The sequence below is a fragment of the Balaenoptera borealis genome, assembly GCF_965194805.1.
Source record: "Balaenoptera borealis genome assembly, chromosome: 20".
NCBI lineage: Eukaryota > Metazoa > Chordata > Mammalia > Artiodactyla > Balaenopteridae > Balaenoptera > Balaenoptera borealis.
Genome location: NC_138879.1, coordinates 3,959,106 through 4,031,194, shown reverse-complemented (window position 1 = coordinate 4,031,194; position 72,089 = coordinate 3,959,106).

Sequence of the window (72,089 nt, the reverse complement as noted above, 5' to 3'; positions counted from 1 at the left end):
TCATTCTCTTTTCTAAACTTTAAGTATATTCTCTCATTTAATCCCAACAACAACCCATAGGTTCTATTATCATGAAATTTTGCAGCTCAGGACACCCAGACATGGAAATTGAGTAACTTGACCTCCTAACTAGAGCTAGTGTTGGAGTTCTAACCTAGGCAGATACATTTCAGAATGTATATCCTTAAATACCATTGTTGATAGTTTGGTTGTTGGTCTGGACCATTTGGGGTTGAAAGTTCAATAATGATTCACTCACAGTGTGGTGGTGGTGAGGGGACAAGACACCATGATTTGCTTTCTAGTGAGTCGGACCTTTGGGAGAAAACCCTCTGAATGTGGTACTAGGGAAGCAATAAAACTGGCTAGAACATTTATCATAACCCACCAGCCTGATTTTGTTAGCCATATTTTTCATAGTCTCTTGAAAAAGTTCCCGAAGAGGTTTACAAAATATTGAAACTATGTAAATCTTCTTGCTATTTGTAGGCCATTTTCCTTGCACACCCTAACTCTTTTAGACCTCACTTAGGGCAGACTCAAAGAAGAACCTACCTTATTTAGAATAAAACAAAAAGAATAAAACATTATCTGCCTTCCCCTTAACGTGGAGATTTGATGAATGTCTCCAGACTACATACTGTGTTTTCCCCAGTGGTTTCAGGGTCTGAGCGTCTTTATCAGATTCTACATGAGAAGCATGTAGGCTAGTGGGACAGCTGCTCTACCACTGACCACTGACTGATACTTTCAGTTACATGTGACTGAAAAATGAGGACGAAATTAAAATTGCAGCATTTCATCATCCTGTTGCCAACTTATACTTTTATACCCAGATATTCTATTTAAGTCATGCTATAAGATGTTATTTTTGACCCAAGTTTCTTAAATCTCATTCAGAGTATTTATTATAATACCATTGTGAGAAGCAGAATGTGATAAATGGGCTCTGGCTCCTCAAATAGTATAATCTTAAGTGATATACAAGAGGGTATGTCCTAAGATGTTCTTTAAAATGTATATCTTTGTAGTTTTATATAGCTTTAATTGAATACATGGCTTTACTGCGATAGAAGAGAAAAAAAAAACATACTGCATAAGGATGGCATAATCTTACAGTTGTATCCAAGAGTTGCTTTAGGCAGCAGTGGAAACTAAAAATCACTGTCAGAAGGAAAAACTCAAAACCATGTCTTTCTTTAACAAAACACATATGCATCAGAAAAATTATCCATTTTTTTCTGATTACTGTTTTCATATGTAATCAGCACAATACCATCTTTACATTTTTCTCCTGGGGAGCTAGCACCATGAGTTTTAGAGAATATGTTTTATTTATCATTGTGTTTTTTAGCACCTGGTATGGTGCTTCAAACATAGTAGATGAATAATAATATTTGATGACTGAATAAATGAAGTGTAAATGCAAATACAAATATAATATTATTTCTCAAATGTGCATATCTTTAACGATTTTTGCCTTAGTGATGATGCATATGCTATGAAAGTTATATCACAGAATGTGAAGCTATTTCAACAATTTCTACATGTTGCGTAAAATCTGAAGTTCAGCAAAGATTGAGATGATGTTGAGTTGGGGATTTGGGGCACTGGAAATATAAAATTCTTGTTTGAATCAGACTGGAAAGTCATGAATGATGCACAATTACACCATTATCAAGAAGGTGAAGTTTCCCAAAGATGATGAAACTGTGCAGATTTACTCCCCCCAGCTCCTAAGAGACGATGTTTATACCAATTTATAATGAGATGAAAATGACACTTACTACAACAGTATTTATTATAGTGAGGATGATACTAAACTTTTAGCCACCAGCAATTAACTGAAGATAGAGGAAGCCATGAGGGAGGACTCCAGAAAAGGTGCTCTTGGTGATGGGCAGGAAAACTGATGGTAGGAAGGATTAACGTACCAAACAAAATGTAGCTCCTTTGTACTGCTGGGACCTCGGCTGGACTCGTGACCCACACCAAGTTCTTTAAGCAAAGAGGGCCACATGGTAGTTGAGTGAAATCTGATGTTTTGCTTAGTTGTCTCAGACGTGTTTACTTTAGTAGAGGGTTATGGAAAGGTTGAATCAATAAACACTTTCTTTTCAGTCAGCAGACTTGCCATGGACATCAATAGTCATGCTTAAAATGAAACTGGTCTTTCTCTATGAATGGAAGCATTTCTTGTTTCCTTGGAGAAAATGAGATCCCATAGATGCTAAGTACTAATAATTAGGGGCCCAACCAGAGACTTTGTTACTTTTCATTTTATTCTGGACAAGATTTTGAGTAACTGGTAAGTGAAAATTCAGATAGTAAATTTGTTTTTTAATCTTTATAATCATTTTGAATAAGAAATGATAACTAAACTGTGTAATGATTTTATGACTTCCATCCTATAATCTATTCAGATTAAAATAAATCATGATGGTCTTTGTAATCTCATAACCCTAGGTCACAAATAGATTTTAGGCCTTCCATCCTAGTTTAGCTGTAATATTTCCATTTAGGAACCCTTTATTACAAAGAAAGCAAGTTTAATTCTCCAACATAGTACTGTCTTGCCATATGTCTCTAGTAAAAAATAACACGAAAACAAACAAGTAAATGAACTCGGAATTAAGAGCTTGAAAATAGCCATGGAAAGTCAAAAACACATGATGAAAAGAATTGATTTTTTTTTTCTGAAAATGCAACTATCATAAAAGGAAGAAAAACAGCCAAATGAAGCATACTTTCAAACCCTTCACTCCTCTATTTCTCAGACTTACCAGATCTATTATGCTGGGTGAATAAAAAACTCATGTGTGCAACCTTAATTCCGGAAGTCATGTATAAACACAAGACAAGCTTAGAAGATTCTTGTCTTCCGTTGGCTTAGATGTCTGCCGTAATGTTCACGCATAACAAAGCCACTAAATAGGGAAGTTGAAAACAATATGATTTTATGGTGTTTGCAGTTTGTTTTTAAAGAACTTTATTTTTTATTATACCTTTGACATCCAGTCACCGTTATCAGCCCTGAGAGTTTGGTTTTCTGGAGACAAAAGCTTTTAGACATCTGGGACCTGGTCCAGCTTGACTATAATAAGGTGTTTATTTTATTTCTTCTCTTGTTTGGCTTGTTGGGTACCCACAACACACAGGTGCACATCAAGTGCTATAGTTTTCCCCTTGTTCTTGAAATGGAAGAAAGTGATGAAGAAGTACTTAGTGAATTGGGGGAAGCCCAGAAGCAGGTGAGGAAGCTGAGCCAGGACACCAAGATTATCATTGCCAGTGAAAGCGCACTTAGTGGACTGATCTCTTCTGTGTTCTGGAGCCTAAACAGGAAAGGCAGTGAAGGTAGGCGAACCCTATCCAGACCAAGTAAGAATTTGTGGCAGCTGATTCAGGATATAATGACCATCCAACACCTCTGTGCCAACAGTACAAAGAACATGAAGGAAATGGCCCAGCCACCCGGGCTGATGCCGTCAGAAGTGACAAATGGTCCTGCACTGACTGTTTGAAACAGTGTATTAAATGCACTGGAAGTGGATAAGTTGAGAATATACGTACACATTATTCTTTGTAAACAAGTGGGGCTCTATGATGATTTTATAGTTATCTTTATATTCATTTTTTCTTTTTCATTTCCGTTTTTTTACTAGTGGTGACAAGTTATGATAAACAATCAAGGTTTTAGCCTGGCCTTTATTTTCATCCTTTGCACTCTCTTTTCTCCACGTCTTCTAATGAACAAAGGGTGCATTTCCTTGGAAAGGTAAATATAATAAGCTGGCTGAAGGGCAATATAATAAAATAATCATGGATAGGCATGAAGATGAATGCACAAAGATGTTTATGACAGCTGGATAGTGAAAAACTGGAAATATTCTAAAGTTGAATTGCAGGAGATAGGTCAGACAAATTATGCTTCAGCTAAACAGGCCAACGCTACAGCTTTTTAAAACAAGAGGTAGAACGATACATATTGATGTGAGGATACACTTTCAACATGTTTTTTTTTTTTTTTTTTTTTATAGGCAATGTTTTGTCTTTTTTTTTTTTTTTTTTTTCATTTATTTATTTATGGCTGTGTTGGGTCTTCGTTTCTGTGCGAGGGCTTTCTCTAGTTGCGGCAAGCGGGGGCCACTCTTCATCGCGCTGCGCGGGCCTCTTACTGTCGCAGCCTCTCTTGTTGCGGAGCACAGGCGCCAGACGCGCAGGCTCAGCAATCGTGGCTCACAGGCCCAGTCGCTCCGCAGCATGTGGGATCTTCCCAGACCAGGGTTCGAACCCGTGTCCCCTGCATTGGCAGGCAGATTCTCAACCACTGCGCCACCAAGGAAGCCCCAACATGTTTTTTAATTGGAGTATAATTGCTTTACAATGTTGTGTTAGTTTCTACTGTACAACAAAGTGAATCAGGTATTCATATACCTATATCTCCCTTTTTTTTGGATTTCCTTCCCATTTAGGTCACCACAGAGCATTGAGTAGAGTTCCCTGTGCTATACAGTAGGTTCTCATTAGTTATCTATTTTATCCACTTTCAACATTTTAATTTAATGTGGGTTTGTGTGATTTTGATAAAACACAAACCAAAATGTTACTAGTCCTCCACCCCCTGGCTGGCAGGATTATGAAAGACTTCAAACGTGGCTGTATGTGCCCCCTATCCAAACCCTCCTATCCGATAGTGGAGTCTATTTCTCCACCCCTGGACTCCAGATTGGCCGTGTGACTTGCTTTGCCAATACACCATTGGCGTATGTGACACAATTAGGGGCTTGGAAAGAGCTTGTGCGTTGGGACTTGCCTGCTTGCTTCTCCTAGGAACCCTGCTACTGCTGCCGTTAGAACAAGGTTGGATAATGTGACACTTATGCCCCGGTCATAAGCTAAATACATGGCTATTACTTTAGTCCATAAGTTTTGGGATAGTTTGTTATGCAGCAAGAGCTGACGGATGACTTGTGTGTTTAGGCATGTGTGCAGGCTTGTTTCTGAAGGGATGTAAACGAAAATGTTCATGTGTGTGAGATGTGAGATATGGGTGATTTGTACTATTGTTTATCTGTACTTTCTTTTACTTTTTCTAAAATAATCATGTTTATCCATGTGATTTAACACAAATGAAGAAGAAAAGGAAAAAAGCCTAAAATTGAAAAAAAAAAAAAAAAAACAGTTGCTTTATGAAAAGGAGAAACTAACTGCTAGGTATGATTGTTTGCTTCATCTGTTTTTCCAAGTTGATTTTTCTTGTTAGTTCTATTAACCAAGCAGATGTACATGCCGTCAGATGTTATTGTACAAAAGATAGGAAGGCTGACCACACCGAATGCCGGGGAGGATACAGAGCAACAGGAACACTTAGTCATCGCTGGTGGGGATGGGAAATGGTGCAGCCATGTTGGAAGACATTTTGGTGGTTTCTTAGAAAACTAAACATAATCTTACCGTATGATCAAGCAATTGCGCTCCTTGGTATTTACCTAAAACGAATTGAAAACTTATGTCTACATAAAAAACCTGCACGAGGATGTGTAGAGCACCTTTAGTCATAATCCCCAAAACTTGGGAGCAATCAAGATGTCCCTCAGCAGGTGAATGGATAAATAAACTGCAGTCCTTCCAGATAATGGAATATTGCTCATTGCTGAAAAAAAATGAGCCATAAACAGACATGGAGGAGACGTAAATGCCTGTTACTAAGTGAACGTCCAAGAAGGCTAATGACCGTGTGATCCCGGTTAGATGACGCTCTGGAAAAGGCGAAGCTCTGGAGACAGTGAAGAGATCAGTGGTTATTAAGGTCTGGGGGAAGAGGAGTGGTAAACAGGCAGAGGACAGTGGATTTTTAGGGCAGTGAAAGCACTCTGATGCCATAATCATGGGTACCAGTCATTCAACTTTTGTCCAAAGACACAGAATATTCAAGACTAAGAGTGAACTATGTAAACTATGGACTTCGGGTGATGATGATGTGTCAGTGTAGGTTCATGCATTGTGACCTGTGTCCCACTCTGGTGGGAGATGATAGTGGAGGAGGCCGTGCATATGAGGGGGTAGGAAGCATATGGGGCATCTCTGCACCTTCCCTTGGATCTCGCAGTTTACCTCACACTGCTCTAAAAGATAAAGTCTTAATAATTTTTAAAATGCCAAAAAAAATAAGCATAGGAAAGGTAGACGCAGAGCATAGAGAGATGCCATTTAAGTTTCTCACTATGTCTAGGTCTCTGCCTTCTTTACATCAATGAGAAAATCGGAAAATTTAAATGCCTAACACAAATGACATTTTTAAAGGATCCATGCTCGTATTTCTAGGACTTTAATTTTATCAATCATTTATATAAACACAGAAGAAAAGTGAGAAGGTGTGAAAAGGAAAACCCCTTCGATGCTTGATAGACTTGATATCAGAGTGATAACACAGGTGACTGGGAAAGATAATGGAACACCAGGCATTGAGGTGAATGATGAAGGAAATTTTCAGACGCTGGAGGGACACTTGCCAGATAGGAGCTGGGGAGACTTCATATACACTGGGCCTTGAAAATGGATGTAAAGCTTATTACACTCATCACATTTTTTAAGCATGAGTGAGAATAAAGAAACCACAATTGAAACTCCAAGCAGTCTTCCAGTGAACCGCAAATATCTTCTGAGAGAATAAGAGTTCACTTTTATACTTTGTATAATCAGACTGTATTTTAAAAATCCCTGGAAGATTTACCATCTCATTCTTCTTACCAACTTTCTTTTTATCTCAAATGTCCAGTTGCTACTTTACGGGCTCAATTATCGATGATCATCGGCTCATTGAAGGAATGTTCCATTCATAACGTATTTTTGGACAGATTTCTGTACTTTTGTCCGAGCCCCATCTTTGTAATATTCGTGAGGTTTAATCTCAATGCATATAAAATATTTAGACTTTTTTTTTTTTCAGAATTTAGGAATGCACACTTACCCGATGCAGGAGACTGGGACACTCAAGAAAAGGTTGAGTTTCACAGAGAATATCCAGTTATTACTGTGTGAATGGGAGAGCAGGGAGCAAATCCAGCCAGTGGAGTTGGTTTTTCAACAACTTTACTTAAGTCTCGAAGTTTCCTTTTCTTTTCCTTCTTTTTTTGGTTATGGGGCAGTATTTGGGGGTTGGGGAATAAGTACATTGTGCCAACTACTGCATGCTCTTCTGTTGGGAACATCTTGAAAACTTCATTGCATGTATCTGTTATGTCACAGTGTTTGTTTTTTCAAACAATTTGACATTTTGAGCCGTCAGCAGCCTGGAAAGTTTGCCTTCCAGATGCAATTTCTCTGAGTGCCAATTTCCATGTGGTCCATTTCTGCCCCCTTCTCCAACTGTGGGCCAAATTCAAATACCTGGCCCACAACACTGGCTGTCTTCACAATGCAATTACCTATCAGGGTTTCTCCCGGAGGATGCCAAATCCCGTTTTTTGCAGACTCACCTAGCCAGGCTGGTGGCGTTTGAAAACTCCACTCAGAGTAAAACATCATTTTTTTCTCCTTGGTACCAGGTTTCTTGTAAGACCTTGTTTCTTATGCTGAAACATAACTTTAGTTCTTTGCTTGCTTTTTTTTTGAACATGGAAAACACTAACTTATTACAAGAAACTTCTCCCATCTCCCATACTGGAGATATTATGGTTCTAGCATCAGCTATTTCTTTGGTGGTGTTGTTTACTAATGATTTTCAAAGGCATCCTGTTTCTTAAATGGCACACTAATTGGGGCAAGTTTATTTAGAACTAGAAAAGAGGTAAGGAAACATTTTTCTCAGATGTAAAATGAAGATAAAACAGTACCTGTAGATAATGTCTAAGAAAGGAAGTAGATTATTGGTTGCTTAGAGCTGAGGATGGGAACAGTCATTCACTGTAAATGTATATGAAGGGTTTTACTGGGATGAGGAAATGTTCTAAAACAGGTTGTGGTGATGGTTGCACAGCACAGTAAATTTGCTAAAAATTGTTGAATTGTACACTTAAAATGGGTAAATGTTATGTATATTATACCTCAATAAGATTGTTTGGTAAAGGGAAGGGTGGTATCTATGTAATAAGATTCTTTTGGTGATGAATTGGTTTTATCTATATAAAATATTTCTTGGATTTAATAAGTGCTCATTAATATTAACCAAAACTGTTATAATTAACTTCCATGAAAGTCAGCTCATTTCCAAATTTCCTTTCGCTCTTCAGCAATTATTCTCACACACACACACACACACACACCCCTTAACCTCTGTATCTGATTCAGTTAGGTGGCACAATACCCATTAAGATATTTTTCCCTCAATCCCTTCAAGATTTTTCCAGCTGTTATTTTTATTACCTGCTTTCTTATCATACAGTATAACTCTATAAGTCTATCATTGACATCAAAAGCCTTACATTTCTTCCTTTGGAGCAAATCTTATCTCTGAGAATTATTATTGTTGCTAGGCTCACTCTCTGTTTTATCAGCATACCTCCAAATGACACCCATTCCTGTAAATTGCACAAATACAAAACTGAGTTTCTCTCCAGTGCCCCTGCCCCAATTTTATTAATATATTTTTTCTCCAGTCTTGAAACCTCAGAATTACCTTTGACCTCTTTCTTGGTTCCTAGCATAGGGAAAGTTCCACAGACCTCCTAAGTTTGCTCTTGAATGATTCATATCCATGCCTCCCTCTTAATCTTGTGTAAGGATTATGGTGAGAAACAAAATGCACATTGAACTGATTGCCTTGCGCTATCACTTTGTTCCATGATATCCTAATTCCCTTGCCAGATTCATGCTCCCAAATGTCAGATCTTCTCATTCTTTCTCCTCCTAGAAGCCTTGATTATTTAGTACCACACTCAATGCACATTGACAAAAATTTTAAAAATCTAAAAATTTAAATTCTGAAAGCCCTTGATGTGTATCCATGTGTATTGGCAGGGGGCGGGGCGGGGCAAGTCTACGGTATCTCATCGCTTTCCAGCAATTCACGGTGCACTAGAGTGCAGTAAAGGAACTGAGAAGTGTTGGAGTGAAGAAACCTTCTTAATTCAGTTTACTGTGGAGTTTGTTAACGTGTTTTGAATACAGACTACTTTAATACCATCTGTAGAATCAGCCTGTGCAGGACTATTAAGCAAAAAAATAGATTGAGGACACTGTATAAATACAAGCCTCGGTAGGAGAGAAAAAAAGGTGGAGTTGTTTTCTCTAAATTCCAAAGTGGAAGAATTTGAGTCCAGCTCATTCTAACTTGTCCCTGTGCCTCATAAGCTTAAATCTTTCACCCTTGTTCAGCCTGGTTGCATCTTTTCAGGAGTTTTCTTTTCCTTCTTATCTTTTGTGTCCTTGAACCAGTCCAGGACCCTTCTCTTAGGAGGCGGCTCTGGCGAAGGAACTCACCAGGATTCACTGCACATCCTACAAGTATCTTTTAATTAAATTGTTGGCAGCCAAGCCTGTGCTAACTGTGCCCCCGGGTGTGGTAATACAGAGGTGGGGAATTTGATTCCTCACCAGAGATGCACTCTTTTTTCCTGGGTTGGCCACAGATACTTGGATTTGCTTGGTGTCTGCTCCCTGCCCGGGGTGTGTCACGAGGGTAGCATCCATTGTGCGCGCATGTGTCGCCAAGGGCAGGCAGGGGCCAGGTCTCGGGCGGAAGGAAATGGTGTCTAACACTAAAAGCAAGCCGTCCTTCCTACCTATCTTTCTAGGAAAACAGTGTCACGCAAAAACATGCGAATCTGTAATTGGCATCTTTAAAGATGCTTGCCATCGGGACCTCAGTTTAATTAGTCATTGCAGGGTGGCAGTTCTCCTGCAAAAATCTTGCACTCCATTAACCTTGACTTTTCACACATTGACATTTCAAGCCCCTCCTTTGCTTTCATACGGTGGAGTGGACACGTCTCCATTTAATAGGAGTCCCCCTCAGGGTTCATGAGCCAGACGCTCGTTATTTGGCAAGGCCACCAAGCCCAAGTCTATAAACTGTGGCAGCCAGGAAAGGTTGTAGGCAGCTAAAAATGGCAAGAGAGCAAGAGTTATGGGATTCACTCCACCCTTCCTTTAGAGACTTCCAAACAGCATGGTGAGCAAGAGATGGGAGAGGTAGCTGAGGGAAATAACACGTAGCCAGGAACCTGAGCAAAACTTAAGAATGGGTTCATGCACTAAGGCAGCTTTATGCAGCTGTGGGCAGCTACTCAAAGACGGATTATTTAGCAACTTCTGTAGCTAAACACTTCAGACAGCTCGCCGTTTATTTCTTTATCATTTAAGTGCAGTATTGTCAAACTTGGGCATCAAAAAATAAGGCTTCTTGTATTTCATGGTAGTCTGTGACATTCAATATTGTCTTTTCTTACCACTTTTTCCTTTCTTACCACTTTCAATTCCCTTTCGTTACTGTTTATTTTCTAAGGGTAGGTTTCAAGAATGGGAGTGACCATGGTTGGTCAATAGAGTATCTGTTTTACATAATTTTTAAAAATTTGAAGCTGTGCAGTGGAAACGGCCATAAGATGTGGTAAGAATGATGTCAAAGGAGTGACAGTAACAGAAACAGTCTTGCTTCTTGTACCAAGGAGAATCCATCTTTTGTAGATTGTCAGGTTTCTCTCCATTCTTTTTTAAAATAGAAAATCTTTCATCTTCCTTCTGAACTCTATTTTTAAAATTTTTTCTGTTTTATTATTATATTATCATTGTCCTAATTATTAAAATACAGTAAGTTATCTCTTCCCATAGAGCATTTAATCATCTCTTTCGATTTTTCCATAATTATTGTATTCATTTAATAAACATTTTTTTAAACTTACTTTTTTTTAAAGCAGGTCATTTTATTTAGTTTATTTTTTATACATCTTTATTAGAGTATAACTGCTTTACAATGTTGTGTTTCTCCTGTACAACAAAGTGAATCAGCTATAGGTATACATATGTCCCCATAGCCCCTCCCTCTTGAGCCTCCCTCCCACCCTCCCTATCCCACCCCTCTAGGTGGTCACAAAGCCCCAACCGAGCTTAATAAACATTTAATATGTGCCAAACTTCAGATAATAACAAAGATCAGAAAGTTTAAGTTCTAAATCTTTGTTTATTAGATACTTAATATAGAATACAGTCAGAACAGAGAATTGACAGTTAGCAATGTTAGAAATTAAAGCCCCTAAAGAATGGAAGCGATGCCTTTTGTAGCAGGTCTCCAGTACACATGCTTAAATATGTCATTATCTCCAGAAAGTTCATGCTGGGCATAGATGGAGCTCTAGGAATAAGATGGGGATTAACTAATTGATTAATTAGCTCTAGCTGTGGCAGTCAGTTGCCATATTCTAAAATTTCCAAAAATATGCCAAATGCCTCTTCAAACTGTCTCCCTGTGTTTTTGAAATCTAGAGGTTCACTATTGCATTTTACTAACGCAATATATGTTTATGCTATTGAAATGGAAATTTCCTAGAGGATGTTCAGTCTTTATATCTTTGCAGGTGCGTGTGATTTTTAAAATAATTTTTAGTTTTAAATTTTATTTATTTATTTATTTCATAGAATGGCTTGGAGTATGGGATTCAGAAAGGTTGCAGTTCAAACCCTAACATGGCTGTTAGAGGAGATATTGACGCCGAAACCCTTTTGCAATTTTTTTTACAGAGTCTGTGTATTTCGATGGGAGTAGGGTGTTATGGAGGCCCTTTTCTTTATATTTTCTACCAATTATCTATTATCTATCGTCCCAATAATACTACATAACAAACCACATCAAAGATAAACGGGTTAAAACAATACTCATTTTAAAAATCATAAATCTACGAGTTAGTTGCTGATTCAGGCTGGGCTCAGCTGTGTGGTTCTTTGGTCTCAGATGGGATCATTCAAGTCTCCTCTGGCAGTTTGATGGCTGTGTGCTGGGACTGAGATGGCAACGGGGCCTGTGTCCCTCAGTCTCTAGCAGGCTGGTGCTGGTAAGTTGCTGTGACAAAGGTAGAGAATCAAGACAGAGGAAGAGGAAACGCACAGGATCCTTATGCCTTGGCTTGGAGCTGGTGTATGCCATCCCCGTTGTGTTGGCTGAAGCACATCCCAGTTTCAAAGGATGAGGACATAGACCCCACCTATTTAAAGAAGGGAACTTCAAAGCCATGAGGCAAAGAATATGATGGGAACAGCAAGTGATGAAGAATTGGGCCTGTTAGTACAATTATTAATCTATATGCATTTATTCCTTAACAGAAAAATTTTGAACAGAAAATTTTAATTTTCTCAAGCTTTAACTTATTAGATGTCAAGCTGTGTATAGACATAAACTGCCAAAAATATAGAATTAGAAAAGGGGAGTTATTAAAGTGATATTTTTAGAGTTGACTTACTAGGCTGCCCACCGAAAGTAAGAACTATGCCTTTTCTTCAGTCAGTATAATAAATTCTGTGCTATTTATTAAAAAAAAAAAAAAAAGACAATCAATCTTAGAGATGCCAAAGCATTCCATGGTACCATTTCTTTTTCTTTTTTTTTTTTATTAATTAATATATTTTTATTTATGGCTGTGTTGGGTCTTCATTTCTGTGCGAGGGCTTTCTCCAGTTGGCGGCGAGCGGGGGCCACTCTTCGTCGCGGTGCTCGGGCCTCTCACTGTCGCGGCCTCTCTTGTTGCGGAGCACAGGCTCCAGACGCGCAGGCTCAGTAGTTGTGGCTCACGGGCCTAGTCGCTCCGTGGCATGTGGGATCTTCCCAGACCAGGGCTCGAACCCGTGTCCCCTGCATTGGCAGGCAGACTCTCAACCACTGCGCCACCAGGGAAGCCCCCACGGTACCATTTCTAAGAAGCTTGGGAATTTATGATATTTTGTAACCAAGTTCTGGGAGGGCTCCTTCTAACCTTACTGTCCTCTTCCCATCTCCGGTTTTCCTAAACAGCTACGTTGTTTTCTTTGAAACCAAGTCCTGGTAGTGCTAGAAAGGAATGATAAAGCAGTTAACAGGAAAGTAGGCTTGTTTCTCCTTCACTATCAGCAATAAAATTTTTCCAGTGATAGAGCTACAAATTAAAAACTTAATATGATGTGAGTTAACTATATGCAGAGTCTCTCCTATTAAACCCCCTGTTCCAGCTGTAGAAATAGATTTCAAATATGGGTTCTATCGATTAGAAACAAATGAACCATTATCAGGAAATTATTTCACTTTTAATATTTTTTAGGTAAGGGTAAAATTTTCCTCATAGTAATTTACAAACAATTTTTTGTTAAATATATTGTAAAACAATGGAAGGAAAATAAGTTACCATCACAAGCAGGTAACCAAGTGTACCTGTTTGCCCGTAGCTGCGGGGTTTTCTGAGACATGGGCTTTTAGGGCCCAAACGTGAAAGGTCTCAGACAGACTGTGGTGAGTTGGTCACCCTACTCACAAGTGTGCCTTTTAGAAGGATAGTTGATAATCTGGCAATATTTTGTATAGGTCAAGCAAATTTGGTTAAACCGGTGTTTTTTTTATAAATGTTTTTCATGTATAGTAGTTTTCTTTCATTTTATATGGAAAATTCTAAATTATTCTACTTTAATTTGCTGCTCAAAACCTATACTGAAAGTAAAAAGTGAGCTAGAGCTTCTTTCATTTATGTGAAATTGGCTAAAGTAATATAAGCAAATACTTTTGTATAGTATAAGTAGCAGAAATGAGATGTCATTATTTTAAATAATTATACAAAAACTCTAATCCATTTCTTTCTTTTTTTTTTTCCTCTGTCAAATAAAGGAGTTGTCTGATGATTTCTAATATCCTACCAGCTATGATGATAAGCTATAATGTTCTAAAACTCTTTCCTTTTAATAAAATTTTTTCTCCATTAGGAGAGAAAGTACTTCAGAATGCAGGCTAACTTTTAAAGAGTTAAATAGCACTGCAAAATGCTGCCATTTTAACAGAACATTTTAAACCAACCAAGTATACTAACTACTGTTATTGTTTATTTTCTTTCTAGTCTAGGGAAATTTTTTTTTTTCTTTTAATCTGCCAGAAGGGACCTTCAGGATTTGAGCCTTAACATTGTTCTTAAGACTTGAATTTGTTTTTTAATTAGAGTTAAAATAAAAATAAATGTTTGCTTTCTAGAGCTATGCAAGTTTGGGGGAAAAAAGAAACTTCCTCATCTGAAAAGATTTAATAGTAATCTATGCTATAAAAGAGCATTTTGAAAAACATAAAACAAAGAGCTTTCAAAGTGGTCAAAGACTAATGTAAAGTGATATATTTCAGACCGGAGAGATGGTGTAACTTACTCCTGTCACTGCTGCCTGTTTATTGTGTTTGTCTGGTTGGCCTGGTAACCAACTCATGCCATTTCACTCATTTTATAACGTTCCTGTAAATGTTAGGTAGGCCTGGATTTATTATACACTGTCAACACCTAAAATGGAACCCGCTGCTTAACGTAGTTTATTTGGCTGGATGCCTCTGCCTCCTTAAAAAAAAATAGTGTGCGTGTGTGTGTGTGTGTGTGTGTGTGCGCGTGCGTGCGTGCGTGCATGCGTGTGTGTGCGTGCGTGCGTGCGTGTGCGCGTGTGCGTGTGTGCGTGGTGTGTTAAAGAAAAAAAAAATCCTGTAGTGCCTCCAAAAGAAATGTAGCCCAGGCATAACTGAAGTTGGGTGGCATGGGCTGTGTCAAAGGAGCGTTTGAGCTCAGGAGCCGTTGTGTTTGTAGGTGGGGACATCTGACTCACAATATTTGTGACTTGGATTTAGAGGGACAGAGGACCAAGAGTCATGTTTATTGCTGAATTTATCATCCCAGTGAAACCAGAGGGCCAATCACTGTTGTCCAGAAAGGCCTGTGAGCCATCAGAGGATGAATCATAAGCCCATTAGAGGTTGGACAGATTTCTTTCCTTCTTAGTAACATGCTGGTTTCGTCCATCTGCTCTATGACAAGGCAGGTTTGATGGAGGCCCCAAAGATAGGATCCTGGGGAGGCCACATATTCAGATAGTCTCAACAGAACTTATATATTCTGTTGAGATAGCTGGAGCATTAAGGTGGAACAGACTCAGAGCCAAAGTGGTTTAGAAATATGAAAAGGGAAAGTGATACTCTGGCCAAAACCAATGGCAGCAGACTCAGCCCAACTATAATGAAAGTCAGAGACAGGTACCTCTGCTTTGTTCTTGGTCAGCCACACGCTGAATCAGTGTCCTAGTCACTGAATGACTTTCAGGAAAGGGGGTTGGCTATTAGCTAGAGTGGACTTTTATTGATAGCTCTTTTCAATATCGGTGAGCAAATCGTCAAATCCTATATTCTTTGGCTACCCGGGTCAGTAAATTCATCCTGTCCGTTCCTCTATCAATGTGCGTTTTAAACAAAGTGCGTGTCTAGACTGAATGCAGAGGTTAATAAAAACTGGGACACCTTCTTGCTAGGCTTTGCTTAAAGTCACATTCTTCCAACCTCCTTCCTAGTTGTGCATCTAATCATTATTTAAAATTTTGAAAAATAGAAAAGATTCTTATGAGAAAAATTATGATAAGCACTCAGGCAATTTGAGAACCAGAACTATTTTAGGTTTGTGTTTTGCTTGTGTTCTAGAAATTGTGTCTGTTTACCAGTTGGATAATTATTATAACTATAGCTCAGTGTAGTTTGGGCTTACAAATCGCCTTTCAGAGGAACGTTTTAAAACAGATCAAATCCATTGATTACATTGCCTTTTACTCCATCCCCACATTCAGCTTGAGTATTTTACGAGTTAACTGAGGAAGGGAAAGTTTTCCTAGAAAAGGACGTATTTCCCTCTATTCTCTAGCCTTGAAAGCTAATGAATATGTGGCATAAACTTTCTGAAGGAAAATTGGATAATTTGTTTTTAAAGGTCTAAATACTATATGAACCTTTTGACCCAAGACAAAGAGACTTCAGAGAATTATCTTAAAAGAAAAAAATATATATATATAATGTATGTGTCATGTATGTGTGCTATATATACATACATATACTTGTAACCTGTTCATACATATAGGTACACATACACACATGTATATATGATATGTCATACATGTGTGTGCATGTATGTGTTTGTGTACATATATTTGTATATATACACATATGTATATAGTGTATATATATGTATGTGTGTGTGTTTGTGTGTGTATATATGTGTATGCATATACATATATATGCATACACACATATATGTATATAGTATTCCAGATTATTAGGAGAGTCTTTCATTTAGGTGATACAAATACACAAAAATTTGGATGTGTGTATAAGTGTGTGCATACATGTGTATGTTTGCTTTTGTATTTTTTGTATTGAGTAGGTATACTAAATTTAAATAAGACAAAAATTATAATTTTGATATTTCTCTAGATAAAAATAGAATCATCCAGGCATCCACCCAATATCACCCACATGATGTAGTCACTGTGGCAGAAGAACTGATTGCAGAGTTCACATAATGCCCAAAAGCGGGCTTGGCCAGTGTGATTGCCGCTGCGCCAACTGGTTTGTGGATGCCTCAGACTGGCGTGACGCGTTTTTAATGCCACGCGGTCTCCTTTGTCTGCTTTCTGAATTAGGGCTCCCTGGACACTTCTGTGACACAGGAGTCACTTCTGGTGATGGAGATCTTAGGGCTAATCTACAGGACACCATGGCATTTGGAAAGTGAAAACCTTTATTAATGAACCAAACAGCACTGTTCAAACAAAATTTTACAATAAAAGCTAACTTGGTTTTTTTTTTTTTGTGCATGCGTTCTATATTTTAATTTTTTTCTGTGAGACGACCCATTGTTTGAATCATCCTTGCTGGCGCCAGCAGGAGCATTACATCCTCAGCAGTGATGATGTGATCCTGCTGGTGAGCTCAAAGCACAAGGGACAAGCAGGAAGGGGCAGGCATCTGTATGAACGAGTCCATCGTTTCTTGGAGGATCTGACATTTTAACTTTACGATTCAGTGAACTACACATATGTATTTACTTCTGGGTTTTTCTGTTAGTCCAGTTTTTTCTATTCTTTGGTTATACCACATATTTTTATTTTTGTAGTTTTATTGTTTATCACCCTTCCCCTGTTTTCATCATTTTCTTATCTATACTCAAATGATTATCTTTTAGATGAACTCCAGAACCATTTCACCAATTAAAACAATACCATATTGGATTTTAATTGTAACTAACAAATATTTATAAATTACTTTTGGAAAATACATTATTGAGTGTTCTCAATTAAGGGTATTTCCTTATTTGAATCCTTGCTTAACTTCCCATAAATATTTGCAGTTTTCAGTGTATGGATATCATATTTTCAAACTGGTTATTTCTGGCATATATAGGAAAATTATTTGGTATCTGTATAAATTGGGGGGGCGGAAACACTGCCTATGCAATTCCCTTTTGATTTCTAATAATTATTCACTTCATTCTCATGTGTTTTCTAGATATAGAATATTTTATTTACAAATAGTGACAGGTAGTCTCCTTTATTTAGTTGTCAGTTTTACTGCATTGACTAGAACTTCTAGAATAACTGATGTAATATGGATATCCCTCTTTTCTGACTATAATGGGAATTCTTCCATTTACGTTTAAGTATTTTATCATCCATTGATTTTTATCACACTTATCATAATGTAAGTTAAGTGGGTTTTAAAATTTCTAACTATCTTAGACATATATGGAGAGATTTCTCTTTTGACATATTCATGCAATTGTTATATAAATAGAATTCCTAATATTAATGCATATAAAATTTGGGATACACTCGGCCTGGTTATATGGTCATTGGTATTAAATTACATGAAAATACAAGTTGTTTTCACTAATGCATCTCATGCCCTAGAATGTTCGCTCATAGTAGATGGTCAATCAACATGTCAATTCTTTTTTTTTTTTTTAAGATTTTCTTTTTTTTTTTTTTTGATGTGGAGCATTTTTAAAGTCTTTATTGAATTTGTTACAGTATTGCTTCTGTTTTATGTTTTGGTTTTTTGGCCGCGAGGCATGTGGGATCCTAGCTTTCCGACCAGGGATCGCACCTGCACCACCCCCTGCATTGGAAGGCGAGGTCTTAACCACTGGACCGCCAGGGAAGTCCCAACGTGTCAATTCTTAAGTGGATAAAATAGCGCCTCTTATAAGAAGGTTTATAATTCTTATAAAGAATTTCCATATAAGTTATATTTCAGTCACATAGACTGAAATATAACCATTATAAAATTCAAATGCTTTATTCTGCTCTAGCCGTTTCGGCCTCCTGGTTGTTTCTCTTAAATGTTTGACCCTCTCTCACCTGTGGTCTCTGCACCACTGTTCTCTCTGCCTGGAATACTCTGCTTCTCTACACCCACATGGTCAACTCACCTCCTTCATAGATGTACACATGTTAGCATTTCAAGCAAGTCTACCCTGACCACCCTGTTTAAAAGTATAACTCACCCCACCGAGTCCTCTAGTCTTTTATCATCCTCTATTTTTTCCATAGTCTCTATCACTGTCTAGCCCCTGATATAATTTGCTTACTAGTTTGTTTGTGTGCTCTCTCTCTCTCTGACTTTGTGTCATTGATATATTCCCCATATCTAGAATAGTATCTGATATATAATAGGTACTTAATAAATATTTATTTAACAAACAAATTTTTAAAAATATATACTATAAACATTGACTGGTATACTCTAGTATAATGAAAAACAAAAATATGCCGACAGAAAACTAGTTTGAATCTTGGTTTCCATCATTTACTAGCAGTGTGCCGTTGGGAAAATTAGTTAAATATTTTGCCCCTCATTTTTCTAGCGTAAACAATGTAAATAACTATTGTTACTACATAGGATACCTGCAAGCATTGAATGAGTTAAAAGGATGCCAGTCACCCAGTAGAATGTCTTATGCACGCACAGTACACACAAAACAAATATTAATTACTGTTTACTCGATGTATAATAAAATTGCATTTAATTCTTTAAAAATGCATACTCAAAGGAAAATCATAGCATAAAAATTAAATAAAAGATGTCATAAATGAGAATGTAATCAGGTAATGCATACATTATGATGAGGCAAGATCCCTTTAGGTGGGAGACCCACAGAACAAAGTCTAAGCCACCGCACGTCCGCATCATTCTTCAAGTGTTTGAAGCTAACTGGCTTGTTTCCTCAACCCTAAACGATCCTATTACTTTGAAAATGTTCTTCATATGATTTGCCCTTCTGATTATTCACCATTCTGGCTATCATACTCTCATAAGTGTGCTTTACTTACTTTGTATTCTTCTAAAAACCAGGGACCATGAGCTTCATTTAAATTATCTTGAAAGTGCCAAGGTCTAAAAACAAACAAGCAAATTGTAACTTCCTCCCCTTTCAAGATGGAGATGGAATTTCTTATAAGTTCTTATCAGTACAACATTACAAGTTCTTTGTCCAAACCATGTCAGCTAGAAAAGCCTGATTTCTGTCTGCTCTGGAGGCTGATGTTGTGGCATTAAAAATGCTGCTTTAACCACTTGAAGAAAGAATCTTGTCTCATCCTATCTGCTGGCCCCTTCCATGTTGGTTCTTGGTAGCTTCTTGATAAAGAAATATGATAAAGAAATTGCTGCAACTCTGCATTAATGAACACCTACATAATGAGATCAAATCTTAATTCTTGGTGACAAACAGAGTAAATATATGGTAGTTTGTTTAGGCTCTATTTTGAAATGACTAAGTAGCCTGTGAAAACAAATTTTAACAGGCTCATAAAGGTATGCTGTCTACATAGCTGACGTGGACTTTGTTTTTATGTTGCCTATTACAGACTATAAACAGTTACAGTGGAGTCTATCTTTTATTCCACAGAGTTGTAAAATGTCCTGGCTGTGACAACACATATACTGAACACACTTTGTAAAGATGTTGCATTTATTTTATATTTAAATGAAAGCAATGAATTGTTTAAAAAAATGTAAAATGAAGATAAACACGTTACACTTGAAATGTGCTTAAAATTAAATAAAATACAGAGGAGTTGTATTTTAATATAAACACTGTTACTATAGAGGAGAACTTTCCTGCAGCAAAATTTGCATGTTTCAAGTTGCTCTTTAATCGGTCTTATCCAGAATTTCTGACAGCACAGTGGCAGGACCATGTCAGTGGAGTCATGACTGCCCCTTTTAATTAGCTCACAATTTGCTCACTGGTTTTGGGTAATTGGAACAATTTGCTTGCAGAAACCTGTGAGGAATCAGATGTTAATTGACTTTGTCTTACTTAATCAGCCCTTCAAGAAACAGGCTTCATTTTCCTGACTATTTCTTAAGCTGTGTGCTGGCGTCCTGTGATACAGTGGAAAGAAAACATACAGACAGTTGCCTTGGTATCGACTGGCCAAATCTGATTATGACTCCAGCTCTGAATGGAGAGATTCCAGAAATTAGCAGAGGGGCCTAGAGAAAATACTCAGAAATGTGAAATGACACTAAAAAGTGTTTCTATGATTTATATACATCACAGTAAAAAAAGTTATACACATTTAAAATCAGGGTTCAAAACTCATTCTGATTCCACCGCTCTGATCTGGAACAATTCAGTTGTAATATGCAGCTCAATTTACTTGACTGACTCGTTTGTTTGACTGTTTTGGATCATTCCAGGTATCACAATTCATCATCCTTGATTCACCTTCTAACTTGGCAATAACTTCCCAAATTCAGCTTTACCTGTCTTCCCTACGCCTCTCAAAGCCCCATAATAAAGATAGTTAAAGAGCGTCTAAATTATCTAAAGTCTAGAAGATCACTTAAAAGAAATCCTGTAATTAGTATTCTATTTTTCCACACCCCTGATTCCATGAACCCAAGAGGTTTAGTGAACAGTGGGGAGGAGTGAAGGGTTGGGTGAAACATAAAGTAGTTAAAAGAATACTATTTTTTCCTACCTGTAGATCATTTTCCATCTGTCAATCACTGCACTTTATATGCTTTATCTCATTTAAAAGCTTACATCTTTTTCATATGAGACAGTTGCTATTTAATTTTTCCCACGTAATTTCAGTTCACTGAATGGACGCAAGTTTCTGGGCAAAAGCTGCCTTAGTCTGTGTCTCAGTCCTTTGTGTAAGTGTTGTGCAGTGCGGTGGGTCTGTAGATTTCAGTTTGTTGAACAGCCCTTGCATTCCTGAATCAAATCTAGTTTGCTCATGGTGGAATCCCTTTTATACAGCGTAGAATTCAGTTTAGTTTGATGGTATATTCTTTGGAATTTTTGCAAAGTTCATGAATAAGTGAGCTTTTCCTTGTTTTTCCCCCTTTCTGCTCTTTTTACATGGCTTTCTTACCAAAATTATACTGGCTTCAAAGAGTGAGTTGAGACATAGGCTCTGCCATTCTCTGGAAGATTTGAGTGAGATTGGAATAACCTTGTACTTAAAATTTTGGAAAAACTGTCTTATAAAACCCTGTTGTCCTGGTATTTTCTTTGTGGGAGTATTTTAAATGTATGCATTATTTTTTTCTAAAGTATAATTATAGGGTTTTTCAGGATATTCTTTTTGAGAACTAAAATCTACAAAATTATCTATTCTAATTCTGAAATTGATTGATAAAAAGTTATTTGCATGACCTTTAAAAAAAAAAATCTCTGGGGCTTCCCTGGTGGCGCAGTGGTTGAGAATCTGCCTGCCAATGCAGGGGACACGGGTTCGAGCCCTGGTCTGGGAAGATCCCACATGCCGCGGAGCGACTAAGCCCGTGAGCCACAATTGCTGAGCCGGCGCATCTGGAGCCTGTGCTCCGCAACGGGAGAGGCCTGCGCACCGCGATGAAGAGTGGCCCCCACTTGCCGCAACTAGAGAAAGCCCTCGCACAGAAACGAAGACCCAACACAGCCATAAATAAATAACTAAATAAATAAAATTAAAAAAAATATATATATATTAAAAAAAAAAATCTCTGTTGTATCTGTATTTGTGCACCATTCCTATTCCTAGTCATTCTTTTTGATCTTGAGAGAAGTTTATTTACCAGTTTTTCCAAAACACCAATTTTTGGCTTTGCTGATTTCTTGATTGATTTTTTATTTTTTATTATGTTAATTTAAGGCTCTTTATTATCTCCTTCCTATTATATTTTAAGGATGAGTGTATTATTCTTTTTCTAACTTGTAATGATGGATGCTTAGCTCATGATTTCCAGCCTTTCTTTTTTCTAAAACAGTAAATCGTCCATGAAGCTCCATTTTTTTACACATCTCGTAATTGTTGGCATGCAGAGTTTTCCGTTTTATTCATTAATTATATTTCAAATTTTCATTATGTTTTCTTAGAAGTGCATTTTTAAATACCAAATATATAATGTTGTTTTTCTTGACTTTTAACATAATCGTGTTATTTACAAAAAACATGATCAGTATGTTACTTATTATATTTTCTGAAATTAATTGAGCCTTTAATTATGGTCTACTATCATACATTCAGGTTTCCTAAAGTTTTAATGTACACTCAAGAAGAAATTGTGTTTTCCAGTGGTTAGATGCATAATTGCGTGAATGTTCATTAAGTCAAGTTTGTTAGTTGTGTTGGTAAATATTCCATAGATTTAATTTTTTTTCTGTTTGCAACTTATCATTGAGATAGGTGTGTTGAAACCTCCCACTGTGATTATGAATTTGTTAATTCCTTCTTGCAGTTCTATCTATTTTTTATTTATATTCACTTATATATATTCTCAGGCTAAACTAGTAGGTGAATGTAAGTTTAAATATTCTATCTTATTGATGAATTGAACTACTTATTATCTATTATATAGTAACTATTTTTGATAATGATTTTGCCTTAATTTATCTTTTGTATGATATTTACATTGAGATGTCAGCCACCTTTTGGTTAATATATCCTGAGTATATCTTTTTTTACAGTCCTTTTATTTACAAAATATAATCTGTGTCTTTATGCTGTAGAGGTGTCTTATGAGCAGCATAGGGGTTAGAGCTGGTATATTCTGAATACATATTTGTAAACTGGGATTTTTTTTTAAGTACAATTTGATCATGTTTGTCTTTTAAATGGCAAGTTTAGTCCATTTACACTATCAATGTTATTGGGCTCATCTATAGTGTCTGGCTTTATAATTTCTATCTATCCTTTTCTTTTTTTAAACTCCTTTCTTGTATTCTTTAGGATTGATTAAGGTTTTCTGAGTTGTTGAGGTTTATTTGTCTTCTCATTTTTTCAGATTTTAAAAAATTCCACCGTGTTTTTAATTAATCTGTTTCTCCCTTCGTAGAGGTTACTCTGGAAATTATATCATGTATATTTAACTAAGTCCAGAGTTCAACATTTAAAAATTTTTAAGCTATATTTAGAATTAAACTTGATATTACTACTCTTTCAGAGATCACTCCTGAAATTTTATCACACATATTTGGTTATTCAAGTACAAAGCTTAACAATATCTTAAATCTATTTTCAACCCCCTTCCTTCAATTTAGATGCTATCAATTTCCTGTATTTAATTACTGTTCTTTAAAAATCACTTATTATTTTATTTTTTTCTATTTATTTGTTTTATTGAAGTACAGTTGGTTTACAGTATTATATTTCAGGTTTATAACATAGTGATTGAATATTTTTGTAGATTATACTGCATTTAAAGTTATCACAAAACAATGGCTATGTTTCCCTGTGCTGTACAATATATCTTTGTTTCTTATTATTTTATATACATAGTATTAATAGTTTGTGTCTCTTAATCCCATACCCCTAACTTACCCCTCCCTCCTTCCCTCTCCCCACTGGTAACTACTCATTTGTTCTCTGTATCTGCGAGCCTGTTTCTGTTTTGTTATATACATTCGTTTGTTTTATTTTTTTAGATTCTATTGTACATATAAGAATCACTTATTATTAATAATAGTATTATTATTTAATACTATAATAATAGTATTAAAATTATTGTTTTAAACTAGATAATGTTTGTCTCAAACAATTTGTTTTTACAAATTTGTTTTCCTTACTATTTGTTTGTTATTTCCTTACTATTTGTTTTTACACATTGAATTTCCTTACACATTCATTTACACATTCATTCATTGAATTTCCTTACACATTTCATTTTACACATTGAATTTCCTTACTATTTGTTTTTACACATTGAATTTCCTCCTAGACACACTGTTTCTCTTCTTAAAGTATATTTTTACATGTATTATATTAGCGGAAATTTTGGATTTTTATCTGAAGACATTTTTATTTCATTCTTGTTTTTTAAAGATAGACTACCTTAGTACACCCTACTAGTTTGACAGTTTCTCAAGCACTCTTGTCTGAATATTCCAGTGATACTCTCACTTCTATTGTTACTTTTAAGAAGTCTTATCAGCCTGATTCTTATTCCTTTATCAGTGAGATGTCTTCCCCCTCTGCCTATTGTGCCACAAATTTATAAATTAAAATTTGATTGATTTAGGGATGTTCACTCTGATTAAGGATGTATTCTACCTCTATGTATCATGCTCCTCTATTTAGTAGTGGGAAATATGCCATTGTAGAACACGAAAAAAAGCCCCAAAAGTTAAACCAGGTGAAGGAAAAAAAACTATTACATGCCTTATTTCATTTTATATAACTAGATATTTAATATATATTTAGTCTAGTATATATGTATTGTACACAAACATATATATATATACAAATATATACCTTAAATATTTTTAATATGTCATATTTACTTAACCAAATAAACAGTGGAAATCATAAATGACTCTTAAATATCTGGTGCTGTGTGAATGTACTTATTTGGGTGTTTCTGTAGTTTAATATTATGCCCAGAAGAATTTTTAAAAAATCATCACCCTCATGTAATGCTGTATGAACAGGCCATTAAAACACTTCTGATCCACAGCCAAGTTTTGCACTACAGGGTTGGGATATTCTGAATAAGTATTTGTGAGTTGGGTTCTTAACTAAATCAATCCCTACCACGTTGTACGGTCATCCGTGACATTCCGCCGCTGTTTACGCAGCCCAGTAACCAGTTGTGGAAGCGACAAGTCCAGAAAGGCATGAGACTTTGGAGGGAGTTCAGAAAAACAGAATGATGATTAAAGGCTTAGAAAATCAGAGCTTTGAGAAAAGATAAAAAGAACTGTGTTTCTGTAGTCTGAAGAATAAGTAACTGAAGAGTTATTTAATAAGTTTTCAACTCGATGAGGAACTCTTAATAGGTGATAGTGACCAAGGGTCTTCTGTCTTACAAAGCACAGCCAGATGATAAGATGGCCTTTGAGTTCAATATAGGAATATGGGTTAACCATAATTCACTGTCTAATGATGATAATTATCTAAGGTTTTGGTTATATTGAGACAGCTCAGAGGCCATCTTTCTCTTTCTCTAGCTTTATATGAGCCACCATCCACAATTCCCAACTCATATCAAACAAGTCTTCATAGTACTTTGCATGTCACTATTACAGCAATATCTCCAATTTTCCAAATACTTCGGTGAGCACCTTCATGTAAGGCATCACATAATTTACTTCCTCTCATCAGTGTCTGGCAACTACATGTTGCTTAATAGACTTTTGCTAAATTGAATTGAATGGATTGGGAATTGTTCTATGACTGTTATAATTACTGTGTCTCATATCCTGGGAGACTGATCTAGATTTTGGAGCTGGAGCGTTGAAAAGTCTTCATAAGAGAGGTGGCGTTGAATTGAATCTTGAAGAATACAAGACTAGACAGAAGAGAGTGAGATTGGGAAGAAATATGTCAACCTAAGGAGTTGGCATATTACGACACAAATGTTTCCCATAGTATGTTATTTAAAATATTCAATCTCAGAAATGTTAGTAATTTTTACATAGAAAAAAAATGTTTCTATGTTCAGCTAAATTTGAGAAATGTGGAATGCTAAATAAAATAAACCAGGTTTTCCATTGAGAGATTCCTTCAAGTCACTGATATGCTAAGGAACATTGTAAATTTCCTAAGGAGTTACCATAGGCGGTTTTTCTTGGGTGGATGTGATCACCTGACCATTTGTCGCTGAACAGATCAGCAGCTGTGCAACACAGATAAACACAAGGCAGAGACACTGAAGATGAGTAACATGATCAAAGTGATGTTTAAAGACGATTAATCTAGTGGTGACCCACGGGCCATTTAGATGGGGAAAGGGTCCAATAAGAAGAACACCACAATTGAACAAGCGTGAAATAAGAGTAATTTGAATTAAAACCTTGCAACGGGACAAGCAAGGTAGATTTGGATAGGAAAGAGACATCAACAAATTGAATAAATTTGGTGAGTGACTGGGTTAAGGAGTAGGAAACCAAAAGAATGAAAACTAATTCCAAAACTTCAAGCCTGGGTGGCTGGGAGAATGGTGGTGCCATTGACAGAAAAAGGGAAGGCAGCCAGCAAATACATCTAGTTCTGTGTGTGAGGTGATAGCAGGGAATTAACTGCAACATTTCCCAGACTTACGTGGCCGTAAAAGATCTCACAGGGCTTCAAGTTTGTGTTCCTGTAGGCTAGTAAGCCTACAGTTTACCTATCTCAAACTAGCATGGACGGTTTCACAAAATGCTGTAAGGAACGGGATTATAAAATCTTGCCCAGGGTAAGGTGTTGCTATATCCCCCAGACTAACATCCTTCTCGTCAGTTAGTCAAGATCTATTTGCTACTTACAGTCATCTCAGCCTTATTCAGGATGGAGAATCAGTTGCTTTTCACATACAAATTTTTGATTGACATTGAAGTTCATTATAGAGTAATTTTTGAATCTTTTCCCTCTGTATGAAATCATGGAATTTCTTAAATCTTTTATAAGTTGGCATTTATAGTTGTAGTGATTAAAAGCTTAGTCATATAGAGGTCATATTTATTGGATAACATACTAAATACATTAATAAATGGAAATCTCTGGGAAGAGAGCACTGCTGATGGGAGTGCTCTTGGTTTGAGAAATTCACACCATTTTTTTTATAGTTTTACAAAAATATGATCCCGTTTCTTTGTCAGTAGGGATCTAGAGACTAAGGGATTCTGGATCCAGGATAGTAACAGCTACATTCCTCCATAAAGTATAGTAATCACAGACATTTAATATGCTCCATAATGCGATCTTCTGGGTTCACATAAAATAAGAATACCTGCAAAAATGATTATACAGTCAATTCATTTTAAAAAATAGTCTATGTGTTATTGAGTATTAGCCACATGATATAATAATGATATTAAGAATAAATAAGCTATTTGCCTAAATATTTTACGTATACCTATAAGGTTTACTGTTTTTAATGGATGGCCTTGAATAATATGTGTACCAAACTGGACCATTTGTGAAACTGACTAAATTGATATCAATCACTTCCTCTGCATCACCAAAGATAACACATAGATCAAGCACAAAAGATAGAACATAATTTCCTAACTACTCAGTCATATTAAGACTTTCAAATAAATCATCTGCATGAAATGCACATGTAATTGGGAGTATCTGAAGAAATTACCATGCTCTTTTTATTAAAGGTGAAGGAGGCTGTCTTACTAGTTTCCTTGTTTCCATGATTTTAAGGATAGGATATTTAAAAGCATATGTATTAATCACAACAAAATCTAATGACTATTGTTCTTCTAAACACTCTTTTCTACCCTGCCAGCTCTGCTCCTTTACTCAGCTATTCAGGTCTCCACGCTTCACACAGATCTGCACTTTTGAGATCTTACACATTGCATCTTCCTGACTCTGTCTCCCTTCCCTCTTCCCTATTGCAGCAATAACAGTCATCAGTGTACCTCAGTTTTATTCAGAACCAGTAAAAGAGAGCCTGGTTGGAAGCAGTTGGGGGAACGGCATCAGTCTGATAGGTCTGTAAGGACTAGAGCCTTAGGAGCCCAAGCAAGCACCATGCTTCAACTCTCCAACTTTTCTCCATAATAAGCGGCCCTCCTTCTTAACTAGACTTTTAACCTGGTGTCCGATGTTTCATACACTCCTCTTTTGGCCTGAGACTCAGACCTGAAACCCCTGAAACCCCTGAAATCATCATCTGAGGTTCTGACCTCTTGCCTGATGCCCCCAACCTCTTCTCCTGCAAGGTAATCTTCATCCTCTGTCCCTTTTAAAAACTCATATGGATCGTCTTGGTTTAAAATTTTCACATCCCTGAATTAAAAAATTAGTCTGTTCTAGAAGTTGCTGTGGTAAAACCTACCACATCCACTCGGATGGGCCATGTTCTTCAATTCGGTTAACTTATGTTATTGAGGACCCACCAATAGCCTACTAAAAGTTCAGAATTCAGTTAACTGAATCTGATTGTGTATATCTTAGCTCTTACCGCACCAAAGGAAAAGGCAACACTTGAAGGCCAAATTAACATTGTAATCCTCAGAAGTTGTACTTCTGTTTTAAGAAATGATGTACATTGGTGGCAAAGAAGGTATTGGAGAAAAAAGACTTTTCAAACTCTGGCTCTCTGCAGTGTTCAAATTTGAGACTTTGGTCCCAAGATTTTGATTTTCCAATCGGACCTTCCTTACAGTCCAAATACCATGCAAAGGCATTCTGGAGAATGGCAAGGAAGTGAGCAAAGCCAGACTAAGTCACTTCAAAAGGCCTGCAGAGGTAAATGATAGAGAAAACTGAAAGCTGCAGAGCGCACATGATTACCAGGAGAGTATTTGGCATTTTTCCATTCTGGAGGCAGAGTGAGAAATGGACCCCAGCAGATTTGCCCTGCAAAACTCTAGGTTGGCCACCTTAGCTCTGGGTTCGGATGACAGAGGAGTTCCTTTGAAAGTTGACAAGAAAAAAACCATGCCCTCTTTTCATTGCAGAATGATTTTTAGCTCAGCAGTTCTCTACAGTATAAAAGTCATCATGCTTACGGTCACACATGCGTGCGCACGCACACACACACGGTCTGTGAATGACAGCGTGATGTTGCACCTAAATCCTCTCCAGTTAAGCCTATCCAGTGACACTGAAAATGCTACTAGATTAAGTTCAAAAGAAGAGCAAAACCTTTAAGAACTCTGATGCATTTTTTTCATCAACTTGTTCCGTATCCCTTCCCTCTCTCCTCATTTTTCTCCCTAGGCCTGTAGTTTAAATGAGAAGCTTTCTTTCTTTATATACAAAAAAAGAGGGGGATATGTTTAGGGAAAAGGCAGTTTGTTGGCAGGAACCGTCAAAATTTGTATAATCCCAAGACCAGTCTTTGCATAACCTCCTTTCTGTGCCCAGAAACATGTAAAAGAAATGAAACTTCTGGGAGAGTCCAGTCTGGGGTGAATAAATGAAGCCCCGCTCCCTGGGGGTTAGCAGAGATGGTGGAGAGAAGGGACGAGAATAGGTTTGCTACTGAGAGAGTGTCAGGAGAGGATGGATGAAGTTTTAAGACTTGGGAAAGTGTGAAGAAAGGCTCTTTGTTTCTCCTATTTATCTTCCTCTTTTATTTCTCCTTTTCCATTGCATTGGTTTGGGGAGAGCAATGTAACAATTTAATGATGCAGATGTTATAGTCTGGAAAGTTATTGCTCAGAAAATATTATATTTTTATAAAGTTTGTCCAGGGAAAAAGATAAGGATCACCTCACAGCTGAAGCTGAACCTAAAATAGTGGTTAACTTTTTAACTGAAAATTCAGATTAATTCATCTTGTAAAAACACACTTGTATTTTTAAGTGCCAAGGATGGTCTTCAGTTTTAACTTTGATTGACAGGTAAATTGTAGATGATAATGTGTTCCTGGAAAATAGTATAGAAAACAATTTTTTTCAAATCAAATCCTGTTTCTCCATTAGCTCACATGATTATTTACGACATGGTTTATCTTTAATGGGTTGTATCATTATTTATCTCTATTTAGCATTGGCACTAGCAATCTCATAGTCAATTGTCTGTCTCTTTCTTCTCACTGTATCCCAAATCAATCTAGAAGCCAACCCTTACATATACTTTAAAAAAAAAAAAAAAAACCACTAGGAATTCAGCAAAATTTTTGGCAAAAATACACACTTTGAAGTGAAAAAAATTTGGTTAACACACTTGCAGTTTAGATTTTAACATACTCTTGATTACATATTTGAGCATTTCCTCTAAAATATCTTCCTGAAGGTTTAATAATGAAATCTGATGAGCTTTTCATTGAGCCGGATCCTTCATCTTCTACCCCCAGGATCGAAGTAGCAGAAGGAAAGTTCTTCTAAATCACAAAAAGGAACTTTATTGTAACATTTAAAAAGTTTTATTCTCTTTTCCTTTTATCTGTTCTTCCAACTTGGACTTCTTTGTTAAATACAGTTTGTTTTAGATCATAATTTGTGTATATATATATCTCAATATATATTTATTTTCATCATCATCATCATCATCATCATTGCTAATGTCTGAGGAACTGTTTGGTAGATCTGTAACTGAGACATGCTTTTTAGCAAATACGTGCCCTGGTGGTCTTGTTTTGCTATTCATAAATATTACAGCCAGACTTTTAATGGACGTTCTAAATGAAAATAGAACTCAACTGCTAAAATTTAATTTTCTGTGTAAAATAAAAGAAGTAGTAAGAGACTAAAACATTGGCTGGGGCTTGGGGTTCATTTGGGGAGCTCCCATAGGCTATATATCACCCTGTGTGGCTTTCATTTTCTTGGCGCAAATTGATTTAATGTGCAACATTATTAGATTAATCAAGTCCCTTTGGAAGACGTAATCTTGCCAAAGAGATTTTGTTTAACTCTGCTCCTCTGCTCCACTCTGAACTTCGCAGTAGTTTTTGATCATTAGGAGGAGAATGGGAAAATAGCTAGGTTATCTCCAACAATAACCCACATTCTTAGTAAGGATATTTTTATCCACCCTTGCCCACAAAAAGATGAAAACTTTGAAAAGCCATGCCTCATGAACTCAAGTAAGGATTCATTGCTTTTTTTTGTTTTCTAGATTGGATTTTATTTCTGTATATTCTATAATAATACAGTTGAAAATCTTGCCCACTTTCACACTCAATAACTTTAACAATCAATTCCTCTTAAAATTTTGGCCTAGGAGAACATCAGTATATCCAGACAAATGTGTGTGTGTGTGTGTGTGTGTGTTTATAACAGAAAGATAAATCTGTATAACGTGTTATTCCCTGTTTGCCTTGAAAGAGAGTAACCCAAGGGCAAACTCTGTTTTTGTTTCTTGCAAACATCCAATGGTGTGGTGCCTTAAAGTACACTGCCTGTACACTGCTACATTTAAAATGGATAACCAAAAAGGACCTGTATAGCACAGGGAACTCTGTCCAGTACTCTGTAATAATCTAAATGGGAAAAGAATTTGGAAAAGAATAGATAACATGCATATGTATAACTGAATCACTCAGCTGTACACCTGAAACTAACACAACATTGTAAATCAACTATACTCCAATATAAAATAAAAGTTAAAAAAAAAAAGTACACTGCCTGGGTTGAAATCTCAGCTCCTCCACTTACTAGTTGAGTGACCTTAGGCAAGTTATTCAACGCCTGTGTGCTTCAGTTTCTGTTTGTAAAAAAGAAGTAATACGATTACCTACTTTGTTGGATGTTATGAGAATGTTACTAAATATTAAAGTTATGTTAAAGTTAATATAGGCACAATACTTAAAAGAACACCCCATACATTGTGAGATTATTATTATTATAGGACTTTATTTTGTTGATTTTTCAGGATCTCTCCTTTTTTTAAGTGTACTATTTAAATATATTTTAGTATTGTAGGCTGTCTTAAACTTACCCTGAATGCAGATTGCTTGCATTATTTTAACAAATAACAAGTATTCATCTATTCTAACAATAAAATGAGAGTGTATATTTAGTAGATAAAATTTAGAATTATAGAAAATCATACAAAAGAAATTAAATAAAAATCACCTATAATTCTCTTGCTCAATAACAGATACTTGAAGGCCAAAATGCAGCACAATGCTGAAAAGCTTAAGACCCTGAGCTTTCCCTCTGCCTCTTACCCAGAAGGAAAGTATTTCTCATTCCTTTATTCTTCAAAATATAGGCTCAGGATTTCGCGTTTTCCCTCAGTTGTCCAGGATTCCCACTGATCTTTTTAAAGAGCTACCAGAATTGCTTTTGACGGGGGGGGACAGGAACATATCTTTTCTGGACATTTCTGGCGTTTTTATCCTCATCCTTACTAGGTAGATACATTTCCTAGACTCCAAATGTCAACATGCATTTTTAGTGTTGTGCTGTACCTGGAAAATGTTGATAAAACAAGCATAGTCCTGGTGTGCTTACATATAAGCACAGTTACATGACAGTCATGTGCGATTAGGGCTCTGATAGAGCTGGATGCAACAGGAAAAGATGTGCATGGAGGATCCTTAAGATCTCAAAGCCTGCTTCACAGACGCTGGTGATGCTTAGGTTGCTCATTGAAGGATGTTGCATTAGCGAGGGCGTGCAGTGTGCTAACCACTGCTGCAAGCCTGAGTGGCTCAACGTATTAAAAGCATATCTGTCGTTCCTGCCAAGTCCAGCACGGTGTTCCTGATCAGGTGGCCCTCCTTGATAGCTCTTCTGCAGGCGGTAAGCCAGGGAGCCACACTCCCTCCACGGGGAGATACGTTGTCTGCTGGAATTCGAGGGCTTCCGCGGCGTCTTCTGTATCTAATTGGCAAATGGGCATCCAGAGAGATTGTGGAGGATGATAAGAGAGGTTTAGGAGGGCCAGTCTTGAAAGTAGTGTTCATCAGTTCTGCCTGCATTGCCCTGGCCAGAACTCAGTCACAAGGAGATATGGCTTAGCTGGGTGCACATGATGTGAAGGAAGTGATGGGATACATGTTAACAGAATCTCTGCCACAGAGGTAGAGTTATTCTACACAAACAAAGACAATGTGGGTTATTGTAAATGGAATTATATATTTTCAATTTAATTCTCAATTTAAGGAGTAAAAACTTAGGATCAAGATGGAAACAAAGATGGGGATGCTTCTATAGTGAATTGATACATACTTGACATTTCTATGGTTCATTTCTATGGTTTGAGTTTGGTTTCTTCTTTATATGTTTATCTGTCTGGAATTCATTTTTTTAAAGATTTTCCTTTCTGGAAGGGAATTTGAGGTCACTTTCTCAGAACCAAGTGTGCTGGTGCATTTTCTATATGATCCCAAGTTTGTGGATTCTCTGAAATTTATATTGAAAGTCCTCTGGGTTTAGTGCTAGGTAGAATACAGAGTTGGTGTTACCTAAGCAAACGATTAATCAACCTATTGATTAAGTGTCTAGGAGAGCATATAGTAAAGGAAATGAAAGAAAGACAGAAAATAATACTACATCTGTAAATTTCTGGGATTATAAAGATGCATTAAAAGTTGTCCACCCATTAAAGGGCTTTTATTTTAGATGATACTCCTATATTCCAAATTTCAATAAATTAAATAAAAACTTCAGAATACCATTAAAGTCTGTAATTATTCAGAGTTCACATGTGAAGCCTGCTTCTTACTTTCAAATGTAATTGTTCCTTGCAAATATTGCATAAGGGATATAGAAGTCTGTATATATAATCTATTTTTCCTTTTCCTGGATGACAGAGAATGTAATTCATGATCTAAGGAACAAGTGAAAAGTCTAGCTGTCTTTTTTCTGGCCTCTTGGGATAAAATCAAGGTCTTTAACATTGCTTTCATGAAGGGTGGTGTTATGTTTTTTGAGGTGAGGCATGGGAAGAGGTGGCGGGCGGTTAATATTTCAAAAAGGTAGCAATTACCTGATAACAGAAAGCAGCGTGGGCTGTGCCTTGTTACCGCTCATTTCAGAGGTGCCAAACCTGCCGTGGACATCACCGTCGTTACGGCTTCAGTCGGCTGAGGTCACCTTGGTTCATGTGTTTTATACATTGGTAGCCTTCTCCTTATTACTTGCCAAACAAACCTTTTTATTTTTGCACACGTTTATGTTGATTTTGTGGTTTCTGAAATTGGATTCTGGCTCCTGGAGGCCCGAGTTTCCACAGCAACTGGAGGCCTTATCGGCTACTGGTTCTTGGCAGGCAGACAACTAGGTCTTTCAGTTTACTTTGGATTTTTTTTTTTTTTTTTTTTTTTTTTTTTTTTTTTTGCTTTTTTAAAAAACTTTTTCTTCTCCCCTATTTTTCCTACACCCTGTCATTTAGGCATCACATAATTAATTGCGTACATCCTGTGCCACATGCAATTGCCACGGCTTTGAAGTCCCAATAGATCATTTTATAGAGCAGTGGGTGCCATTTTAAAAGAGAAAAATTAATGAAGGCTTGGCGCCAGGGCAGAGCCGTGGCGATTTTAGCATATCCTTCTCCAGGTATGATAAAGAAACCCGGGCACCTTCTGTTTCTTTTTCTGCATTTCCTTTCCAAACTGGCCTTTTCAGTATATAGGAAAGACCTCGGGACTGGGTTTGTTATTTTTTTCTCTGGAGCTAATTCCTTTTCCAAAACCAGCATGAACTGCCTCATTTGGTGCTGAGGTGAGGGTTGCTTTTTTTCTTTCAAATTGGAAAAAAAAAAAAAAAAGGTCTGATTTAGCATCATGTCGTTTGGAGGCTGCTACTGGTCCAGCGGGAGCGAAAAAACAACAGACAAACAAGAAAAAAAAAAAACAACTGACCCTCTTATTTAGATGCCATTAAAGTTTAGCAACAATAAATGAGCTCATCACCTTCTTAATGTTTAAAAAAACAATAAATGTCATCATTTGCTTCAGTGAGAAGGCCAAATTTGTTGGAATAAGCTCTCAGAATCTTTATGAAAAGGATACGCTCACTTTGGAAAGAAGAAATGTGTAGAAATTAGAAAAGTTTTTTCAGAGTTTAATTAATTTTCACTTTGATTTATAGAGAGAAAATGTATGAATATATATCATTGGCAGTTTTGGTCTCTTCTTAGAGGAGACACACCCAAACAATGATTAAGTGAGCCCCGTTTTCTTCACAAAGTAGATGTTAAAAGTTCAATGTTGGGAGAATTTAATCTTCAGTAGTTCTGTATCTTGGCCTTCGTCTTCTTTTCCTGTTAGCATCTTTGAACTTTTTTGCTCTTTCCATTTCCTGCTGTGCCCCGTGCGCTCACATCCTCCTCTGAGGCTGATTCTATAGGTGGAACCTCTCCGTTACCTGAAATTCTTCCAAACATTTTCCTCGTTCAGACTTATTTGCCTACTGTCCCATTGCCTCAGGGAATTTATTCTTCCTGCCAGAGCAAATATGAAAAACGAATTCTTACTTTATTAGTGTTTGGCTTTGAATCTTATGACTTAGACTTGAGCTCAAACCTTTTTAGAAAAGACCTTTATGGCCAATTTTTCTAAAGAGCCACACCTTCAATCCACCCCTCAAACCCCGTCTATTCTTATAATCTCTTTCATTATGTTTAAATCATTTTAGGTGTTTATTTATGTACTTATGTAATGATTGTTTTTTAGTTGGGTAGCTGATTTACTCTTTATTACTCTATAAAACAGAGAGTAATTCATTGATTAAATTATTTAGGAAATGTTCAGAGTCCCAACTGTATGTCAGGCAATGCAAAATGTCCCTGGGAATGCGATAACGAATAAAGTGGCCATAGCCTCTTGCCATCAAATTGTCTATTTTGCAAGATAGAACACTGTGGAAGGCTAAAGGTGAGTCAGAACATTATCAAGGCAATGATAATATGGTTTAGTAAGTGCTATGGCATAATGTCTGCAAAGTGTTATGCGATGCTGGAGTCTTTGAGGGTCAGGAAAAGCTTAAAGGAGAATATGATCCCTAAGCAGAAACAGGAAATGCAAATAATAGTTACTCAGATAGGATTTGGGGAAGGACTTTCAGATAGAGGGAAAAGCATTTCTAAAGCCTCAGACCTAGACAAGATATTCTGGGACCACTTCAGTTAGTTCTGAATGGCTATCACAGAGTGTGGGAAAGGATGGTAATAAATGTGGCAATGAGTTATATAGTGAAGGTCCTTTGATGCCATGCTAAGGGGACTGGACCCATTGAATCTGTTAAGCATGGGAAAGACATGATCAGATTTTTATTTTGTAGATTAATCAACAAAGGCTGACTTGAAGGAAGAAAATTCTAGCAGCATGAAAAACAGTGAGGGATATAGGAAAATCATCCAGGAGAGCCAAGATGATGGTAAGAACTAACAAAGTGGATGTGGAGAAGGAAAGAAGTGTATACATGTAGGAATGATTTAGGAGGCCCTCATTAGATATGATTTAATGGTCCTGGTTAGATATGAGACAACAGGGAATCTTATGGCTTAGAGGCCTGGTTAGATGGTGTCTACTTTGTTTCCAGTAAGAGATTCTTTCAAGAATCATATTAGATAATATATACTAAAACTGTTTCTTTTAAATCAAACACAATATTAAAACATAAGGAAAAAAGTTATAGGACTTTTTATACAGGGAGACTGCCACCTTGTTAATGAGAGAAAATATCCTGATGATTAAGAGCTGGGAAGCAAGTGTGACATTTGAAAAGGCCATTTTGTTATGAAGGCATGTACACATGACCTTTCTCAGTCAAATATAGATACTTGATTCCTAAGTAATGTGCAAAACAGTTGCTTAATTGCATTTTAATCTTCAGCCTTGTTCCATCACTTAGCAGAGGAGGATCAGGGTAGTGTAAAGTTTTAGTAGCAGATCATTCCATAGTGGATAACGAGCTTATAGGGAAAAAGACACAGCTTTGAATTCAGGTGACTAAGTAATTTACTATTCAAACTGAACGGTTTGAAAGTGAGAAGGTCCACTAGTAATCGTATCACCAGAAGACACATTGTGATACATAATCCTCCTAAGTGTGAGTTCTTCCTAGCGTATACAGTGAGATATCATTGTTAAGTTGCTTAATACGTGTGATGGTTAATTTTACATGCCCAGATATTTGGTGAAACATCATTTCTGGGTGTGTGTTTGTAACGGTGTTTCTAGATGAAACTAACATTTGAATTGTTAGACTGAAAGGAGCAGATTGCTCTTGCCCCTGTGGGTGGACCTCATCCAACGCATTAAGATCTAAACAGAATAAAAGGCGGCGTAAGAAAGAATTCTCTCTCTCTGCCTGACTGACTTTAAACTGGGGTACTGATCTTCATCTGCCTTTGGACTTGACTTGGACTTGGAGTGGAACTTATTCCATCAGCTCACCTGTTTCTCAGGCCTTGGGACTCAAGTAGGAACCATGCCCTGGGCTCTCCTGGGTCTAGAGTTCTCAGCCTTCATAATCACAAGAACTAATTCCTCATAATAAATCTCTTTCTCTACATCTTATTGTTTGTTTCTCTGAAGAACCCTAACTAATACAACATCCTACCTGGTACCTAGTAAGTACTCAATAAGTGTTACATGAATCAAAATAGCTGCCACAAATATCTGCATCTCTGTTGGATAAAATCCTAAAAGTGGAATTACTGTGCCACAGTAGGTGTATATTTGATTTTTTAGAAACTGATAAGAGAGTTTCTAAAATAATTACACCATTTTAAATTCCAGCAGCACCCCATGAAATTTTCAGGTTCTGCATATTCTTGCCACACTTGATTTTGTCAGTCTTTTAAATTTAGCAGTTCTGATGGGTGTATAGCAATACCTTAATGCTGTTTTAATTTGCATTTCCCTGATGTTGATCACTTTTATATGTTTATTTGTTATTCCTATAACTTCTGAGTAAAAACCATTGGCTTTGGAATGAAATAGATTAGGATAAACACTCTGCCTTTAAGTTTCTCAATAAAGCAGAAATAATACTTGTATCTATCTCATAGATTTTGTGTCAGAATTAAATTCATCTAGTAAGTGTAAAATATCTAGTAGAGTGCCTGACACATGGGAATGATCCAGTAAATACTAGCTCTTATGATTATTAAACCAGGAACCAAGGACGAAACATATTTAAGCAGTGGGAATACCACTAAACAGGGACCCCGTGTGGATAATTTCTGGGGAAAGGTGCTAGTGACTTGCATTTACTCTTTATTTCCAGAAATAGCAAATAAGAGCATGAGCTTTGAAAGTCAGACAAACTACCCTTGCTTTACAAGCATCACTACTTCCTGGTTATCCTTGCGGAAAGTACTTAACCAAACTACTTAACTTTAGTTTTTCTTCTATATAAAATGCGGAAAATGATAGAATCTAGCCCATGAGGAAGTAAGAATCAAATGAAGTAATCCATATAAAGCACTTAGAAAAGAGCTTATCTTTTGGTAATTGTAGTAAACATTTATTGCATGCTTACTGCTGTGAGCCAGTGCTATGCCAAGCGCTGTCAGGGACACAGTCATGAACAGGATGGCATGAACTTCATACACTGAGTAATTCTTTTTTATTCACTTTTATTGGAGTATAGCTGCTTTACAATGTTGTATTAGTTTCTGCTGTGCAGGAAAGTGAATCAGTTATACGTATACACATGTGCCCTCTATTTTGGAGTTCTTTCCCATTTAGGTCACCACAGAGCACTGAGTAGAGTTCCCTGTGCTATACAGTAGGTTCTCATTAGTTATCTGCTTTATACATAGTAGTGGATATATGTCAATCCCAATCTCCCAATTCATCCCACCCCCTTCTTCCCCACTTGGTATCCATACGTTTGTTCTCTACGTCTGTGACTCTATTTCTGCTTTGCCAATAAGTTCACCAGTACCATTTTTCTAGATTCCACACAGAAGCAGTATTATAAGATATTTGTTTTTCTCTTTCTGACTTACTTCACTCTGTATGACAGTCTCTAGGTCCATCCACATCTCTGCAAATGGCACTATTTCGTTCCTTTTTATGGCTGAGTACTATTCCATTGTATACACGTACCCCATCTTCTTTATCCGTCTTCTCTGCCTCTTGCTCCCTATGTCCAAATCCAGGAACCCACCTCCATCTCCATTGCTTCCTCCTTGACCCCAACCTCCATTTTATCTCACTGGACTGCTCTAACAGCCTGAAAATGTACCTGGCTTCTTCTACTCTTGGACCCCAACATTTCATGCCCCTACTTAGTTCTCTCCAGTGGCTTTCTGTAGCACTTGGCCTAAAACCCAAATCCCTTACCTTGGTTCAAAAGGACTTCCAGGATCTGGACCTTGACCCCCTTTTCAATTCCATCTTATTCTGTTATCCCTTTTAATTATCTCTTATTCTATTAATCTATGTTCTACCCACACTGGCCTTCTTTTTGTTTCTTAAACACCCTAAACTCATTTCAGACTCGGGACCTGCATTCTTTCTTCAGACTGGAACTCCCTTTTCTCAAATTCTCACTTGGCTGATCCTTCTGCCTTAACCACACCTCCTCAGAAAGACCATCCCCAAATTACTGATATGAAGTATTAGTTCTTCGCAATCCCTTGCCTCTCCCTCACCCATCACCTCAGTCACTCTAAATCCCAGTACCCTATTTTATTTTTCTCAACGCTCGTCATTATCTGGAATGATCATGTTTATTTATTTGCTTATTAGTTTGCTGCCTCTCTCCCTTCATGAGAAATATAAGCCCCTTAGGAAATGACCTTTTCTCATATATTCAGTGCTGTAACTTCAGCAAGTAACATACAGTAGTGTCTAACCCTGAGAGACACAAAATTTATTTGTTTATCTATTATTTATTTATTTGTTTATGTATTTATGTTACATTTATATATGAATTATATATAATTATATATTATATAATGTATATTATATGTAAATTATTATATATTATCAATATAAATCATAAATTATATATATATAGTTATATATATATATAAAATTAAAGCTGTAAATATATATGGCACAGAACTCTCTAAAAGACTTATCTACTTAACAGTACAAAATAAATAATTTTAACTTCTAATGGAAATCAACAACTTGAGAACTATGGTCCCTATTTGGAAGTATTTAGTATGTAGATGCCCTAATACTTATAACAGTGGGTTGATCTTGTACTTATAAGTAACATCAATGCAGCACATCTCTATCTTATATAATAGGTATCCTTGTTAAGTGGTTCTCAAATTTAAATTATGTTTTGTTTGTTCATCCTAAACTTGAGAAGAAAGAGTAAAAACAATATACGGTTCAATCATTGGCACATTTCTTACTTAGGAACCTAGTCTGTGGTTTCGTTACATACTGGCTCTTGGTAGAAAGACAAGATTTAGAACATGGATGTGGATGCAGAACCATGGCTAGCTTCTGTGTGTTAGAATTCTGCGTGTGTTTATTCTGCTCAAAGGCAGCTAATGTATATTGAGAGAGGAAAAAAAAAATCCTGCACTACTTTTCAAGCATGTGATATGTACCTAAGATGATGCTAGATTTTTCATATCAATTTTTCTTATCCTTCCAACAACCTCAGAGTTAGATTGTATTATCTTCTTTACATTGATGCTCAGAGACATTAAACTACTTACCCAGGTGGACAACACTGAAAGGCAGAAGAGCTAATAGTAAAACTAATATCTATATGGTGTTAAATTCTCTGCTGTTGCCACTACACTGAGTGCTTTTTTCATCTAAGGCCTGTATGACACAGAAACAAGGGAACAGATCATGCCCCAGGACAGCTTAGTGATGCTTCTTTCCATAACTTTGGCAAAAGCCATCCATATCAAGCGCTAAGTACATGTGAATTACTTGCCTCTACCAGATGCATCAGGGTGGTGTGTGTTTGTGGACACACATACTTGTACATTTATGAACTTTCCAACCACTAAGTAAGATCAGTAGTACAAGAAGTATCAATGGAATTCAGTTTTATTAACCATGGCATATGGATGTTTAGCACGTGGCCATATGTTTCTCACAAAGTATAAGTTATAATCTGAGCATTATAACTAAACAACACACATCACTGCAATCATTTCTTCCCAGCAGCAGTTCATATCCCATTTCTTTCTCAGAGGGTCTGCTTTTATTTCCATTTCTACCCAAGGATCACTTGTCTCTAGCAACACCTCTTTTTTTTTTCAAACAAAACCTGGAAATATGGGGTGTTGTCCTGAGGCTGAAATATTCCATATTTTTCTTCCATGAAACCCTGATTGGCAGCAGTCAGTGATTGTCTCTCTTTTCCAACTCTAGCCTTGAGCCAGGATCAAAGTATTCATGAATAGTTCACAAATAATTAAATTCCTTAGGTTTTGTTCTTATTCACAGGAACAAAGTAATTTCGGTCTGCTTATGGATCAGATTATCCGTAAAGGTTATGATTTAAGCAGCCTCTTTTTCAGATGTGATCCCTTTGAAAGTGTGGGCTGATAGGACTCGGAGCAGCACGGGGTCTGTGTTTTCTCTGTAAATAAAAGCCTACAAAATTTCAACAAGTCAGCCCTTGTTTGCCACACGGAGAGATTGATGACAAACCACATTATTTTTCCCCTTAATGTAACAGTTCACAGTCACACATGCACTTTCTCAAAACATTGATTTACTTCTCATCCGAAGCTTATGACATGTTAGATGACTCAGTGATCTCTTTAAAGAGTGCAACTTCCACACAGGAAAACTATCAGTGGAAAATATTCCTATTTTTCAAATTTTCCAACAAGGAGAAAGTTTTCAAAATAAAAATTCACTATTTTACTATTTTGCTTTAGTAAAAGCAAAGATAACATAGATGGTCAACTAACTACCTGAATATATGCCATTATACTCACAAATCTTTGTATTGTGCCTCTTCAAAGTCACACACAGAGAAAAACAAAAGCAAGGACAGAAAGTTTAAAAGATAAATGCAATTTTCTTTATCTTCTCAAAGAACCAGCTTATTGATCTTTGCTATCGTTTCCTTCATTTCTTTTTCATTTATTTCTGATCTGATCTTTATGATTTCTTTCCTTCTGCTAACTTTGGGGTTTTTTTGTTCTTCTTTCTCTAATTGCTTTAGGTGTAAGGTTAGGTTGTTTACTTGAGATGTTTCTTGTTTCTTAAGGTAGGCTTGTATAGCTATAAACTTCCCTCTTAGAACTGCTTTTGCTGCATCCCATAGGTTTTGGGTTGTTGTTTTTTCATTGTCATTTGTTTCTAGATACTTTTTTATTTCCTCTTTGATTTCTTCAGTGATCTCTTGATTATTAAGTAGTGTGTTGTTTAGCCTCCATGTGTTTGTATTTCTTACAGATTTTTTCCTGTAATTGATATCTAGTCTCATAGCATTGTGGTTGGAAAAGATACTTGATACGATTTCAATTTTCTTAAATTTACCAAGGCTTGATTTGTGACCCAAGATATGATCTATCCTGGAGAATGTTCCATGAGCACTTGAGAAGAATGTGTATTCTGTTGTTTTGGGATGGAATGTCCTATAAATATCAATTAAGTCCATCTTGTTTAATGTGTCATTTAAAGCTTGTGTTTCCTTATTTATTTTCATTTTGGATGATCTGTCCATTGGTGAAAGTGGGGTGTTAAAGTCCCCTACTATGATTGTGTTACTGTCGATTTCCCCTTTTATGGTTGTTAGTATTTGCCTTTTGTATTGAGGTGCTCCTATGTTGGGTGCATAAATATTTACAATTGTTATATCTTCTTCTTGGATTGATCCCTTGATCATTATGTAGTGTCCTTCTTTGTCTCTTGAAAAACCATTAGCCAGACTTATCAAGACAAAAAGGGAGAAAACTCAAATCAATAGAATTAGAAATGAAAAAGGAGAAGTAACAACTGACACTGCAGAAATACAAAGGATCATGAGAGATTACAATACAAACAACTATATGCCAATAAAATGGACAACCTGGAAGAAATGGACAAATTCTTAGAAATGCACCACCTTCCGAGACTGAACCAGGAAGAAATAGAAAATATGAACAGACCAGTTACAAGCACTGAAATTGAAACTGTGATTAAAAATCTTCCAACAAACAAAAGCCCAGGACCAGATGGCTTCACAGGCGAATTCTATCAAACATTTAGAGAAGAGCTAACACCTATCCTTCTCAAACACTTCCAAAATATGGCAGAGGGAGGAACACTCCCAAACTCATTCTAGGAGGCAACCATCACTCTGATACCAAACCAGACAAAGATGTCACAAAGAAAGAAAACTACAGGCCAGTTTCACTGATGAACATAGATGCAAAAATCCTCAACAAAATACTAGCAAACAGAATCGAACAGCACATTAAAAGGATCATACATCATGATCAAGTGGGGTTTATCCCAGGAATGCAAGGATTCTTCAATATACGCAAATCAATCAACATGATACACCATATTAACAAATTGAAGGAGAAAAACCATATGATCATCTCAATAGATGCAGAAAAAGCTTTTGACAAAACTCAACACCCATTTATGATAAAAACCCTCCAGAAAGTAGGCATAGAGGGAACTTACCTCAACATAATAAATGCCATATATGACAAACCCACAGCCAACATCGTCCTCAATGGTGAAAAACTGAAACAATTTCCTCTAAGATCAGGAACAAGACAAGGTTGCCCACTCTCACCACTGTTATTCAACATAGTTTTGGAAGTTTTAGCCACAGCAATCAGAGAAGAAAAAGAAATAAAAGGAATCCAAATTGGAGAAGAAGAAGTAAAGCTGACACTGTTTGCAGATGACATGATACTATACATAGAGAACCCTAAAGATGCTACCAGAAAACTACTAGAGCTAATCAATGAATTTGGTAAAGCTGCAGGATACAAAATTAATGCACAGAAATCTCTTGCATTCCTATACACTAATGATGAAGAATCTGAAAGTGAAATTAAGAAAACACTCCCGTTTACCATTGCAACAAAAAGAATAAAATATATAGGAATAAACCTACCTAAGGAGACAAAAGACCTGTATGCAGAAAATTATCAGACACTGATGAAAGAAATTAAAGATGATACAAAGAGATGGAGAGATATACCATGTTCTTGGATTGGAAGAATCAACATTGTGAAAATGACTCTACTACCCAAAGCAATCTACAGATTCAATGCAATCCCTATCAAACTACCACTGGCATTTTTCACAGAGCTAGAACAAAAAATTTCACAATTTGTATGGAAACACAAAAGACCCCAAATAGCCAAAGCAATCTTGAGAAAGAAAAACTGAGCTGGAGGAATCAGGCTCCCTGACTTCAGACTATACTACAAAGCTACAGTAATCAAGACAGTACGGTACTGGCACAAAAACAGAAATATAGATCAATGGAACAGTATAGAAAGCCCAGAGATAAACCCACACACATATGGTCACCTTGTCTTTGATAAAGGAGGCAAGAATATACAGTGGAGAAAAGACAGCCTCTTCAATAAGTGGTGCTGGGAAAACTGGACAGCTACATGTAAAAGAATGAGATTAGAACACTGCCTAACACCATACACAAAAATAAACTCAAAATGGATTAAAGACCTAAATGTAAGGCCAGACACCATCAAACTCTTAGAGGAAAACATAGGCAGGCCACTCTATGACATAAATCACAACAAGATCCTTTTTGACCCACCTCCTAGAGAAATGGAAATAAAAACAAAATAAACAAATGGGACCTAATGAAACTTAAAAGCTTTTGCACAGCAAAGGAAACCATAAAGAAGACGAAAAGACAACCCTCAGAATGGGAGAAAATATATGCAAATGAAGCAACTGACAAAGGATTAATCTCCAAAACATACAAGCAATTCATGCAGCTCAATATCAAAAAAACAAACAACCCAATCCAAAAATGGGCAGAAGACCTAAATAGACATTTCTCCAAAGAAGATATACAGATTGCCAACAAACACATGAAAGAATGTTCAACATCATTAGTCATTAGAGAAATGCAAATCAAAACTACAATGAGATATCATCTCACACCGGTCAGAATGGCCATCATCAAAAAATCTACAAACAATAAATGCTGGAGAGGGTGTGGAGAAAAGGGAACCCTCTTGCACTGTTGGTGGGAATATAAATTGACACAGCCACTATGGAGAACAGTATGGAGGTTCCTTAAAATAGTAAAAATAGAACTACCTTATGACCCAGCAATCCCACTACTGGGCATATACCCTGAGAAAACCGTAATTCAAAAAGAGTCATGTACCAAAATGTTCATTGCAGCTCTATTTACAATAGCCAGGACATGGAAGCAACGTAAGTGTCCATCGACAGATGACTGGATAAAGAAGATGTGGCACATGTATACAATGGAATATTACTCAGCCATAAAAAGGAACGAAACTGAGTTATTTGTAGTGAGGTGGATGGACCTAGAGACTGTCATACAGAGTGAAGTAAGTCAGAAAGAGAAAAACAAATACCATATGTTAACACATATATATGGAATCTAAAAAAAAAGAAAAAAAAAAGAAAATGGTCAGAAGAACCTAGGGGCAAGATGGGAATAAAGATGCAGAGCTACTAGAGAATGGACTTGAGGATACAGGGAGGGGGAAGGGTAAGCTGGGATAAAGTGAGAGAGTGGCACGAACATATATACACTACCAAACGTAAAATAGATAGCTAATGGGAAGCAGCCGCATAGCACAGGGAGATCAGCTTGGTGCTTTGTGACCACATAGAGGGGTGGGCTAGGGAGGGTGGGAGGGAGGGAGATGGAAGAGGGAAGAGATATGGGGACATATGTATATGTATAACTGATTCACTTTGTTATAAAGCAGAAACTGACACACCACTGTAAAGCAATTATACTCTAATAAAGATGTTAAAAGAAAAGATAAATGCAAATATGTAGATAGTTACATTCAAAAGAATGTATAATCATAAAATTTAAAATATCAAGTTTGAAAGGGACCTATGTCTCCTCTCGTATAACAAGGTTTTAATTTGTGTTGTGAGACATAAACAGCTGCTAATAACGTGCTCTGCTTTGGCAACCACTCCTGTGTTTATGAAAATGACATGCATTTTTATCAGGTCGTTAAAACTTTACCCAACCTGCATATTCACAGACTCAACCACTACGTTTACTGATTGATAAACTATAAACAAAGTAAAATTTTAAAACTGCTGTCTAAGGTCCCTTTATCTTTTCTTTTCTATGTTTCTGAAATTAAATTATTAGTCCTGGGAAGTTAGGGAATCAGGGTTCTGTTGATATATCTCTTGTAAGAGTTACCTTTGGAGCAAAATATAGACTTCAAAGTACTTCCTACCCCAAATATGTCCCCCACTGTCCTGCAAAGATTTACCAAATTTCTGCTCTTTTGCACTGTCCTTTTGAGTTAAGGCATTGTCACCAAAAGCTGAGGAGGTAACAGAATAGTTCATAATATCCTAGCTTAGATTGCTTTTTTTAGATTAGTTAAATCTAAGGAAAGAAGAACACTTCTGTAATATAAAAACTTAATACAGGAGAAAGATACTGTGATTAGGGAGCAGATGATTCTGCAGCTGGAAAAATCCTCAAAGTCCAGTAGTTAATGGGGCCAGGTTATGCATATACAGTCAGCCCTCCGTGTCCACAGATGCGAAACCCAAGCATGCAGAGGGCCGACTGTACTCCGCCATATTATTTAAGGGACTTGAGCATCCGCAGATCGGGAGTCCACGGGGGTCCTGGAACCAATCCGCTGCAGATACCAAGGGATGATTGTAGATGTAGATGATGCAGATGTAGATGTAGACATAGACATAGACACAGATATATAGATGAAGATGTGAGGAGGGGTGCTGGTGGATGAGTGGTGGATGATGGTGAGAAAACGGCAGAGATTGACAATTTTAGCAATTTCTTCCCAGCAAGGACTCTGAAAGGGATCTAGAAATTTTAAAACTGCGTTTATGTACTTTGTTCACCTGCCCAATGTATTAGGTAGATAAAGGTTAGACCTTTATTATAAAAACAGATCACATTATTATGTTATACTGAACTGAAACCATTATGAGTGGGTTAGAAATATTTCCCTGTGGTCTTTTGCTTTTTTTTTTAATTCAAAATGAGTATTTCACAGAATGCCTTTTCCTGCAATATTAAAAAAAACTAACTCCAAGATTTACAGAACCTCTTGCTTCGGATTTTCTTAAAATGTACCAAGATTTTGAATTTGTTGAGAAAAATGCTAAACGTTCCACAGAAAACTAAAGATAAAGTCTGATGTACAAGAAAATGTATTATATTTTCCACAAAGCTGTGCTTTTGTTGAAATATACTCATGGGTTATTAGAAATAAGGTCATACATTTTAGAGACTCGCTGCCTGGATTTGAATTCTGAATTCACCATTGACCAGCAGTGTTATAGTGGGCAAGGGATGGTATCCCCATGTGCCTCAGTTTCCTTCTGTGTAAAGGGGGCTGATGATAATTCTTAATTCATAGGAACCACTATTATGATTAACTGAATTAATGTTTATAAACTGTTTGCCATAGTCTCTGCCACATAGTAAGGGCTATTTAAATGTTTGTTGAATAAATTGCATCATCTTCTAGGTCCCCAGGGATAGAAGCTAAAAACCTGGTAATTTCTCTAGACTCTTCTTTCTAGATTATCCTCTATTTATAATCACCCTCATAGTTACCTTCTCTTCTCCATTTCACTTCTACTGCACTAGTTCAGACTCCATCTTTTCTCACCTGTAGCATAAAATCATCTTCTAAGAGATCTGTCTGTCTTCAGCCTGACCCATACCAATCTTTTTTTATTTTTTTAAAGCTCTTTTTTTTTTTAATGAATTTATTTATTTATTTATTTATTTATTTATTTATTTATTTATGGCTGCGTTGGGTCTTCGTTGCTGCACGCGGGCTTTCTCTAGTTGCAGCGAGCGAGGGCTACTCTTTGTTGCAGTGCGCGGGCTTCTCATTGCCGTGGCTTCTCTTGTTGAGGAGCATGGGCTCTAGGTGTGCTGGCTTCACTAGTTGTGGCACGTGGGCTCAGTAGTTGTGGTGCACGGGCTCAGTTGCTCTGTGGCACGTGGGATCTTCCCGGACCAGCGATCGAACCCATGTCCCCTGCATTGGCAGGCGGATTTTTAACCACTGTGCCACCAGGGAAGTCCACCCATACCAATCTTGAATAGTTCTGTCACTAGTGGCATCTTTCTACAAGAAATATCTAACTAAATCTCTTCCAATCATCAATACTTTTGCATTAGTTGACTTCCCCTTGCCTTCCCCATGTGACATAGTGACTTTGGGGCTGTTCCTTCAAATAAGACTTTTGGACTGAAGGAGACCCCCCTCTCCCTATGCTCATGACCCATACAACAAAAACTGCCACCCTCTCAAATAACAGGACTTTTATACCCCTTTTCTCATTCTTGGGATGAGTGGGGACGGCATTGACTGGTGAGCTGATGACAATAATCAATGCCTGTACAGTCACTTCCTCTCAGCCTGCAGACCAAATTCATTCTCTTTTACCCCATGATTAAACATCCTAGGGTCCTATATTACTCAGGGTTCTCCAGAGAAACAGAACCAACAGATATAAAAAGAAATTTATTATGAGTATTTGGCTCACATGATTATGGAGGTTGAGAAACCCTCTGATCCGTTGTCTACAAACTGGAAACTGAGGAAAACCAAGGATGTAAGTCCCAGTCCAAGGAAAGCCAATGTCCCACCCAAGAGGACAAGCAGGTAGGGCATGAATACCCCCGTGCTCTGCTTTTTGTTCTACTCAGGCCCTCAATGGATTGAGTGATGCTCACTGACACTGGGGAGGGCCGCCCGCTTTACCACGTCCACCAGCAAATGCTGGTCTCCTCCGGAAACACCCTCACAGACATGCCGGAAATAACGTTTCATCTGGGCACCCCATGGTGCAGTCAAATTGACGCATAAAATTAACCACCCCAGGTCCCTCTGGGGAGAATTTCACTCTCCTCTAATTGCTCCACTGGTGCACAGGCGCATTTAATTCACGGGGAAAGATGCAGTCAACTTACGTTGGCTTCCAGTTTAGGCTGACTTCTGCAGTCCAACCTTAATGGTGATAGAACTGATATTTAGAGTTCTGTCTGATCTCTAAATCTATTTTTCAATCTGTTTATAATCCAAAAGGAGTGGTATGTGGGATGATTAATTGGCCATCCCCAGAAAGTCAATATTAATGATATATCCCAACTAATTTATAAGAACTTTTGTTTCCCGAAGAAGTTACAGCAGGGACTTCTGTTTGCTCTTTCAAGCTGATTGCATTTAGTCCAAGATTTCTCACTCAACCTTAGCACTATTGACATTTTGTGCTGCATAACTGTTTGCTGTGTGAGGCTGTCCTGTGTATTGTGAGATGTTCAGTAGCACCCTTAGCCTCTGCCCAGTAGATGCCAGTAGCATTCCTCTAGGTGTGCCTACCAAAAATGTCTCCAGACATTGCCAAATGTCCCTTTTCGGGTAAAATTGCACTGGTAAAGTACCCTTGCTTTAGTCTAAGTACCTAGAAAATGAAAAGGAGCAGGGAAGATGTGGCAGTGGCAGAAATATGGAGACATACAGGATCTCTTAGGTAATAGAGTCATTTTGATGTCTGTAGACTTAGACTGCACAGGAGAGTAACTTGAATTTCCCCGGAAGTCACTGAGAGCCTATTTCATCTCCAGGTTAGGAAAGGAGCAACAGGTGGCCCATCATTCCTGGAGATCACCTTATAACTTAAACCATGGAATCGTGTTCCTTCATGGACCCTTAACCTCAAGCTTCTTAATAAATGCTTTCTTTAAACTGGGTAATCCCAGAATCATCCATTACTGAATAACCTTGGTAAGTTTATTTAAGGTTTATCCATAAAATAGGTATGGTCATAGTTACCAACATCAAATGACTTTTGTGGGATTAAAAACCATGATACAGGTAGAGCCCTCAGCTAAGTACTTGGCACATGTGAATCATTCAGTATCTGTAATTGCTCTTACTAGTGTGTGGACAACCGCCCACACGTGTGGGTCCAGAAGAGCTGACCGTGATGAGTGGATGTCAGGCCCTTTAAGAATAATTGTAGCACCCAGCACCCAGTAGCCCCATGAATTTTGGCCAAAAGAAATATTTAGGCTTCACTTCTAAACCAAGGGTTTCCACAGAAAGGCATCATACATGCTGCCAGTATCTTTCTCTTGCCTTTACCGGGGAGGCTGACACACCCAAAAGCAGTGTCAGAACTGAAGTGTATAACCATCCTGTCTAAACCCGTGGTTCTCAGTCAGACCTGACTTTGCTCCCCGCCCCCAGCGCCTCTGGGTATGTGACATTGTCTGAGAATGTTTTTGGTTGACAGCTGTTTGGGGGATGGAGGTGGGGCGGGGATGCTGCTAGCATCTAGTAGAGAGAAACCAAGGATTCCACTAAACGTTTTTAAGTGCACAGGACATCCCCGCAGCAGAGAGCGGTCAGACCCAACGTGTGAGCAGCTCTTAGGCCGAGAAACCTTGGTCTATTGATGTGAATTTCCCAGCACCAATGAATAGTCTTCAGGAAGTCATATCATGAATACTCATCACTTGCCGTTACACGTTTGTCATCCTCACTTAGGTTTCATTCACGATACACTGTGAATAGCAAGTTACCAGCTAGATGGTCAATCATGTGTGGCTACTTATGACCTTCAGAAACAGCTTTTCTTTTGAATAATTTCTTAAAGTTATTTTGTCCAGTTTATTGAGAATTTAAGGAATGGATTAATAGTGTGTAGGCCCAGAGTGTATTTCAGTCCAAAAACTCATGCTTGGTTTTTTTTCCTGAAACGGTTTTTTGACCAGTGTTCTCAGATGTTTGAGGCCAATGTCGTAAGCTGAGCCTGCAGACTTTTAAAAGTAGTGCGTGCATGTAATTGAACATTTTTCAAAAACTGAAACCCTCTGTTGCCCACCGAGGTTTAATCTGGGATCCCACCTGCAAACCGTCTTGTTTTTGTGGGAGAGTCTTACAGGAATGGTGATGGGACAGAGTTCCTACTAAAACTTCCTGGGGAACCAAAGGAAGGGAAGGTCTGTGTTGTGCTTTTTTTTTTTCATTGTTTCCCTGAAATGAAGGGAGACTAAAAAGCAATAAAGCAAAAGGCATTTCCTACAGGTAGCCTTAAATCATTCAACACAGAGGTCTTCGGGGAGCTACCCGGTTCCTCTTTCCTTTCCAAAATGAGCTTTCTGGCTAAATGTGCCTCATCCAGCCCTGAGTGTCTTCACCTGGCTCTCCAAGCGCTTTTATCCAGCCCTGTCCCAGCACTGCAGTATCCTCACTTCTTCAGAAATGGGTCTTGACCCATGCATCACATTCAAAGACTTTTTCAATTGCTCCCTGGTGGCGGAGGCTGAGGGCTCGGTTTTGCTTGTGATAATGTGCTAATCTCCAAGACCCAACATAAATTCTCTTCTTGCATTGTCATTTGTCAAAGTCGCAATATGGGGCTGGAAAAAAAGGAAGAGGGAGGGGGTGGGGAGAGTAGAGTAATGACAGAAAGAAAACTTGGCCTTCGGTTTGTTTTCCCTCGTGCAGAACTTTTCCCCTCCCTTCTTAATCTGTAAAACATCTGACAGAGAGGGCACTGCAAACACAAATAAATAAATACTTCTCCATGACTCTCCCCTTACGGTTTTTTGTTGGGTCAACATTTTAGACAGATAGTTAAATCTAAGAAGTAATAAAGATAATTTACACGCAAGTCCCAACATTGATGCTTGAAGCTTTGTGAACCTGTCTTCTACACATTTTCACCACGTGTTCCAGAAGTAGCAAGCTGAGAGTTATGTGGTTATGCGTGGAGACTCCATCAGCAGCCATTCAACAAATTGCATGTCACAAACAAGGCTCTAGCCACTGGTGCTTTCCTTATGATGCCCTTTTAAAGTTTCCCTGGGTGTGCTACAGCAAAAATGTTGAGGACAATAGTACTAAACAAGGTGCTGTTTTCTCCCATCAGTGTTAACTCAGAGGAAAAGTACAAGTGTGAAACGTGTGTTGTTGTTTTAAGAGCTTTATTAAGGCATAACTTACATACCATAAAATTCACTCATTGTCAGTGTACAATTCGATGATTTTTAGTTAATTTACCAAGTGGTGGAAGCATCACTACAATCCAATTTTCGAACATTTGTGTCATTTGCATAAGATCCCTGGTGCCCTTTTGCAGTCACTCCCCCTTCCCAAGACGGGTCCCTGGCAACCACTAATCTACTCTCTGTTTCTATAGAGTTGCATTTTCTGGATATTTCATAGCAATGGAATCATACACTATATAGTCTTTTGTGTCTGGCTTCTTTCACTTAGCATAATGATTTTGAGGCTGGCCTGTGCTGTGTGTCTCAGTACTCCATTCCTTTTTTATTAACAGAGAGTATTGCATTGTAATACCACATTTGGCTTATCTACTCATCAATGGATGGGCATTTGGGATAAAATTGTTTTGGAAAATTAGCAATGGCAGCATGTCAACATGATATTAAATTAGAGACCTTGTTTAAAGAAGAACATGTTAAGCTGCCGAAGCAAAAATTGTTCACCACAGCGGCCAGCAAACTCTTACCCCAGTTTTTTGTCTATGGGTGGAGGCTTCTCAGAATATTCACTTACAAGAAACTGAAAATACTTTTTATAGTCCAGTGTGCAATGAAAACTAAGGAAGTTGCCAATCTTAGCTCATGGCAAAATATCATTGATACGACCAATGCCTGTTTGGCAAATTTCAAGTGACACATTTTCTCTTACTACCCGTTCAACACTCTTCTGGGAGTTCTAGGGGTACTCAATAGATAGAAGAACAGGGTTTGAAACTCCTAATCCAGTTTGCAACCAACCTAATGGAATTCAGGAAGCTCTATACTTAAGACCTCAGTTTTAGCAAACTTAACGAGTTAGTTCAGTATGTGAGTAATAAAACCAGACAGAAAGTTTGTAATTTATTCTGACAACAAACATTACAGTGATCAAAAACAGTTTACCTAGATTCCCAAGACAGAACCTCCAATAGGCTAAAAGTGACTCTTGTAGATATTGACATTTTTGTTATTAATATTACTTCTGTTATTGTGACCAGTACATGCCAAGGGCTCTGCTTGGTGATTTACATGCATTTTTATACTTCTCATCAAATTATCTGGATTTATGGATGAGAAAACTAAACAAGGTTCAGACGGGAGGTATTAAGTCAATTCCCCAATGTGATATGATTAGTAAGGGAAGGAACTGGAGTTTAAATATATATCTGTTGGGCTCCAAAGATATGTTTCTTTCCTTATGCTCCCAGAAAGACTGAAAGACTAAAGGAAGACATTTCTAACATTGAGAAGCATGCAACACTGAAAGACAGTATGCCTTCTAAATTTTGCAAACCAAATAATTAACTTAATGGGCTGTATTGGCATAAGAAACATCTTTTAGTTGGGATGACGATGAGTCTAACTACAGGAAGTTGCTTCTGGAAAGATGATTGTATGTTTCCCTTAAATTTATAGAACCAGTGGGCTATCAACCGCATCCTTTTCCATTCTTACTCAATGGAAAGTCCTTTAATGTCAAAGTGACTTCAGGTGTTTGAGTCCAAAGAAAAAGAATCAAACCCAGTTGGACTGTATGCCGAAAAGACAAGAATATAAATTACCCTGATGCCATGACCCTTGGAATAAGTCCTGATTCAAATCCCCGATGTTCCTGCTAGCACATATATGTTAATTACTGTTTGAAGAAATATTGAGAATGTGAGCCTAGATACCTAGATGTTGCCACTGCAAAGAGAGATTTGCCAGGATTACCTCTGTTACCATTTGATATGGAGTTTTGTTAAGGGTAGAAAAGTAGAAAGAAATATCTTCTATCTAATTTGGTCTCTATAAGCTCTTTTCATCCTCACCAGGGTTGAATAAAGTTTGTTTTTTTAATTAAGAAATCGTTTTTTTTGCAGTACAGAAATTTACTCTAGTCTGATTAAAAACAATTTTTTTTTTATCACTGGTCAGATTCAGTAATAATATACCACTGATTGTAAAGTGTCGTTTTGTTTTGCTAAAGAAATACGTGAAGCTGCTCTTTAAATCTTTTCCTATGTCTTCTCCTTAAGTACTGCTGAATGCATCATATTACCACATTGAAAACCCAGTTTGTAAAACATAATTTCATTTAAACCATTAAATGGACGGTTTTGTAACTCATGTTGGCAATACTGGAGCTTCCAATAATGAATAAAAGGCGGCACAAAACTTCGACCTCAGCTAAACTAGGCATTAAACATCTCTCTAGCAGGATCCTTTGTTACATTTTGTTATTCGATATATGGCTGTTACGCACATAAATGTGATATTTAATGTTGGTTAGTTCCTCTCTGTTGAGGAAACACAGTTCTATTTTCAAATGCTTAACAACCGCAGATGCTTTATCACCAGAGCCGAGCACGTGGTATCTTAAATCATGGCGTGAAATCAAGCCCCTTCTGTGGTGCCACGGTGCCATGTGTCAGCCCGGCTGGTACCACTCCTGCCTTCGGCATCATTTTTCGGTGGCCAATGTACCAGTTAGATTTTACCTCAGGTAACTCTTCAAAAGAAAAAGCCTAATCATTGTAATGAGATGGGCGACATCTTGGGGGGAAAAATAACAAAATTAAAGTTGATTTTAACCTGCAATGAAAAGTAAGCCATGGGGTGTTTCCATGTGAAATTTTGGACGTCGTACAATGGATGGAAGGAAAGCAACCAAAACCAGGGGAGGGAAAGGGGAGGAGGGAGCAGGAAAGTTTGCTTGAGTCATTTTCGGCCAAAGTCTGCTTCTAAGTAAAGGTTCATGGAATGGGTTTAGAATTTCATAATGCTGCTGACAATTAGCTACACTTGGTGTCAGGCATTTGAGAAGGAAAACCTTAGAAAGAATTCTTGCTTTTTATTCCTTCGGCCTATCTCAAAGGTCAAGTCATCATGTTGACAATGTTTGAAAAAAAATGTCACTTCCCATTTCTTTTTTTTTTTTTTTTTTCTGTCCTAATAAATAAATAAATCATTTTCTCTGTGGCGAGGAGCCTAAAGAGAGAGGCAGGGCTCCAGTGCTCAGGTCTGAGATTTTATTTTAGTGGTGATTTTAAAAAATAACTTTTCTTTCAAAAAAAAGAAATAGAAACAAAGAGTGTTGGGGGGAGGAAGAGGAAAAGGAAAAAAGTAAGAAAAAAGAGGGAAAGAGAGAGAGGGAAAAGAAGAAATAAAAGGGAGGAAGGAAGAAAGCCAGGAGAGAACCAAATGAACAAAATGTGGAAAATAAAACAACACCAATACTGTTTCTAAACTGATAGGTTTTGCTTGTGTTTGTTTTTTCTCTTTCACTTTGATTGCTATGTGAGTTAGGAGGAAAAGTCTAAGAAATCATTCTTCTTTCCTTCATGTAGAATACAGAATAAGGTGTCTTCTGTCAAATGACTCATTTGTAAAATGCAGAAGAAGAGAATGCAGTCGAAAGAGAGCACTTGCTGAACTAGTTTTACAATCGGTAAGGGAAGATTTTAGGTCCTCTGGGGTCCAAGCAATTCAACTTTGGAAGATGAAAGACTAGGTTTTAACTCACTTATACTACAAGGGGAATTACTCTTTTCTAATTTCTTTTATTACATTTTATTTGTACTTTTATGATAGAACTTTCTATTGATGAATTAGCATATCTTACAATGCTTGTTATAAAAAATACTTGGTGGAAATGAAAAGAGATTTGTCTGTTCTCATGCTTCCCATAAACTACTCATGGAGGGAAGCTTCTTTGGCCTTTGCTTCACGACTCATAAACTTGGCAACAGAACTGGGAGTCTATGCTTGCACACAAGTTTGAACATTTTCTCTCCCACAACCTTACAGGTGGTGTTTTTGGGTATCTTTCCTCTGGTTCTCATTTTGGTTCTTCTCCGAAGTGAGTCTGAACTTTAATTTCCTTACCTTCTGGCCCCATGGTATAAAAATTACATTCATAATAAGGATTTTCCAAACTGACCCTTGGCTCGTATCACTGAAGGGCGTGCTTTGCACTTCACCTGGGAACTGTATTTTCTTCGTGTGCAGAAGTATGGAATAATTCTGACTACATCTTTAAAATTCAGCTGGCATCTGCAATAATCCATAGAGAAGCCTTCTAATTTGGAGGGCTGATACGATCATGAATCTACCAGATATCCTGTCCTTGGTTTTGGCCTTTCTTGAATGATTAGCATGGAGACCTTTTGCCTTAGCATCCCATCTGTTCTTACTGCTGATTCCCCACTGAAGTCAAGCCTAATGAAGAATGGCTCTCCGAAGGTTCATAAGTTTGATTTGCATAGCCATTCAAAGTTTGAATATCCATCAGAATTTCTCTGGCCTAGAAATCAGGTTAGAAATGCCATGAGACCATGTCCTCATGGGAGATTTCTTTGAATCTGTCTCTCTCTCTTTTTATTTCCCTCTTTCTTCAGACCAGCTGGAAACAAATTACAAGAATGCGCTCTTATTTCTCCTTTTTTTTGTTTGATTGTAGTTATCATGCTGTAATGACCACTGTTTAAAACTTTAACTTGATTATACATGTGTTAGAGTTCTCTAAATGCTGTCAAATATTGACCTTGCGAATCATTTCAGGTCAGTTTTATTTTACTCATTTGTGTATTACATAAGTCATGGAAAAAGAGACGCTAGAAACGGGCAAATCATCTCTAAGCGGAGCATGCATGGGCTCTGACTTATGTATATCATAAACTCAAGACAACCAGCCAACATTTTACATATACAAGAAAGGACAAATTATCATATTTCCAAAATAATGTCCCTAAGCTTCACCAATTCGCCAGTGCTCGAGTTGGACTTACTGGCATGTTTATACGGGCTGTGGGCTAAGGTGGCTCTTGCTCTGTCAAATGGCCAAGTATAAATAATCTGCAAAATTTCTTTACCAAAATTTACAAGTCTCCTTTGGGCCTTCCATTTATTATTGTAGTTCCAAGAAATATATTGTAATATTTATACATATACAAATTAACATATACCACATGATAAACGCCCTCAGTATGCCTTTTATGCTGCTCTATGAGATGTAAAAGTTGACACTATAAATAAAAACTAAAATGAATCATTTTTAACAGATATGCTTCTATTATAAAGTATGACTAATAAGAAGAAGGTAGATTTGGAATCAAATATTTTATCACACTGCTTTACTTAGTTATTTATTTTAATTTTACTTAGATCTAGGAGATGTAGAAATCTACACTTCTTTACTATTTACTATAGTAGCAAAATGATCTAATGTTGGGGAAAATTATTTTGAAATTATATATGCTATTAAATTATATTGATATAAATAAAATTAAAATTAGTTAAAATGTGATAGAAAAGTATTGGCTTTACCTTTTTCTTGGAGATATAAATACGTAAATTTAGGTTATCAACAAAGACCCTTATACCTAAATAACCAATTAGCTTAGGAAATACAATCAGAAGAGCAAGTCATGATTTTGCTAGGTTTTCAAGACCTTGATTAGGTGTATATTCTGAACTAGGGTTCATCCTGAGAAGTCAAACCAAAATTATTGCAAGTACTTTGATGACTGACTCATTAGTTTATAAACTTAGGGGCTCTGATTTCCCATGAGAGCTCCAGCCACCTATTATTTGGAACTGAGATAGGTCATTTCACTTATTTTTTGCTTTTGCTTTCTTATGTCTCAACTTGAAAACAAGAGTCCGGCTGATGGTTTTTCAGGAAAACTCTCCATATTTAGTGTTTTAAATTGGTGAGTGATTTTCTCCCACATGGTATTATTTTAAGGCTTAAGGAGCAAATCGGAAGTTCGTTGTGGTTCAACAGAAGTGAAATTTGAGCATTATCGTGTTAAACATTAACTACAATTTCCAAAAGCAATCTTTACTCTAATACATACTTTTTGATTAAAAATAGTGCTAAAATGTCAGTTCTGATATTCTGATTATAGTTAAAATTAATATAGTTCTAGAAGATGAAAAAAAATTCATCAGAAAAACACTCTTTCAAATACATAGAAAGACTTCCATTTCCCTAAATGGATAAACAAACCAAAAAAAGGTCTTGCATTCAAAACTCCGTTCTTGTCTTGACTTCTGTTTCGCTACTCTCTCCAAGCATCACCACTGCAGAATGATTTTCAAATCAGCTTGTCTTCACATATCAAAATAGGGACCTGTCCTTTTGCCCTTGATTGATACTTAGTTTTGAAGGATGAGTGCTCCAAGTCTTAGGATAGCCTCCTTCTTAGGGACCGAGATGAAAGAAAGGAAGTACATGGGAAATTGCCCTGAGGATGTCCTTGTCTGGTTCCAGACAAAAGCACGTATTCTATTTATTTTCTTAAGAGTAATTTGCTTAAACAAATTATATAAATGTACTGAATTACATGTTTACATAGTAAATTAAATAATAATACTACTCAAATTCCAAGTTAAGATGCTAATTGCAGCTTCCAAAATATACTTTAAAATAATTATTTTCTCTATCTAATAATTATTATCAAATTACCTGGTGCATACTCTACCTCATATAACAGGAAGAGTAAAACTTAGGTATGACTAATCAAAGAAAAAATAAGGATCATATCCAAATAACCCTTTTAAGTTTATAACACAAGAACATTTTCATTCTGATGGTAGTACCTTAAACTGATGCAAGTTCAAATGTTGTTTTTATGAGCTATGGTTTTATTTTTGAATCATCTCCATGAAAATTATTAACTCTCTTTAAAGTCCTTTATGTAATAGTTTGCATTTATAGTCATTGCAATTTGATAAACACTAACAGTACAAAATAAATAAACCATAGGGACTCGTATTTCAGAGAAAAACACTGAATTGAAGCAAGAAGATATTTGTATAAAAGCTAGATACAGGGACCTAATGTTTGTATGTGGGTTCTGAAATAATGTTATATCTTAAACAGCCTATTGGTTAAAGACTGCCAGTATTCCTTTGAATACTATGGTATTCCTTCCCCTTGCCCTAAAAGACACAGCTCAGAGTTCCCATGTGGTAATATCTTCTCAAATAAATGGCTTAATTTAATGAAAAGTTTCTTTAGAAATAAATTTATAAGATGTATTTGTCTGTGTGCTATTTACTTATAATCATTTAAAGTTACAGCTCAAATCTAAAAGAGCAATTATTTTTTTAATTCACTATTTTATCAACATATTTCATTCTGCGTGATAAATAAAAGATAGACTTTGTTGACTATGAAAAAATTCTCCTCTTATGTCCATGCTGCATATTATTTTTTCAGCTTTATAGACACGTGTTTTATTTTAAATACTCCCAGCATTTGAGTGGCCAGCACTCCACAAACAAAATGACTAAATATCAAATTGCCTTTTGTCATTCATGAAACCTACGAGCTCATTTTGGTGCGAGAGATACCTGAGCAACTATACCACATATGGGAAGGAAGAAGCCTAGACACACTTTCAACATCCTGACAGGATCCTGATGAACTGGGAACGGGCCCTAGGAAAAGAGTGAAGACAGAAAAATAGTTCCCCATGGAAGAAGTTAAGAATTTCTCTAATAACAGAATGAGTGAGCAAATCAAGAGAACCACAGCTCTGCTACTGTTTAAAAGACTCTAGTTAACAATGTAAACATTTCAGGGAAAGAACCATTTATTTCCTCTATTATCCTAGTCGGTGAAAGTTGTAGTTTGGTGCAGTGAACAAGAGTCCTTTCACACATCTCAATTCTTCCTTGTATGTAATGTCTCTCAATCTATTCAAGGCATTTACTATATTTTTTTTCTGGGGATAAAGTGAATGAAGAAATATATTGTTAAATACTTTCTGTAATGATTCTTAGAAAGTTCCGACTCAAAAAAAAAATGGAATATCTTCTTTCTTGGGAGTAATTTTTTGAAATGTCACTGACAAGAGGATGAAAGAAGGGGATGTCCGTGTTACATGTTTGAAAGAAGAAGGAAGAGGTCTTTTATCTTTGAGTTCTGGATACCAGATTCAGCTTATAATTTTATTAAAACCAAGAAGTCATGGAATACCTAAAGCAATGATGTCGTGTTGGTTAATGGGTGGTCCCTAAATCTGGTAATTAGCAGACATTAATTAAGAGTCCAGTTCAGATACTAACAAGCTAAAAGACTTAAAGTTGTTTAATCTATTTAAGCATCATTGTTAACAAAATAAAAATGATCTCTTTCAGAGATGGAGTGAAAATAATATAAAATAACAAACAGAAATATATTTTGAAAAGTTAAAACTTTAATTGAACTCTCCAGTTAGTAACCTATTCTTTACATGAGTTTATATAGTTTTCAAATAAAGAAGGTTTGCAAACTTGGGGGAAAAAATCCATAAATTTTTTTACTTCTCTCATTTTTATAAAGTAGAGACAGAGTTTTTCCCAAATTGGGTTAATTTCACTACCATTTGCTGCAAGACACCTAAATTCATACTCTGAACACATGGTATATTGCACAATAAATTTTTAAACTGCAGAATATTAAAATAAAATCCATACATTTATTCAACCATATTTATAAACCAAAGGATTGCAAGGTATAATAATAAAAATAAGAAAAAAAAAACGAAGAAAAATATAAAAATAAGAAAAAAAACAAAGTTGTAATCCATTTATCCCACTGGCCCCATCTAGTCCAGCCAATGATTATAGCAGATGTGAATTAAATATAGATATATTTACAATTAGACTGAAAGACAACATTCACCATATCTGAACATGGACCTGCCAGCTTCGTAAATGTTAATGCCATAATAGTCTGGATTATGCAGTCACCGTTGCTGTAATAACATTCGTTTGCTGTCAGCGCTCCTGTGTTAAAACAAATTAGCTAGATGATTAATGAATATCAAAAACAGCATGTGGATTCTCTGTGCTAAAGTCTTACCCAGTGTGAAATCCACTGGCCTCCAAGTTAGTGAGATAATTTCTGGATCAAATAATGCTCCTATGGACTTCAGAAGCATGTGGAAAAATGTTTCCAACCACCGAATTGCATTTGATTGCAGGATAGAATGTGCTCCTCACTTCATAACAGATGGAAGCCAGAGTTGAGGGTATTTGTTTTCGTTCCTGTTATTTGTTTTAGGACAAAATAGAAGGAGGTTATTTCATTTTAAAAAACGAACCAATTGGACCCAGAGTAAAAAGTGTGAAGAGCAAAGAACTGTAATCTTATAGACTGATTTTCAAACAAATTATATTCTGGGCTTTGGTAAGAGCTAGAGATCACAGATGTCTTACCCCACTTCCACTTGCTAAAAAGCAAAACTGCTCTAATTTTCTTCTTTGTAACCAATAAATATCCAGAGGTATAACATAAAAATGCAAATAAAATTAACCTTCGTAAGACTGTAAGGTCACATTTATTAAGATGCAAAACAAAATCCAAGCACACATATATAATATATACTGTTTTATGTTTATAAAACTTTGTATATATACATATATAGATGTATACTTATATTTACATAAGTTTGTTACAATTGTGTGTATGCATACACACACAGTTTGAAAGGCATTATCTGTTATCACAGGAAATAGCAAAAACTTATAAATATATTCACACTCAATAATTCTGCTATTTTAAACTGATTCTCAAGAAAGTATTTAACAGAGGTAATAAAATGCCACATTAAGATGTTCCTACCAAAACTAATTATAAGAGCAAAGATGGGAAACAAGCCAGCGTTCAAACTTAAAGGGAATGTTTACTAAATTATATTGAATCAGTGTGATTAAATGTACCACTTTTATGGTGAAATCTTACAATGATGAACTATGAAAATTATAAAGACATTATAAAATGATTGCAATATAATATATATGAAAAAAAGGAATGCAGAGAAAATTACTTGAATATCAACCATGTAAAACATACACATATGTTTAAATTTAAATTGTATGTAAATTTAAATTAATTGTAAAAATAAAAGTAGTTGAATACTTTTATCTCCTTTTATGATTTATTGTAAGTAAATTATTTATTATAATAGTAATTTATTCTTTGGTATAATGTGAGTGTCTAATTTTCCTAACAAAGAGTTTATTACCAACTGACCAAGTATTGTTTATTGAATAATTGTGAACTTCCATTGAATATGAATATTTAGTTAGAGAAGTTAGATTTTTTTGAAATTATTGTAGTTTTTGGACAGTTTCCACATTATTATGTTTCTCTCCCAAATGGTCTAAACGTTCAGATAATTTTATATTAACTTTGGCAACTTAAAAATATCATTATCATTTGAATAGGAATTTTACTTAATTTACAAATTAATTTGAAAAGATTTCATCTTTTGTATTTTGAGTTTTTCCATCCAAGAAAATAGTACTGTCTCCTAATCCAGTATCTTTTTTCTGGTCTTTCAATGATGCTGTATTTATTTATTTTTTTACATAGTTTTAATAATTTTCTTAAGCTTACTCTTAAGATAGTATGAATTTTGCTCATGCAAATATATATTTTTATGTTTTCTGACTATTGCTAATATATTAGAACCCTATTGAGTTTTGAATTATTAAATTATACCATATCTATTTTGAGCTCTATTACTAACTCAATTCTATTTTCCCCCAGTAGATAGTCACAAAAAAGTCAGATGATTAGAATATCACCATATTTTTGTTTTAGGGGTCATTGTATTGATTAACATTTCCACATTTAAAATATGTCAATTATCCTATGTGTTTTCTATTTTTCTATTTTAACTTTTTAAAATTTTTGAAATAATTAAATTTACAAAAAGTTGTAAAACTAATTCCCCCCAATATCCCATATGTCCTTCACTTAGCTTCCCCAAATATTATCTTAAATAACCACAGTACAATGATCAAAACCAGGAAATTAAGTACAGTTCTACCAAGTGGTCTACAAGCCTTATTCACATGTGTCATCTTCCCACCATTGTCCTTTTTTAGGGTCACGATGCAATTTGAGATCGCACATTGCATTTAATTGTTTTGTTTCCTTAGTCTTTTCCATTGGGGACAGTTTCTCAGTCTTTGCTTTTCATGACCTTGACACTTTTGAAGTGTAGTTGCTAGATCTATTGTAGAATGTTCCTCTTTAGGTTTGTGTGATATTTTCTCATGATTAGAACGAAGTTATCCCTATTGGGGCCAGTATATCACAGAGAGTGATGTTGTGTCCTCCTTACTGTAGCAGATGAGGCCATACATGAGGTCTATATGTCTTATTACTGGTGATGTTCACTTTGATCATGTGGTGAAGATTGCCCATCATCTTTCTCCACTGTAACTACTGTATTTCCTTTTATAACTAGTAAGTATACTGTGGATAAATAACTTGACACGATGCAAATATCCTATTTCTCACGATACTTTTTGCCTGCTAATTTTAGCATCCATTGGTGACTTTTGCTTGCAACAATTGTTAATGCGTGTTCTTGCCAACTGCTGGTTTTATGTCCACCACTCCTTCTATGCTTATTCATTGAAATTCTATGTGATTCAAGAGCTTTTCCTTTTTCCTCATTTGTTTATGCATTCAATTACTTACATTAACTGGGACTCATTTATTTCATGGGTTATAATCTATCACTATTACTCTTTATTTTTGGTGTTCAAATTGTCCCAGATTTGATCACTGGGGGCTTCTTCCTTTGACCTGCTTCCAACAATTTTTTAACACTCCTTTTCTTTCTGGCACAACAATCTTGTTATCCCAGACTCATCTTGTATTTTCCCTGCCCCAGCACCTTCTCCAAGGAATCTTGGTTCATTTTATTTGAAAATGATATTTAAAACCCAAGATCTGGGACCTTGATATGATCATTGCTAGAGATACAGTTGTTTCAAGGCCCTCTCAATGGATGGAGCTAGGAAATATGTGTATGTGCATGCACATTTGTCCATCTATCTGTATTTATTAAACAATGAGCTTATACTCCTCTGATTGCAATCTCACCCACAAGGCTCATTCTAGCCTTCCCACTTCCCTTATTTATAACTCCTTTCTCCAGCAATATGAAACCTGACTCTCATTTTGCACAGTGTATTTACTTATTCTCTCAATCCCAGGATACACGTAAGACGGCTTTAGTATTGCTAATTTATTTTCTAGCTAGAGTACAATATTTGTGTAGACATATTTTGGCTTTAGCCTTATCATACAAGTATTTAGCCTCACAGTACAGTAAAATGCTTTTGACCAATTTACTTAAGTTAAATTTTTCTCCCCCAACCCATTCAATTTGGTTATGTTATTCATTAGTAATGCAGTTAGGTTCATTTATCACTATTTGTATTCCATTTGGGGTTTTTCATTAAAAATATGTGTGAGTTTGTTGGTTTGTTGTATACGTACACACAAAACAGGCAAACTCAGAGGCATCGTTTTTTCATTATCTCTAATGCTGTCTTCCCAGTCCCCAGAAGTTCCACCCTGTTTGCACCCATCCTCTTTAGATGATCAATACCAGTAGTTTCTGGCTTATTCTTCCTGGATTTCTTTTTCTCAAATGAGAAGATGCATAAGTATTTTTTATATCCCCTTCTTTCTTTTATGAACATACGTAGAAAAATTTATTCATGTTTTTCATGTAACAGTATATCCCAGAAATCACTCCATCTTAGTACATAATAGCGATCTTCCTTATCATTTTTTACAGTTGCATAGTATTCCATTGTGTGAATGTGCCATCATTCATTTAACTGCTTTCTTAGAGTCATTTCCTTTGTTTCCAGTATTTTGCAATTACAAATAATGATGCATGAATAATTTATTTTTGTGTATTTTCATACTGTCGAAGATGTATCTTCAAGACAAATTTCTGTCAGTGAGATTCCTGGGTTAAAAAGGAAGTGTATGGGTAGTTTTGACAGGTATTGCTGAATTTCCCTCTGGAAAGTTTGGGGGAGGTTACATATCTACAATCAATGTAGGAGAGGGCCTATTTTCCCTCATCCTCACTAAACAGAATTTTTTCACTTTTCACAAATCTAAGGGAAAAATGATGTCAGTGTTTTTTCAAGTATGTGTTTCACAAATTATGAAAGAGATTAAACATCTTTTCATATGGTATAGGCCATTTTAAAATCTGTGTGTGTGTGTGTATACACCATAAATCTTAATAATAGTGGTGATATTTGTCTCCAAATTTACTCTGCTGATTTTAGTGTAAATGCCTCTATTGCTTTTGATCTCTTAGTTTTGAGGAAAATGTTCTTTATCATGGTAAGGAAATATCATATATTTCTATAATTTTTTTAAATAAGGAATGAATTTAGATTTCATCAAATGAGACCTTTTATCATCTTATAAATATACTTATGGACATAATAAAATGTAGTATATTCATAATTTCCTTTTAAATAACTATTTCATCTTAACTGTATTGCATTATTTATCAATCAAAATTGTCGATTTAGTTAGATTTACTTTGTTTTGTTCCGTTTTGATTAGACTTTCCTTGGGAGAACTTGGCCGTAAGTTTACTACGAGCAAAATGGCTGTAGCAAAGCACAGAATGAACATTCAATTCTGTTTTTTTTTTTTTAATTCCTTTTTCCAAGTTATAGGAAACAAAAATGACTAGAGTAAGTCCCCTACATACAAACCTTCAGGTTGCGAACTTTCAAAGATGCAAACGTGCGTTCGCATGTCCAATCACATAAGTTAGTTCACGTGTCTGGCGTACATTGTCACGTGCGTGCAGCCTCTACAAGTGGTTGTGCCTTTGTGTACTTTCCTGTGCAGTACTGTATAGAGTACACAGTAGTACAGTATCTTTATTTCAAGCCCAGGATGTCTGGAAGCAGGTGTAAAAGCAGCAATGATGTAGCTGGTACTGCTAAGAAGTGCCAGGAATTGGAGCCCCACAGAAAGGATGAAGAGAGACAAGAGGAAGAAGAAGTAACAGAAGAAGCGAAGAGATTCACAGCGCAGGAAATGACAAGGGGATTTTCTTTATTTGAGAAGGCACTGTTAGTTTTTGAGGCACAGGACCCAAACGTAGAACGGTACACGAAGGTTGCAGCAGCCGTTCAAAATGCAATCCAGTGCTACCGGGTCATCTACGACGAGAAAAAAAAGAGCTACTACACAGACATCACTGGATCATTTTTTCAAGAGGGTAGACACAATCGAATCCAGCAAGGAACCAGAACCTGTGCCATCAATGTCAGGCATGAGTGAAATTGCAGCTTGCCCTCCGTCTCCTATTGCCGACGATCCTTCAGCTCTACCACCTCCCACCTCCTCTCCGTCCTCCAGTCAGTAACTCTTCTTTCCTGTTCACTCGATGCCAGCCCCTGTGTGCCAGCTCTTGTACTGTACTGCTGTACTTTTCAAGGTACTGTAAGATGAAAAATGTTTATTTTTTGTGTTTGGTTTTTATGTATTATTTGTGTCAAAAGTATTATAGACCTATTACAGTACAGGACTAGATAGCTGATTGTGTTAGTTGGGAACCCAGGGTAACTTTGTTGGACTTCTGAACAAATTGGACTTACAAACGCACTCTCAGAACGGAACTCATTAGTATGTAGGGAACTTACTGTATATGAATACATTTGTGTTTGCACGTATGTGTATGCACATATGCACATACATATGTATTCACGCTCACTCCCTAACGATATGTGCCATATTGAACCCATACTTTAGCTATGTCAGCATTATCTAACATTATTATTAAACATATCTTATAGCTTGTTCCAACAAATTATTTTATACCCAGTTTTCCAGTCAAATTAACCAAATAAGAGGAGGCAATGAATAGTTTTACTTTGTACTTAGGTTTTTTGATCTATTATAGAATCCTGGGAACTTAATAGATCAGAGAAAGACATAGCTATACACATTTTCCATTCCTGGGTTGACTTTCTTTTCAATTTTTATTTGTTCTTGTAAAGTCAATGCCTGTTCATTGTAGGAAATGAGACCCTCCCAATGCCATTGTAACATCACCTTCCTAGCTATTGCCCTGGTAACAACACTTTAGTGCCCATTGCATGGCAATGACATCTGAGCTAAAATCTCAGTGGTGTCACAAATGAAAGCAAATAAAAGGACGTGTGTATTTTCTCTGCTAATGAAACAACCTAAATACTTAGACCCTTTCATCACAGTATGTCACCACTAATAGACTGAAAATATGCATATGTCCGGCTGTTCTTTTACATTTTCTTCTTTATTGTATTTTACTTTTTAAACATCTACCTTTTACTACTTCCTAGATCACATACCTGAACGGAATCAGAGCAAAATCCAACCACAAGTAACTGGCATCTGTAATCAAAATATACCTCTAGAGTTTTCATGTTTGTTTTTCTATCTGTACACATGTGGTCTATAGACTTGTGGTATTTAAAAATGTATATGGGTGAAATACCTACCTTGATATCTTTTACAAAAATTTCCCTTTATTCTACAGAATGTGTTGAGTTGTATACATGGGTCAATCTGTTAGCATAAATCACTTCGCCTTGTCCATATGCATGTATTGCAAAATAAAGTGAAGCATATTTAAACCATAAAAAAGTCATCAACAATAGGCAACATCGTAGATAGGAATCAGGTCTCGTTATTAACTGAATCATGGGAAGTGAGTAAACTCCTCACTCCTTGTTCTCTCACTGTCAGATCCTTACAGAGTGTTTGGGAACAAGAAATATGCATTTTAATGAAGACAACCAATATTTCCGCAGTCATAGCATACTATGATAGCTTGAATAATGCCAACATATCCATATCTTAGGGAGAAAGTAAGATGTAGGCCACTTGTTTAAATAGTTCATGCAATACAGTCAATATCAATGTATCTCTTTGGCTTAGGGAAAAAAGTTCCTGTAGGTCTTCTTTCAAAGTGTGAAGAATGAAGAGAAAAACAGTCTCCCTAAGATGATAAAATAAAAATTATATTTAGTAGGTTGTACTGTATTTGAAATGCCCTGTTCTCCCCTCTCCCATTTCACTTGAAGCTAGGAAATAGATACATAATTTTCTGTTTTTATTAATCTAATACTGGTTAATACACCCTTTGTGAAATACAAGCCTCTGGTTCCTTCTAAGTGATTATGGAAGGTAAAGAAATCTTCGACCAAATGTTAGTTTCCGTTATAGGAAAGCTTTAAATCTCAAGTCCATTAAATTTTCCACTGACATGTTTGGCAGATCTTAAACCAAATTGTTTCTCCTACTTTATCTTAAAGAGTACCCATCCAGAATTCTGTATAGGAGCATCCCTCACACACACACACACACACACACACACACACACACACACACACACTACCCTACATCTCGGAGAAGCTCCACCATTTCATGTCCTTTCTCCCGGAAGGCATTTGGTATTCACCTGGCCCCTTAGACTTTCTCTATTCTCGTTTCCCACCCCTCTCACCAGCTTACTCATGAGTTGAAGACACCACACAAATCTTGGGAGAATCGTATGCGTGTGTTCAAGATTTGATATGATTTTGCTGGCATTCTTATTCCATCAACCAGGAGACATTTATTCTGACAAATATTTACTACTACTCTCCAATTTTAAGTCTGCACAATTTTCTTACCATTCAAATTTGTATCTTTGAAAATATTATTTGCCTTTATTTTAATTTAGGTAAGCAAAAAGTATGCATCCTACCAAGAGTAACATACCAAGGATATATAAAGAAAAAGCTAATGATATTTTCCTCTTACTTCCCTCTTTTTGCATGCCATCTCTTTTAGTAGCCTATGCTACCCATAATTTTGTCTACATATATTTCCTTAAGAATGGGTGATTTAGAGTGACTTTTGAACTTATTCAAAAATTAATTACTTTTTTAACCCAGAAAACCGAAAGTTGCCAAAGAAAAGGAGGATTTGAGAGGTTTTTATTCTAACTAAACTTAAAGATCAAAATAAAGCTTTAAGAAAGATTCAAAATATTGCTGGATTTCTATAGAGTAAATATCTTATTGAAACATTTGATGATATAAATAGGAATTTGAAGGAATTTGGGATTTAGCCATGAGCTAAATGAGTGAGTAGACAAAAGTCTGTGAATAGGGTTTATCCCTGTTACTTGAGTTTGTTACTTTGCACAACACTTTATCTCCATGTTTACAATTTCTTTGTTGCCAAAATAGAGAGCCGGACAAGATAAATCCATGGACTTTTCCAACACGAAAACTCTATGATACTGTAATTCGCTTTCAGTCCATATAGAATACTATAAATACTGCTTATCCAAGTGACATAGTAAACACTGATATAAATTGGTTTAACCCCTGGCTTTAGGAATACAATTAGTCCATCACAACATATTAAACAACTAGATTTTTATAATTTATGTGAATGTACCAATATAACCTGGTACATTTTATTTTAAAGTGAATGTTAGTCAAATCTCTATGCCATCAGGTAAGGAAAGTTCCTATCCTAAGAGAAAAGCTGAATTAAAAGGCAAAGCAGCTTTTTATTTGTACTATTTATTATTTTTATTTGTACTTTTCCCACATGACACCCAAGAAACTCACTTTTCCTCTTCCATTCTGTTTCCTTGCCCCTGACTAGCCTCTACTAAATTCAGAAACATCTATAGCTGTGTGCTTGCTCTGGAGGGGTCATTTCTTTTTGAGTAGAAACTATTTCCCATTTATTATTCCCCCCTCAGTGACTTGCATATAGATGATACTCATTGAATGTATTTTGAATGGAAAATTTTCTTATATTATCTACTATGTTTTAAAATCTCATTAGATTAGTATCATTACCTTAATGTTGAGATGGAGAACCTGTGTCTTGGAAAGATTAGGACCTTTGATCAAGGTCATGCAGCCATAAAGTGGTAGAGCCTTGAACTTGGGCCCTCGACACCTCACTACATAACCTTTAGAGATGCAGGGTCTGACAGTCCTCTCTTCTCATTGTGCACAGACTAAACTTTACATTCTTCTGCTGAAAACACCAGAAGTTCAGTGCAGGACTCACTCAACACACATATGGAACAGAAGCAGATTTGTTTGAATATTAGTCTTTCAATCTATCCAGAAGCACCATGTTGTAGCTAAAAGAGAGTTATCAAAAGTTGCTTATGATATTTCTAGTAATAGGTGCCTTTTTAATCAAATGTGTTTTTACTGAATTCTCTTTTGTGTGCATCGAATAGCCTTAGGGCAGCTTTTCAATATAGTTAGCTTTTTGGTGTTAGAGCAGTATGTTTTAACGGAGGACAATTTGGAAACTTTTATTAAAACAAAGTGGTACAAGACTGGAGATTGAGGAGAAGCAGGTTGCCAGGTGGTGGGAGGAAGGGATCCCCGTGCTCCATCATTTATTTTCATTTGTTTTAATCTTTGTTTCTCATCACAAAGCCTAGAATTATAGTGCTCTGCGGGCCAATGCTAAGGAAATAGACGGAAATTGAAGTTCATTGTGTCAGTGGCACACATTGCCCCCCTCACCAGGAAAGGAAGGGGAATCTGAGAAACCTCAGGACAATTAAAATTTGTTTTCCATATCCTTACTGACAACGTGCTATTTACCTGCTGCAGGATTTGAGCCTCTTGCCATATCCCAGTTCCTCCAGGAAGGGACTGGGTCAGATGTACGCAGTTTAGTCATAAGTTTACATGGGTAGCTACTTGGCTATTCATGGTTGGTGCTGTGTCATTTTGAATAATGGAAAAGCTTGCATTATATAATAAGGTGAATAGAAGAACTTGGATGATCTAGGTAGTAAAAAGAGGCTGGATTTTTTTTTTTTTTTTGGCATTTATTGGGTTAACTGATTTTTTTCCCTTAACATACACTGAGTAGTTATAGAATATAAAAAGCTCTTTTTCATATCCCTCCAGCGTGTGCTGGGACTCCACATATAGAATACCCCCTCCCCTGCAAAAAAATTCAGACGGTGCCAAAATCTACATTTTCATTTGGCGAACTAGTTAAATCTATTCATAATCTGGTGCCTGAATCAAATTTCAGAGCCGACTAGACTGCTTTGGCTCCTGGTTTTTGTTGCTCGACCTGTCTCCGACTGAATTTAGCTATGATGTTACATCTCTAGCTGTAGAAAATTTCTAATAAGGGTGGCCTGCTTTTCCTTGCCACTGAAGGGCTCACACACAAGATGCAGCATTTCCGAGCAGGGGCCCTTTTGGAGCCACCATGGAGCATTTTTGGGAAAGAAACTCCTTGTTTCTTTAACTTTTTTCCCCCCCTCTTTCTCAAAATGTTCACTTTAATAGCTCTAGCACCACATAAAACTCATGTACTCTCTAGTGAACGAACTGTGCAGAGAACATTGTCAAGAATCAAGAGAGAAGGCATGAAGATCTTAGGGATTAGTTGTAAAAACACATGGGATTTCTCTATTTGCAACACAGGGAGAGCATCTGAAGGAAGGGCAGGGGCAGGATGGGTGCCCAGTTACCTGGGATGAAGGTTACTTTCTTCTAGAGGAATATTCAGAGAAAGAAAGAAGGAGGAGCTAGTGGTCAGAAAAGAGAAGATTGGAAGGCAATTGCCAGAAAACAGTGTAGTTGGACACTTAGTTGACATGAGAAAATGATGATCGGTTTGTTAAACGTTAGGAGGTGACTGCAGAACTCAGTTTGCTATGGACAGTCCAGGTATAACTATTGTTATCCTGTCTGGCTTATAAATGAGATGATAGATCATATTCTCACCCTTTACATTGTTTTTTTTAGGAAACCCATGATAAGTGTTTCAATGCATTTTTATTAAGTTATAGGAGATATTGGCCCAATTTTTTTTCTTCTCCCAAACAGCAGGAAGTTTTGTTATTCCATGAAAACATTAAAAGTATGCCACACCCCTATTTACTTAAATACTACTGTGGAATTTTGTTATAACCATATTAGAATAGTTACTGGAGATCAAGAAGTAGATCAGGAGTTGGCAAGATAGTAAATATTTTGGTGTCTGTGGGTCACAGAGTGTCTGTTACAATTATGAACTCTGCCAACGTAGTAGTTCGTGAAAGCAGCCATAGACAACATGTAAACAGAGAGGCACGGCTGTGTCGCAGTAAAACCGTGTTTACAGAAAAGATGACAGGCCACGTGTGGCCTGTGGACAAGAGACTGCCCATCTCTGACTCGGAAGAACAGTTATAGTCATAAGACTGTGTTGAGAATATGTTGATAAATAAAAAGGAAGGCTACAATAAAATGATAATATCGTTAATACATTTATATATTAAAAAAACTAAATGACAC